We start from the raw sequence: 72,089 nt of genomic DNA on the forward strand, positions 1-72,089 counted from the left end.
GGCAATTATGTTCAGCAAGCTACCAGGCAAGGCTTCCTCTGATTTCCCTATACAATATCTTGAATAGTGTACTCACATAGAGCCAGTGCTGTATGTAAAATATTTATACTCCTAGATTTTATAATTATTAGCAGTATGTTAAGGACATTATGAAAAAGTACCATTTACTTGTGATTTTGTACACACAATTTAAAAAGATGAAAATCGGGATTTTTTTCATAGATTTCTTTTGCACATTTTTTTCTCAGTAAAAAGTAAACTATCAAGTAGTGGATCATTTTGCTAGAATGAACAAAGGGAAAGAATAGCTGCTGACCACTGCCTAAAATGGGGGATGGGAATAGTTATATCACCCCATATTTTGCTTTTTCACCCTTCTCACTTACCTCTCAGTATTTGGGATCTCAGGACTCTGCCACAAATCTTTTTAAAATTTATTTATATTCATTTTTTTTGCTTTTATGATTTTAGATTGAACCAAAGTTTCCATTTTTATTCCTTGGAATTACTTTAGATCACATTTAGTCATTTGTACAATCTTAGAGCTTCCTTTCAAACACAATTCTGGTGCTATTTCCTAGACTAGACCTTTCTTAACCTCAAATGTTTGTGTTTTCCTCCTCTTGCAAGTATTTTGTGTCACTTTGTATATATACTGTATCTATGTGTCTGATGCATTGCCCTTTTAGATATAAATCCTTGAGGGCAATCTATTTTTGATTTTGTTTTTGTACCTAGCACCTGAGTGTCTTGCAGATTAACTTATTGAATTGAGTTACATCTCAACATCCAGCATATGCCAGCTCATTCTGAAGCACAAGTTGCAGATAGATAAAAGTTTTATAAATACTGATGTAAGTTGCCAAACTATTCAACAAATACTCAGAGATGTATAAATGCCAAAAAAAAAAAAAAAAAAAAAAAAAAAAAAAAAAATTACATCTAGGGGCAGTAGGTGGCGCAGAGGATAGAGAACAGGACCTGGAAGGGAGATGAGTTCAAATATACTCTCAGACACTGTTTCACTCTGGGCAAGTCACTTAACTCTGTTTGCCTCTGTTCCCTTAATCATACAATAAGCTGGAGAAAGAAATGACAAACCATTCCAGTATCTTTGCCAAGAAAACTCCAAATGTGGTCATAAAGAGTTGGACATGTTCTGAACAACCACTAAATCTTATCTAGCTGAAACCTCTGGAAAAAAATTGATAGACAATCTCAAGTATGTATTAAGAATTAATAACAAATCTGCTCTATCTTCTGTCCTAACCCCAAAGATTGTTAGATCACTTTGCAACTGCTATATAAAAATTAGCTTTGGGGGAGCCTTTACTTAATTTCTTCCTTAATATCTAATGATTTCCTTAATATCTTCCATTATAATTTTTATTCCATTATGGTTTAATTCAATCAGGTGATGACACCAGGTTATCCAAAAGGATAAATCCTAAAGGAGCACTCCAGATTGGTGTAAATCTAAATGAGACATTTCTTTACCTGGCAAAAACCCAACCACTTAAAGTTACTGTGGGGCCAATTCCTAAATTAGTACTCCTCCCCCACACTGTGCAACAAACAAATGGACTATTTGGTGAATTCTTTGCTTGCTTAGCTTCACATAAACATTTTGTGACGAATAGTGAAATAGGCAAGCTCATCTGCTGCTTTTCCTTTCCCATTTTAGTACCTTGTTCTTCAGGAGACCCAGTGTTCTCACACTATTTCTTGGATGCTTGAGGCTTCCCACCACAGAAACACAGGGAACTCAAAATACTTGGGTCTTCAGAATACAGTAAAATAAATAAGTGAATAAATGAGAAAAATTGCCAGGCATGCTGTTTTCTTGGGTCCCTGTTAAATGATAAACTCTAAGCTAAATTGAGGATGAAAATAATTTGTGTAACTCCTCCAAGATAGCATTTGCATTTTCAAAAGGGTTTAAAGTTCTTAACCAAAGGAATGAATAATGAAGTTAGGTCCCATGTCCATTCAAATCATTGGTGTAGTGAACCTGTGTTTAGGGATGATGTAGATAAACAAATTATAAATTTAGAATTGAAAAGGATCTTTTTGGCAATCTAATCCACCTGCATTTTACAAGTTGAAAAAAAAAAGCTCAAGAAAGATTATAAATGATTTATCTTTAAAGGCTACACTGGCAGTATTTGAAAGCCAAGTCTTCTCAGTACCAAATCTAACATTCTTTCCCTGGGATCATACTACTTAACTGGTTTATAGTTGTTGGTTTTTTCCTCTATTCTTTGTAAGTTAATTTGACTTTTATCTGTTCTTGTCAAATACTTAACCTTGAAGGATTTTCATCAACACTAAAGTTGTTACAGTTTTTCTTGTGGTAGTTATGTGTGGAGATGGGCAAATTAACTTGAGGTTTAGAAGATCTGTTGTTGTTTTTAATTCTCTTTCCTCCCCTTCCTGTTTCCTGAAGACAATGGGGGTGGTGGTGGTGGTGGTGGTGGTGGTGTGTGTTTGGAGTTAATGAATTAGTAGCTTCACTGTCATTAGTTTTGGATTAAAGCTGCCTTTAGCAAGATGGTTGCAATTTATGAAGGTTGTTCTAGTTGCTGCTTTCTGGGGACTGGGGTTGAAATCATATTTTTTTTTCATTCTATTTCCCTATCAGTTGGCACCTTTCTAGATGACAAAGGATGAAGAAAATGCAAGCAAAAGCATCTACTTCATCTGAATGAATCTTTTCAAGAATAGCTTACAAGCATTAAAAAAAAATTGTTATAGTCATCCAAGTTGAAGATGTGAATTATTTTTTTTTAAACTAAGTTTCCCACCTTTGCTGAATCTTCAGTGGAGTAGCTTCTATGCAAAGTGCATCTGACCCCTAGGATGTTAGTTGTAATTGTTGCTCATACTTCTTATCATATAGATGGTATCAAGATGTTTTACTTTTAACAACAGCCTTGTTCATTCGATGATCCTTCTACATATATATCTTCATATAAAATATTTTCTACATTCAGCAGGAGTAGTAATGGTACCCACGGGTGATGTTGAATATTGTGTGACAGGTAATAAAATAGTTAAACTGGCTGGAATGCATTCTATTCTGCTCAAAACTGGCTGACTCCAGGTTCATCCATCCTTGGTTGAATTTGGGTCTTGTTTCTTTTATATTCAAAGATAATGTTAATATTGACTTTTATCTCAGCATCTGAAATATTGGATGTTTAGTCACAAGTCATATTTTAAACTGTATATAGAATGGCCTTTACCTGGGATTAGTTTGGGTGCCTATGAGACCACCCTATTCTGCCTCTATTTTGTAAACATGAGACCTTTGTCCAAAAAGTCACTCTCTGAGAGCTATATACATGCAAAATGAATTTGCTTTTGCTTCAGTGATCCACAAAAAAACTGAATTGCTGAAAATTGGGCCAAGAATGCCCCTTTGTAACATTTTGCCCTCCCCACCCCTTCCTAATTCAGCTTGCAGGACAACTGTGGTTTTATACTTATGTTGTTTGTAACATCCTTGAACCATTTTCTCCTTAGGGCTAAAGGGAGTGATGGAAATGTAGAGTCTCTAGTGTAATCAAAATTAATAAACCACATGGCCAAATCACTATGAAATTTGACCGCAATGCAAACAGAAATTACTTCCTGTCACTCCCCCAAACACTTTCAGAGCGGGATTTGGGACACTTAATAAAATTTCTGCCCACACACTTAAGAGTTTATTAGCAGGTCAAGGCTTTTAAATTAAATTAAGAAATCCAGATGATAAGGCTATGGGAATCTGGTAAAGCTCCAATGAAATATTATCTACAATACTCTACTTTTCTTAATCTATATTCTGATTTTCATATGTATTTGAACATATTAAACATATACTTGTACAGTGTAGTTATCCATATGCTTTGCAAGCCATTCTTTAGGTAGCCAGTGCAAACTAAATTAGTGTGCATATGCCCTGTGCCAATTAAATTTAAACTGAAACCATGCATCTAATACATTGAGCTTTGAATTTTTGATTTTATATTCCAGTCATTTCTGATTATTCTTACTCCAGCCCACATTTATCCCAGTTGAACCTCACTTTCTAACAGGAAAACAGCTAAGCAAAAACAACCCATACAGTAACTGGGTCTGACAGTATTTTTCATAGTGTCCTATCCATGTCCATCCCCTAGCTTGGAGGAAAGAGGAATGCTTCATTCATTATCTGTTCTTAAGAGTAATCATGACTTTTTCAGTTTCTCAGTTTTTATCTTTTTTTTTTTTTTTTTTTTTAGGATTTTACCTTTTCATTGACTCTCAAGTGCTCAGAGGAAATTTACTTAATAGATTAAGGACAACAAATTATTCTTGTTGCAAAACAAAGACAACAAATTGAAAACTAGAACCTCTTCCTGAAAGGCAGCATGGTGGAGAAGCAGTACTGGATTTGGAGTCAGGATACCTGGGTTTAAGTCCTAGTTCTCCTACTCATGAGCTATATTATTTAGGGGAATAAAATGTCACTTTTTTTGACCACATTCCTCATCTTCAAAATGAAGTGGTTGGGACACAATAGAAATTCTTGACTTCTTTGTGTATCATGGACCACTGTGTCCATCTCAAAATGTTTTTAAATGCATAAAACAAAATACATGGGATTACAAAGGAAACCAATTATTGAAATACAATTATCAATGCATTAAAAAAAAAGCTCAGAACAGTTAACACTTGGGCTAGATGTTCTTTGAGTTCCTTTTCAGCTTTACCATTTTATGATAAAAGTGGGAATGCAACATTGCTTTTAAATAATTTTTACAAAATTGCCATAGTAATGCAGTTGGACTGGCAAGGCTTTTTATATTTTACTCATAGTTTGTCATTCTTGCCACCATGTGGTTAAAAAAAAATCAAGACACAAATTAATATCTCTTTTTAGGATAGGAGAGAATGTCTATTTTAATATGATCTAGTTTTACCATATGTGCATTAAAATCAGTTAAGGCATTCTTCTTGTCCTCTTTACATTTGATCTTTTTATGATTTGCAATTGTCAAGTTTGTATGGATTTGAAGAAAACCTTTCCAAGAAAGTGTGTTGAAACAAATATTTATCTTTCAGTCATCTCTAATATACAAAGATAACCTATTATAGCTTTGACATAAACCTGCTGTTTGGGGTTACATTCTTCAAATAAGCTTCAAAATCTGCCTGGAAGCTGACCTCTTGGGAGATCTGTTCATCGACCCTCTTCACATTCTTTTAGAACCCATATAGACAGTCTGGACTGGAGAAGCAGCATTGCCTGGAGGATAGCTAAACACATTTCACAAATCCATACTGTTAAAAATGAATCTGTAGCCTCAATAGAGCTCAGGCTTAGAACTCTCAGTGTTCTTTTTCTCTTCCCTAAAGCATAGGACCTCTGATGAGGTACCCAGTTAGGGTCTTTTGGTCATTTCCCACTGGGCATGTCTCTACTCATCTGATATCTCTCTTGCCTTTTCCATTCTTTGACTTAACCAGGCTCATAATTCATCCTGTCAGAACTAGACTCTTCCTGCATTCCAAAGGGAGTACAAACATCTGATAAGTCCCCCTTTTTAATAGTGGGAGAGAGCCATAGAAAATTCTCTGGACCCTCTTAGTTTCTAGACCATATTATATTATAACAACGGCCTAAGTCTCTAAAGTCAGTAGATTTGGTCTTTCTTCATTATATTAACATGCCATAAATAAACATCAACCTAGCACTTATTAAGAACTCACGTGTCAGGAGTCAGGCAATATGCAAGGTGTTGGGGACATAGACAAAAATGAAACTGTCCCTTTCTTGGGAAACATACATTCTTTCAGAAGAAACAATACACACATATATATGCACATATACATTATACAAAATAAATACAAAGTAATTTTTTGGAAGGAAGTCAATAGCAGCTGGACTTTTTGTTGTTCAGTTGTGCCTGACTCTTCATGACCCCATTGAGAGGTTTTCTTGTCAAAGATATTGGATTGGTAGTTGGATACTTGGATTTCCTTCTCCAGCTCATTTTATAGATGAAAAAGCTGAGGCAAACAGAGTTAGGTGATTTGGCCAGGATCACACAGTTAAGTAGGTGTCTCAGGCCAGATCTGAACTCAAGCAGATGAATCTTCCTGACTTTTCTGCCCTACTTAGCTGCCTCAGGAACTGGAGGTGGGGGGTAGCTGTTAATTTGATTTGGTGGAAAGAGTTTCTACACTGATGAAATTATAGGTTCTGGAAAGGCTTAATGGGCAGAGTGGGATTTGAAGTGAGTTGTAAAGAAAACAAGGCATTCTAACAGGTGAAGGAAAGAAGGGAGTACATTTCATGCATGGGAGAAAGCTAGTGCAAAAGTATGGAGTTGGAGTGTCATATATGAGGAACAGCAATTGGGCCAGTACTGCTAGACCCTAGGATTTTGGAAGGGGGAGTAGTATGTAATAAGGTTAGAAAGGTGGCTTGGAGCCAGGTCATGAAGGGATTGTCAAACATAAATTTGTATTTGATCATAGTGGTAATAGGAAACCACTGGGGTACAAATATTATAAAATCAAACCTTAAGTAGTATATGAATGTCAGTCATCTGTACACTTCGAAAAATCATTTTAGTAACTGTGGAAAGATGGATCAGAGAGGAGAGAAATTGGAAGTACAGAAATGAATGAGTAATCTAGAAAGGAGAAGAATAACAGTCATGAACATTTGTTAAGTGCTATGTGTTAGATTCTAGGAATACAAATACAATAAATAAAAATCCCTATTTGCAAGGTTTCCATGAGAATGATTTCATATGAGTGATTGAGAAGGGAATGAAAGGTATCGTGGAAGTAAAATTAACCTGATTTGGCAATTGATTATGGGTATATAGGTTGAAGGAAAATGGGGTGTCAAACATGGCCATGAAGTTGTGAGCCTGGTTCATTTGAAGATTGATGATGTCTTTGGATAAAAATAATGAAACTTGAAAGAGAGGTGTGTTTTGAATAAAGGATGATGAGTTCCATTTTGGTTTTGATGAGTTTGAGATGCCTACAGGACATTAGGTGCAATAAGTACTTGGTGACAGATGATGGGAGCTGAGAAGGAGGAAGCCAGGTGATCCAGTGGATGGAACACTGGCTTGAGAGTCAGGAAGAATTTGATTCAAGTCCAGCCTGGCTGTGTTACCCCGAGCAAGTCATTTAACCTCTATTTGTAACTTCACATGAGAGGAAATATAATGTAATGGATAGTGACATCTTCAAATGAATATGGTTCAAGTTCCACATCTGATGTACTCTAGTTAGATTACTAATAGTAAAGTTATTTATCTTCTCAATTTTCCTGGCACATCTCTAAAACTGTAAGTTACAATAGAGCTGCTAATTTGCATTGGTATGGAGAATATTTTCACTGATAAAACTATTAGTTCAGAGAAACAAATTGCCTCTGCTATCATCCTTCCCCTCTCAAATTTTCAGTCTCCATCTATTGGCTCTGTCCCTACTATCTAAAATTGTGTTCATATAGTTTATCCTAAAAAAAAAAACAACATTTGATCCTACATTCCTATTATATCTCCCCTTCCTTTCTCACTTAGTCAACTAATATTTATTAAGTTCCTACTAAGTCAGGCACTTTGCTAAACTCCGGTGATACAAAGAGGCAAAACAAAACAAAACAAAAGGCCTATTGTTCTGAAGGGGCTCATTATCTAATGGAGGAGACTACATGAAAACAAGTATGTAAAAACAAGATATATACAGAATAAATTGGGGAGTGAAAGTAGTCTTAGAGCAGTGATTCCCAAAGTGGGCGCCACCGCTCCCTGGTGGGTGCTGCAGAGATCCAGGGAGGCAGTGATGGCCACAGGTTATCTTTCCTATTAATTGCTATTAAAATTTTTAAAAAAATTAATTTCCAGGGGCTAAGTAATATTTTTTTCTGGAAAGGGGGCGGTAGGCCAAAAAAGTTTGGGAACCACTGTTTTTAGAGGAAAGGCACTAAAGTTAAGGAGAATGGAGAAAGGCTTTTTGTGGAACATGACACTTTAGCTGAAACTTGAAGGGTGCCAGGGAAACCAGGAGGTAGAGGTGAGGGAAAGCCTTCCAGACATGAGGGACAGCCAGTGAAAACATTCAACTGGGAGGTGGAGGGTTCTGTGTAAAGAATAGCAAAGAGACCAGTGTCATCGGATTCCAGAGTATGGGGATGGGGAATTATGAAAAATTTTAATAACCAAGTGGAGGTTGTTTTTTTTTAGTAGATCATGGAAGTAATGGGAATTTATTGAATAGCTGAGGTTGACTTTGGTAGATTGTATTTTGGGAAGATCCCATTGACAAATAAGTGGATGATGGATTGTAGTGAGGAGGGACTTGTAGGAAACCACTATTGCCATTAGTCCAGATGTGGTGATAAGTTTCTGCAATAGTACAGGCATGAAATGATGAGGTTAAAATCTAGAGGATTTTGTATGAGATTGGATATGGGAAGAGGAATAAGAGTGAGTTGAGGCTGATACCTACAAACCTGGTTAACTGTGAGAATGGTGGTACCATTAAAATAATTTGGAAGGTAGAGAGGAGGGAGTTTGGAGGAGGAAAGATAATGAGTTTTTGATGCTTTGAAATCAAACTCTCTACAGAATATCTAGCTTGAGATCTCTAAAAAAAAAGTTGGAGATATGAAATTGAGGTTGATATGTGTTTGGATTTGAAAAGTAGATCTTGATAATCATCTGCATACAGATTGTATTTGAAACCATGGAAGCTGGATGAGAGCAACAAGTGGAATAGTATGGAAGGAAGACAAGAGGACCCAGGACAGAACCTTATATTTTTATTAGAAGCATGTTGTGTATGATGATCTAACAGAGAAGACACAGATGAAAAGTAGGAGAACCAAGAGACAGTGTCACAAAAACCATGAAAAAAGACAATATCCAGGAGAAGAGTGTAACAATGTCATATGCTGCAGAGGTCAGAAAGGGTGAAGTTTGAGAAAAGGCTATTAGATTGGGCATTTGAGAAATCATTTGTAACTTTGGATAAAGACATTTCATTTGAATAATAAGATCAGAAATCAGACCTCAAAGAGTTAAGAGATGAGAGGGAAAAGAGTGAAGGCATCTATTGTGTACAGTCTTCTTGTTTCTAAACCCTTTCTGGCTTCAGATTTCATCATTCAACTAACTACTGTGCAAAGTTGCCAGTGATCTCTTTGTTGATGAATTTAATGGCCTTTTTCTCATTCTTCATCCTATCTACAGCCTTTGAATTTTTTGGTCACCCTCTTTTCCTGGATATCACTACCTCCACTCTAGGTTTTCATGACAGCTCTCACCTTTTATTTTCCTACCTATGTAACAAGTCTCCAGGCTCTTACTGAATCTTCATCCAAATAATATTGACTCTGAGTGTTTCCCTAGGCTCTATTCTAGACCCTCTTTTCTTCTATATTATTTCTCTTGGTGATATCAAAAGCTCCAATGGATTCAATTATCCTCTCTATACAGATGATTCCCAGATCTTTATATCTAGCCCTAATCTCTCCCAGGCTCCTGTCCTTCATCACCAACTGCCTTTAGGCTAACAACAACTGTATATACCCATGTCATCTCTAAGTTAAAATGTCTAAAACAATCTTTTTCCTAAAGTCCCCTTAACCCTGTTCCTGACTGTTCTATTACTGATGATGCTACCAATCACTGAGGCACCCAAACTTGTTGTCATTCTCAACTTCTCATTCACATTTACTCCAAATATTTGATCTTTTTTCATGTGTTGGCATTTCTACCTTTACAACTTTCTTCACTAAGGGCTTTTATTATGTTGCAAGTCCTCATGGATTGTTGTAATAATCTTTTGAATGGTCTTCCTTGCTTCAGTTCTTTCTCCACTCAAATTCATCTTCCACTCAGCTGCAATTCTGACTTTGATTACATTTTATTTTCAGTTCTATATTCTCTCCCTCCTTTTACTTCTCCCTCCACTCACTGAGAAGGCAAGAAATATGATCACCATTATGATACCCTTACGAAGTCATGCAAAACCTATTTTCATTTTAGCCATATTCTTAAAAAAGCAAGGAAAATAAAGAAATAAAAGGAAATAAAAATATGTTTCAATCTGTACTCAAAGACCATTAGTTATCCAGAAGTGAATAACATTTTATATCATTGAGTCCTTTAGAGTTGTGGTAGATTACTGTATTAATCATTTGCCAGGTCTTTCAAGACTTCTTTGACCAAAATAATTATCTATACAATGCACAATAGTGATTTTCCTAAATCCCAGATGTGATCATATCACCCATTCACTTCTACCCCAGTTTCAAACTCCAGTGGCTGTTATCTCCAGGATGAAATACAAATGCTTTGTTTAGCTTTCAAAGTCCTTCAAAATCTGGACCTTTCTACCACTCCAGTTTTCTTGCTTTGTTATCAGCTGCACTGGCCTACTTACCACATATGATACTCCATCTCTTACTCCTTATCTGGTTCATATGTAGGCCCCCATGCTAGGAATACCTTCCCTCCTTACTTCAGTTCAACCTCTTTTTTTTGTTTTGTTTGTCCTCCTTTAGCAAATTCTACTTTATCTTTAGGAATGTTTTATTGGTGTTCATTCCATCCCGTCCCATCCTCTCTATCCCACTCTAGCATGCCCTTGGAGATTATTTTCCTTTTATTATCTTTCCTCTGTCTTTCATTCTTGTAAGTACATAAGTATTTGCAGGTTGTTGCCCCATTCTAATGTGAGTTCCTTTGTGGAGACTGAATAAAATTCAGAGGAAAAAGACCCATATATGCAATAATATTTATAGCAGCTCTTTTTGTAATTTGCGTAGAACTAGAAACTAAAAGAGTAGATATCGATTGATGAAATTGTACAACAATGATATATAAGTATTATGCCATAAGAAATGATAAATTGGGATGGTTTCAAAGAAACTCAGGATAACTCATTTGAACTGATAATGGTGAAATGAGCAATAACAGAATAACAACATACAGCAACAGACATGCTATTAAAAAAAATAATTTGTTGCATTAAAATACCCAAGTAACTCCCATCCTTTTCCCTCTGTCCCCACGAGTAGAGAAGGCTTCATTTGACAAAAAGATATATGTTATAAAGACAAATGACTTTGAAAGAACTAATCATTGAAACAACCATAATTCTAGAGAACAGATATTGAGACACTTCTTGACAGGGGTAATGGACTCTAGATGCAGAATGAGATATATTTTTTTACCTTTGTAAAACTTATTTTGCTTGACTATGTATATTTGTTAAGAGTTTTGTTTTTTCTTTTTTTCCCCCTATTGGGGGTTGGGTGTGGATGGAGAAGATGTGAGATGAGAGGAAGAGAAAATAAATGCTTTTTAATTGAAAAATAAAGATTAAAAATAATAAAAAAGAATTCAAATTCCTTAGGAATCATGTTTTTGTCTTTCTTTGTAATCCCAGAATTTGGTTCAGTGCCTGGTGCATAGTAGGCCTTGTGATATTTTTTGCCTGAGATGATGTGCATATGTGTAAATGTGTGTGTATATATTTAGAGTAAGATGAAGCACAAATACAGGTTTTTCCCCCCAAAAAAATAACATTCTAAGAATATTGCAAATTGTTTTCCTCAAGTTTAACTTTAGGAACTAGAGAGCATAGGATTTTGAACAAAAGGCTACATTAGAGGACAACTGAACACATCCCCTCATTGGTAAGAAAGCTGAAATTAGCCAGACTGGCACTTGTCTAAGCTCACACAAGTAGAAAAATAGAAGCATAATTTGAATCCAGGTTCTTTTGCCACCCCACTTACTGTGTAATCTTGGCTAGCTTGCACAATTACTCTTTGACTTAAATTCGCCATTATAAAATATGGATGAAATGGGAATAAAGAGTTGGCCACAAAACATTTTTCAGGTGTTTTTTTTTTTTAAATAGCATTACAGAATTGTAATAGCCTAATGCCTCGTTTGCATTACTTTTAGTTTCTGGCCCTTCTCTGCGAGTTAAATCCTTTTAGGTCATTATTCTTGTGCCAACTCCATCTGGCTTTCATTTTCAGCTGCCCTGAGTTTTCACTAGTTGATAGTTTTTTAGTGTCTGAACTCAAATAGGCCTCCTTTTTTTTTTTTTTTTTTTTTTTATAAAAAGTCTACAGGGTGTTAAGAAATCAGCAGGATTGGATGCTAGCCAAAGGCCAGGGACTGCCAACCTTTTCCTAATGAGAAATGCCAAACCTTTTGATTTATCCCAAATTTTATAATATATCAGTAGGGGAAAAAAATCTATATTTATAACATCCTTAATGTAAATGTAACTTACCATTAATGTGTTCCTTGATGTTGCATGTTGCCAATATTTTGAGGGAAACAGCTCTAGAAAGCCTATATCTAATTTTTCCTCTGTACCAAATAGAGTATTTTATTAAAATCTTCAAGAGTTCAATGTCTGTGTAGGATTTAGGGTGCTATTCAGAAAACAGTCTGTGAACCATATTCCATACTTTCTCAGTTCTAGAATTCTTTCTAATGGGATGTGAATCTTACCAATGTCCCTAAACTAACAGGATTTCACTACTGTATTTTTTTCCAAAATGAACCTCTTCTTCAGCATTCAAGATCTCAACTTATTTTCCATATGAAGCTTCAACATTGCTGTCTCTAACTTCCCACCCCCTTGTATCTCCCTCTCTCTTTTCCTCCTCTCTTCCTTAGGGCCCTCCCACCCCCCATGACAGGACAAAGTTCTGATCACATCTCTCTTCCATTCAGAAACCTTAACTGGCTTCTTGTATCCTCAGTGATAAAATATAAACTTATTGGCTTGGCATTTTAGACCCTACATAATCTTACTAGGGTTTACCTGAGATTGAGAGTTATTCTGTATTGCAAAAAGGCAGCTGGATTGTGCAGTGGACAGTGTTGAGTCTGGAGTAAGGAAGAATTAAGTTTAAATGTGTCCTCAGACACTTTAGCTGTGAGACCTGGGGCAAATCAGTTAACTGCACTCTGTCTCAGTTTCCTCAACTATAAAATGGGTATCATAATAACACCTGCCTTTGGAGAATCAAATGTAATAGCACTTAGCAAAGTGTCTGACACATAGTAGATTTTTTTAACCCTTCCCTTCCCTTTAAGAATCAATACTAAGTATTAGTTCCAAGGCAGAAGAGTGGTAGGGACTAGGCATTTGAGGTTAAGTGACTTCCTCAGGGTCACACAGTTGGGAAGTATCTGAGGTCTGATTTTAACTCAGGATCTTCCATCTCCAGGTCTGGCTTTGAGCCAACTAACTGCCCTCACATAGTAGGTATTTCATATATACTTGTTCCCTTCCTCAAAAAGAATCATTTGTATCACTAATGGAAAGAAGTAGATTATTATTTCACTTGGAAGAAGCTTTTTTTGTTAGGCCATAAAACTTAAAACTGATATGTCAGTGGTTACAATGTGCCATACATCTTGGTTCTTCTGTCTAAATTGCATTGACAGTTATAAACATCCATTAAGGATTCTCATAGTCAGAGAAATGCTTCCCTCAGGCCTCTCTTAGAAACTGTGTTTCTCTAATATTAACTTTTTAAAAAAATATTTTTAATATTCCTTATTTGTATCTTTCCTACTAAATTGAACTTCTAGAGGTTGTAAATCATATTTTGTTCATTTTTTTATCACCTTATGCCAAATACTGTTCCTGGAATATCAATAAACATTTATTAAGTGCCTACTATGTGCTAGTCACTGTGCCAAGCCCTAGGGATACCAAAAGAGACCCACTCTTTCTATCAAGGATGTCACAGTCTAATGAAGGAAACAATTTGAAAATGACTATGTCCAAAATGATACAGAAAAAAACGGAGATAATTAACAGAGGGAAGATATTAGAATTAAAGGGGACCAGGAAAAGGCTTCCTGTAGAAGAAGAAATATTGAATGAGATTTGAGGAAGCCAGGAGGCAGAGATGAGAAGATTGAATTCTAGGCATGAGGGAAATTCAGTGAAAATGCCTAGAATTGGGAATGTGACTTTTAAGCAAGGTTCTTAATGTCTGTTAAATTGGAACAATTTAATTTTTGAAAATAATATTTCCCCTTGTAAGATTTAAATTAATGTCCAATACTTTGAGTATTATTTTTATAAAGTTTATTATCTGACAAAACAGAACCAGACTAAGTTTTTCTACCTGCTTAAAAATCCCCTTTCCACCAAAACCTCGACAGGAAGGAAAGAGCCAGAGATGGACCTACACCCAATTTATATCCTGTCTACCTCAGCATGTAACTACAGGAAGTGAGTAGGATGCTGGGGATCTTAGTTTTTCTGGGGATTGTAGTTTTTAAGGTAACAAATAATAATTACATAATCCCCCCCTGGGATCCTTTGGGAGACTAGCCTTAGTCTTAACTTAAAGAACTTATACATTACAATAATTTGGGGATAAAAGGGAAAGAGAACAAGACCAATGATTGTTAGGCCCACTGACAAAAAGTCAATTAGGGGGCAGTCCCCTTTGGCATAAGAGTATACATACAAAATAAATATGTTACAACCCCCCACAGTTCAATCAATTATACTCCATGGTTTATTCTGGGCCTTTTGATGCTGTGGAGGTTTCTTCAGGCATCTTCATGGTGCCTTCTTCAAACAATTCATCTTCCAGATCCAAAGAGTTATTGAGTTCCTTTTCCTGAAATGTTTCTTTCTTAAAAGATTTTTTTTAGTTTTATGACAATTATACAATCCCTATGATAATTATTCAATCCCCTTGAGGAGGGTGTTGCAATCCCTATGACAATTATATTATCCCCCCATAGGAGGCTGTTGACCAACATTCGGATCAGTCCACTCAGGTAGCCACTGAAGCTCATGGCTTTTCATCTTGGCTGAAATGCTCCCTCTTGGGGGCCATTTAGGGGTGCCATGCCCCTTAGGAAAGCTTTATAAGACACTAACCCATCATGGGATAACTAGCCCCTTGGGATTGTTCCCTCCTTTGGCATGGGAGTGTAACAGCTCTAAAGGCATGTCTTTTATATGTCCCATCCATTGTACAGTGGAGGCAAGGACTACAATATTGCTCCTTCCTTTCGTATGAGACTGTACAGCTCTAAAAGGCATGTCTTTCATATGTCTCATCCATTTTAATGTGGAGGCAAGGAGTAGTGCTATAGCACTTCATTTCAGCTACTAAATGGACCCTTATCTCTTTTTACAAACAACTCAAAGGTACTTTTACAGTGGTATCTTCTCCAGTCCAGTCATAGGGGAAAGGTACAAATAAAGACAGTGCAACAGAACATATAGCTAATTCTCAAAACACAGTAGCTTAAAATGATTCAGAGTAACAGAACTTAACAAACAAAATAAAATCTTAAAACAAGCAATCAGCAAATACAATATATGTGAACAGGATACAGCCACTGAATTCAAGAGTTCTTTTTTTTCTAATTCTGATACAGAGATTTCCATAAAACAATGGAGTCTGAAAAGGTTTAAAATCCACCTCCAGACTCTTTAAGGTTTCTTCCCCTCCCCAGTATCATTATCCATGTAGGTTCCTTTTGGTCACACTTCTGGGATCTCCCATAGTGAGGGAGAATTCCATTCTGAACATAGTGTGGAGAAATCTCATATTAGATATATTGTAGAGACTGGGTAGGCCAGAATGGCTAGGGGGTGTAGGGAGATGAATATCTCCCCTGAATTATAGGATTACCTAAGCTAATCACAAGGATCCAGGAATGGTAGAAAGAAAAGACATCCTAAAACTGGGAGCTGTTTGAGATAGGTAATGCACTGCCCTTTCATAGAGTGGGTCATGCTTTCAATTCTGCTTCCTATTTGGAAGAATAACCTTCTTTCCCCTCCCCCAGGAGTAAAAAAATGCCAGGGAGCAGCTTGCTTCTCCTGACACATGGACAGGGAGTTAAGAGGGTAGACGCTCTCCTCAGGTAAAAGCCCGTTTGGAGGCTACTTATTGCCTAAAGGAAACATACTCAGGCTTCCAAGGCAAGCATCTGGCAAGTAATCAGGTGTTGGCAATGTAAGGGAAAGGGGGATTTATACTTTCCCTGATTGTTTGAAGAGTAGGTCCAAGGACTCCCAGCTTGTTGATAGCATTCAGCAGCAGTAACAGCAGCAGTAGCAGCAGGAGGAGGAGCAGCTTGGCTGGGACTACCCAGGCAGAGAAGCAGGATCAGCAGCAGCAATGCCTGGAAAATTCCAAAGAGAGTTCCCCAAAGGGGAGTGGGGGACAGGAAAAATGTGGTTTCTTTTCAAACTAATCTACTCAAAGAGAACTAAGGGTTCTGAACCTCACTTCTGGTTGCCATCAATGTAAGATTTAAATTAATGTTCAATACTTCAAGTTTTATTTTTATAGTTTATTATCTGACAAAACAGAATCATGTGACTAAGTTTTTCTACCTGTTCCACCAAAACCTTGAGAGGAAGGAAAGAAAGCCAGAGAAGGAACTACACCCAATTTATATCCTATCTATGTCAGCATGTAATGACAGGAAGTGAGTAGGGTGCTGGGGATCATAGTTTTGCTGGGGATGGTAGGAAAGAAAGCAAGAAAGGAAGAAGGAAGGAAGGAAGAAACTACACACCTTATTATTAATTACACACCTTAAAGTTAATGTAGGACAAGAACAAAAAAAAGATAGATTTTCATGTCTTTCTGGCAGTTGGTATTTTTTGGGGGGGGTATTAATATTGGCCTTCATGCAGAGGTAGGTGGGCTGCCAAATGGTTAATAATTGTATCTTTGGGTAAAATGTACACAAAGCACACTTTTAAGTTTAAACTGCATTATTAATATTTTTCTGTAAATCAAGCCCTAATTTGTAGTTTTCTAATTTCCAAGCTGTAAACATTCATGCTGAAAATATTTAAATCAGTTAGAGCTGGCTCCGGCCCACTCCTGCCTTTATCTCTCCTTTCTCATCAAACTACCTCTAGCAGCTGTGATGGAATCTCTAGTTTTCCTGACTAGATGGCCCAGAATAGGCTCATCATTGGCTTGTTTCCTTACCAGAATTGCTTCCTGGTGAATGGTGCTTGTTAGATTTGTTCTATACATATCTACTCTCACAATCAGGAATTCATCATGTTCATCTTGGCAGGTGGTAATAGAACAGTTTGACCCAAACTTGTTGTGGAAATAGACCTGTTTAACCTAAGCCTTCTAGCCGGTAATAAGCTTTTGAAAAGCTTAAGCCTACTTTTTAAAAAATGCCTGGCTAGATAGTGCTTGCATCTGTTGAAAACCTGAATTCTAAAACAAAATGTTAAACCCTTAATGTATTTATTCATTGCCTACTCTGTGCCAGGCATTGTAAAAAATACTAGGTAGAATACAAATAAAAAGACTACAATAATTCCTATTTCCAAGGAACTTACATTCTAATGGGAGAAATAAATACATATAAGTACATACAACCTAAAGAGAAAGCAAATAAATACAAATGCACACAAAATAACTAAATACAAGGTAATATGAGAGGGAGGGAACTAGTAGTTGGGAAGATCAAGAAGGATGTCATGCAGAAGATGGTACTTGACCTATGTATTAAGGAAAGAATATTCTATAATGCAAATATAAGGAGGGAGTACTTTCAGAGCATGTGGGACAGTCAGTGCAAAGGCAGAGAAAGTGTTACAGGTGAAGAACAGAGATAATCTAGTTTGGTTTGACTGCAGAGTTTAAAAAAAAAAAGATTAATGTTCAGTGAGACTGGAATGGTTGGTTGGGGCCAGATTGTTGCTATTGTTGTTCAGTCATGCCTGACTGTTCTTGATCTCATCTGGGACTGCCTTAGTAAAGATTTTGGAGTCATTTGCCATTTCCTTCTCCAGCTCTTTTACAGATGAGAAAACTGAGGTAAAGAGGGTTAAGTGATTTGCTTAGGGCCAGCAAATAAGTGTCTGAGGCCAGATTTGAATTCAGGAAAAAAGAGTCTTCTTGACTTCAGGCTGGGCACTAGAGACTTTGAAAGCTAAGGAAAGGAGTTAAAGATTTGTTCTAGGAGCAATATAGAGCCATAGGAGTGTATTGAGTGTAGGGAAGTCTCATGATTCATGAATTTGTTTTTTTCTCATTTTTCTCTATAGTGTCAAGCTTTGCAAGTGCTACCAATATAAACATATCTTTATTATTGCTTCAAAGAATAAACAAGTTAATTTACTAGGCAAATTGAATTCTTTACTCGTTTAATTATAGTTAAAAGATAGCTTTCACTGTGTCAAGTTTAGAACAGTCCTGATCATGGCAAGGTAGGAGTTGGAAATGTAGACTTATTTTTATTATATAGACATTAATATCCTTCCAATTCTAATAACTTATTATAAGCAAGTCAGACCTAGAATTTATTCTCTTAGCTTCTGGGCCATCTATCCTTGATTTCCCCCAAAAATCCATGAGTGAGTGACATATAGCATTAAGGAATCCGAGGTCAAATCCTTACTAAACACTAGCTGTGTGATCCCAGATATGTTAACTGCTGCCTGCCTCAGTTTCCTCAGCTGTAAAACAGAGATAATAATAGCCCCTCCCACCCAGATTTAGGAATGTAGACTTATTATTTATTTATTTTTCATGTCTTTAGTTGACATACCCATAATTACATGTTTTCTTTTGGAACTCCTGTCTCCCAAAATTAGCACAATTGGATTCTTTTTTGGTAATAAGTTAAATGGATTTATTTATTCCTTTATTTAAATAAAAAAAGAAAGAGAAAGCTTTCCCAAACATTATTACTTAGTGAGAAATGCAAAAAAAGTATCTTGACTTGCCTTTAGATTGTATATATTACTAATGCTGCCTATTGTTTTTTTTTTCCCTAGGTATTACTATTTCAAGAAGTCTTTTGGCAAGCAAATCTATGATAAAGAACACAAGTAATAGAGGAAGTTATAACTGTTATTTTTCAAGTGACAAACTATTAATGTCAGAATGGCTCACTTAAGACTACTGATAAAACTATTCTGTAAAAAACTTTTTCACCACAAAAAGTTCTGGAAGTTTGGTGCAGTGATTTTTTTCTTTATGGTGTTTTTGATTTTAATGCAAAGAGAAGTAAGTGTCCAAGATTCCAAAGACGTATCAGGGATTGAGAAAAATAAAAACAAGATGTTTGATCTAATGCTGGAAGCTGTGAACAATATTAAAGACGTAATGCCCAAATTGCAGATAAGAGCCCCTCTTAGAGAAAATAATGATGCTGGGGATAGACCATGTTTGCAAGGATATTACACAGCAGCTGAATTGAAGCCTCTTCTTGATCGCCCACCTCAGGACTCCAATGCCCCAGGTGCTTCTGGGAAACCATTCAAACCGAACAATTTAAGTCCTGAAGAACAAAAAGAAAAAGAGAGAGGGGAAATCAAACATTGTTTTAATGCTTTTGTAAGTGACCGGATTTCATTGCACCGAGACCTTGGACCAGACACTCGACCTCCTGAGTATGTGGAAGACAATCTGTGGTTTTAATATTCACAACAGTCTTAGAATGTTTAAGTCAACACCCTAAGGATTTCAGCTAAAGTCTGAAGGCTACTTTTTGACAAATAGCTTTAAGCTCGATATATAAGTAACCTTTTTGTTGTTGCTGCTGTTATTACAAATAATGACATACTTCTGAAGTCTTAGAGCTTAAGGAATATTAGAGTTTAGAAGTGGTTAAATCCAACCCCTTTCCTTTGTTGCCTGCCCTACCCACTTTCATTTTATTGATGAGATTGAGTTCCAGAAAGGGCAAGCAACTTGCTTGGAATCACACATATAACAAGTGTCTTAGGTGGGATTTGAAGCCAGGTTTTCCTGACTTCAAGTCCATAATAACAATAGTTAGCATTTATATAGTGCTTTAAGATTTGTAGCACTTTAAAAATAATATTTCATTTTTAGTAATGCTGTTTTATCTTGACAACCCTGAGAGGTAGGGGCTATTATTATCCTCTTTTTATGGTTGAGGAAACTGAGACAAAGGTTAAGTGACTTGTCCAAGGCCACACAGCGAGTAAGTGTCTAGTAAGTATGGCTTTGAATACAGGTTTTCCCAATTCTAGCTCATCATTTCATGGACTTTTGGGGAAAAGTCAAAGACACATAAGCTAGAAACTAAGAGACTAAATTCTAGGTCTCTCTTGCTCATAGTTTATTAGAACTGGAAGATATATATGACATATATCTCTAGTATGAATTAATATGTATGAAATACTTCACAAATCTGAACACACATTGCACAAACTCATATTAGTGTTAGAAGGAACTCTGTAGTCTGATACATATAAATATTCCATGTGTTTGTATATAAATACATATACAGATATACAACTCAATACATTGTTTAGTGTTCTAGCTGTAATATGAGCAGGCATATATATGTAGTGTGTGTGTACAGGTTTGTGAAGCATTTCATTGTAAAAGGAAGACAGTCCATCACATATCTTCCTATCTCACAGAAATATTGACAATAAAGGTGTTTAAGTATAATTGAACTTTTAGAAATATAAAAAATCCTGCAAGAATAATACTGATAGGCTTTGTAGTTTATCTGATAAAATTCCTTTTTAAGGATATCCTGGTACAGTTATTTCCACCTTGGTTTTGGCCTCTAAGATTTAATAGTCACTTTGCAGTTTTTTGAAATCCAATTCCTTTTGTGCCCGTGAATATTTAGGAGTTATTTTCTCTGCCCAATAAGATTTATAAAAAATAATTTTAGATGCCTTACCTTATATCTGATAGTTTGATTAGTGTGCATACATATCCTTTGTCATTCTAGTTGGAAAGTTACTATGTTTTTCACATATTAATGAGGTAATATTAAAGGCTATTTGGTAAACCAAAGAATTGTTAGAATAAATACCTTGGGGTGTCTAGATGGCTCATTGGATAGAGAGCCCTGCCTAGAGAAGGGTGGAGCCTAGTTCAACTGTGGCCTCAGACACTTAATAGTTTTGTGACCCTGGGCAAATCACTTAATCCCATTTGCCTAGGCCTTGTCCTTCTGTTTTAGAGTTATTACTAAGACAGAAAGTCAGGGTTTAAAAAATAAATAAATACCATTGTTATCAGTATACCAGTTGAGTTTAAGGGTACAAGATAAGTATAAAATGTAAGCAAATAATGTGCACACCCTTGCTTTTCCTGTTTTAGCACTCACTTTTGGCAGTTAAATAGATTGGCAGTGAGGAAGACTAATTACTTACACCTATTAGCCTAGATAATTAGATTTTTCTCCTCAAATTTGTATTACATTTGAAACTGAAGTTGACAAGATGGCTTTCTTCTTTCTTCTTCTTTTTTTTAACTCTAGTCTCTTCTTTATGATCTTAAGTCAATTAATATTCTTTCAGGAATGTTATAAGGAGATGAAAGAAGATCTGTAAAATGTTTTAGTTCTGATATAAAGGGCTGTGAAGTAAAGTTGCCTTTTTCTGAGAATAAAAGCATTCAGAATGTCTCTCAACATTCAAAATGTGACTCTCAAAGTACCCACATTTTCTAAGTGTTCTCCCTTACCTTTCCCTTTCTTTTTCTTTCTACACACACACACACACACACACACACACACACACACACACGCATCTACACATATGCATATCTGTATATATATGTAAAACAGTATATGGAATGCAGCTTGATTAGTGCTTAAGAGAGAAATTGTCCATTCCACAAACCCATCATTATGAATTTTCACTTTTCATCATGGTATGTTTTTTGTTCAAAATGGGCACATTTCCAGAATAATGTTGAAAAATCATGCTTTCTAATGCCCCAGACCCTTCCCTATTTTCTTCCTCTATGTGTAACATTAGCTTTTATTGCTTTTAATCATTAAGTAACTTAAGACTTACTGATTATTTAAAAATATGTAGATATCCAACAATTCCAGATTGATTGCTCAGTACTAACTTAATTGAAATTTAATTTCTTAGTTTACTTTGAAGCAAACACAAGTGAAAAATAAGAAATAGTGTCTGCTAATGTCCATTTGAAGAATTCATTGTTTTATTCCACCCAATAATCCATCAGAAAAAATGGCTATGTTTAGATCCTCTTCAAGGTGGGAATTTAAAGGTCCCAGTTTCAGGGGTAAATTTTAAAAATGTATATATGTAACAAATTACATTATTTTAATTTTACTACTTTAAAGGATTTATGTAGGTTTTTAAAAACATTATTTAAAAAGAAGCATTTTTTACTATTTGTTCAAAGGAAATTGTTTAAATTGAAAATAGGTTCTTTTTTTCCCTTAAACCATTTTTGCTTAATTCATTCCATTTTAGAATCAATACTGTGTAGTGGTTCCAAGGCAGAAGAGTAGGGACTAGCCAGTGAGAGTTGAGATACTTATCTAGGGTCCCACAACTATGAAGTGTCCGAGAAAAATTGGTCATGCAGTGAAATTTGGTGAAAATATTGGCTTTGATGCTGACATATTTACTTTTTTCTTATATTTGGAAGCTATAGGCATAGCACCCCAAATTATAACTTAAATTTGACAGTAAGAGAAAATGGTATGGTTTTTAGAAGACAATGAGTTTAAATTTTCATATTTATTTTAGTTTTCAAGAATTTCTCCAAATTTTTTGCTTAGTGTTGTATGAATGAGTTATATGTAAGGTATGTGTATTTAAAATTTGTTATCACTTTTCTAAACACTTATCTGAGCACAAATACTTATAAAACAATTAAAATGTCAGACTTTTACATTTTTGTCCTGAAAAAAATCTATATTATGAAGCTTTACATTTTTGTTTGTGTTTTCCATGTGTCATACTAAAAAGTCAGGCTTGTATTTTTGTCCATCTTATTTTTCATGATCATGTATTCTGCATTTAAATAGGATGGCTCCTTGATTTAGGAAAGACCATTACTTTTAAATTATAGTTAGAATAAGAGAGAGAATTATTAATTTGGGGCCACACTACTTTGGCCTTGAATCCAGAGTCCAAGTAAGAAGCCACCTAGTCCAACCTCATACAACATATCTATAAACAGTCATTCAGTTTTTACTTGAAGACTCTGAGAGTAAGGAGGGAACCCATAGACTTCTGAGGTATCCTCTTCCACATATACATAGCTCTTAATGATGGAAAGTTTTTCCTTATACCAATTCTAAATTTCCTTCTTTTCTACTACTAGGCACTGCTACTAATTCTACCATCTGGGGCCAAGAAGCAATTTAATCCTTCCATATATCAACCTTTTAGTCACATGCTGCTATCATGCCCCTCCTGAATATTCTCTTCTTTAGGCTAAATATCCCCAGTTTCTTCAATTTTCATATAGTATGAATTCCTTCTGGTTGCCTTCCCTAGGACATATTCTTATCTCTCCAGCATCTTTGTTTGCAGCATTCTGACATGGTCTGACTCTAGCAGGATTATTTCTTCCCTAATCCTAACTATAGACTCATTGTGACCCCATTTAGTGTTTTCTTGGTAATGTGGTTTGCTATTTTCTTCTGCTCATTTTACAGATGAGGAACTAAAACACACAGGGTGAAGTTATTTGCTCAGGGCTATACATCTAGTAAGTGTGAGGTCAGGTTTGAACTCAGAAAGATGAGTCTTCCTGACTCTGAGCCTGGCATCACTTAACTGCATCACCTAGCTTCATTCCCATTGTCCTTAGTCTTGGGCACTTCTTATTGAAATTCAGTGTAAACCAGTGATTCCCAAAGTGGGTGCCACCGCCCCCTAGTGGGTGCTGCAGCAATCCAGGGGGGTGGTGATGGCCACAGGTGCATTTATCTTTCCTATTAATTGCTCTTAAAATGTAAAAAAAAATAATTTCCATGGGGCTAAGTAATATTTTTTTCTGGAAAGGGAGCAGGAGGCCAAAAAAGTTTGGGAACCACTGGTATAAACTGACAGTTTTCTTAGTTGCCATTTCCCACTGTTGTTTCTTATTGAGGCTGTAGTCCCTTTAAACACTTTGATCTTCTTGAGAATGTTGTCCAACTATATTGTATTATTTCTAAATCTAAGTATAAACTTTCATCTTTATCCCTGTTAAATTTCATCATTTTGAATCTGGCCCCATGTTCTAGCTCAGCTTTGGTGAACATTTTTGAGATTAGGGGGCCCAAAGTGCAATTTCAGGCTGCCTGTGAGGCCTCTGAATTACCCCCAGACAGCAGAGGGAGGAAGTACTTGCATTGGGTGACTAGACAGAGGAATGGGGCATGCAAAAAATGTCCCCAGGTGCTGTGGAGAGGGGAAATCGAGCAGCCCTCCCTGTGCCGCCATAGTACCTATGCCATGGTTTTGTGAAATCTTTGTGAAATCTGCAAATTTGATAGTAGTTCATTTCTTTCAGTGCACTAGAGATTCAGATGTATCCACCTAATCTCCTAGTAATGTTTCTTTTTTTTTTCTCTCTAAATCCTTTTCCTCCCCTACTTTTCCAAGTTTATTTTTTAATTTTCCCCCAGATTACATGTCAGTATAATTTTTAATAGTCATTTCCTGACATTTTGTGATCCATGTTCTTTCCCTCTCTTAACCCTCTCCCCTCTCCCAAGATAGCAGGTGATATAGGTTGTACATGTGCTATGATAGAATACATATTTTCGCATTCATCATATCTGGAAAGACATTGCTTACAGTAGAGAAAAATCCATAGAGGAAAAAAAGTGAAGAATTTTATGCTTCAATCTGCATTCAAATTCTGTCACTTCCTTCTGTGGTAGTGAAAAAAGCCTTTTCCTTCATGAGTCCATCAGTGCCCTTGTTTTTTCCCTGTAGTGGACAGATAATTAGCATTAGAGCCAGGGAAACCTAGTCCTACCTTTTGTACATACTGGCTCTGTATATGTTAAAGCTTGTCTGACTGATAGTGTGAGTCTGGGGAATTCACTTATCTCCTTAGTTCCCTTGGTATTTCCCAAAGTCTATTTACATTGCAGAGAACATGCTCTATTAGACAGTGTTCCTCATCTAGAAATTTCATTGTATCAATTAAATCAAAATCTAGTTCCTATCCTCCTATAAAAATTTGCTATCAAGAATTGATCTGATGTAGCTTGAAAGTCAAAAGTTTGTTTCCAAGTGCTTTAATCACTTTAGGATTTAGCTCCAGGCCCAGGCCACTCTGAGATGATGGAAACTAGATCTTTCTGATGAATTAGGAAAGAACTTTTTCAGTGTCCTTATAAACTGAGTTGAAACTTGAGGTAAACAAAACAAAGGTCTTGCCAGATTTATATAAGATAGGCCTCAGATGGGATTGTTACCAAAAAGGAAAAAAAATTCAGAGTTTACATAATCTTATGCCCTGAACACCAAAAGCAGTGTGGTAACATCCATTGAAGGCAGAACAATATGCAAATAAGAGTTAGAATGAAAAGTGGGATCAAGAGACAGGTGAAAACAAAAAAGAAGTCAGTCAAGGTTTAGCTTGATATTATCATAATTTTGTTGTCATTGAAATTCGTGGTGCTAGTTTTTCTTTAAAAAAAAAAGTTCATGACAGGAGGTCCAGGGTTCAAATCTGGCCTCAGACACTTCCTAGCTGTGTGACCCTGGGCAAGTCACTTAACCCCCATTGCCTAGCCCTGTAACAAATAAAATTAATATAGAAGGATATATACAAAAGATATTAGGGTTTAAAAAAAATTAAAAAAAAAAGTTCTTTGAAGTTTCTCCACTCTCCTACTACCAATTCGGTTTTTTGAACATTAGGTTAAATTAGATAAAAGGAGTGGGGGAGGGGAATAGGAACATATAGACTATCCAATTAATGGGAGTAAATGGATGATGTATATTCTTGATGCTGATCTGGAATAGGGGCAGGATTTAGTTGAGATCTGGAGTTTAGGCTATCTAAACCCTACTGAAGGCACCTCTGTTGAAGGCAGAGAATTTGTTAAATTCTTGGGTGTGTCATTGATAAATCTGTCCTTGAGATAGTTAAGAAAACCGTTTTGGGAGAGCTGGTCTGGGGCTGCTTCAAGGGGAACTGCCTCTCAAAATAGAAAGGGTAGAAACCTTGGGAACAATGGACCACACTTAGGCATAAGAAGTACCCATTTCAGAGACAAAATCTGTAGGACTCCATGGTCTAAAAATCCTAAAGCAAAGCAGGCTCAAAAAAGGAATGAGAAATTTTAAGAACTAAATTTTGATGATGCAATCACAAAATGATTCCTATAAGAAGAAAATGAGAAGTATCTAAAGAGTCAGATATGGGTCTGCAAAGACCTTATCAAGACCAAATTTAAGAAACAAAATATTTTATTGGCTTGTCTTTTTTATAGTGATTTTAGCCTCAGCCCTCACTGATTGAACATCTTAAAACAAAAAAGGAAAATTTAAGGCAGAAATTCTTTGCAATGACTACATCTGAAAATGTATGTAATATTCTTCTTTAGTATTTTCTTGGCTCAAGGGGAAAGGTATGTTTTATTATCTTTTGTCCAGAATCTCAATTGGCTTTTCATTTTATCCAACTTTAACTTGCTTCCTTTTGGTTATTTTTTTCATCTATGCTGTTGTCATAGTGTGTTTCTCTTTGTTCTGTTTAATTTTGCTCTGCACTCATTCTTACAAATCATGCCATATTTGTTTGAATTCCTCATTTTTGTAATTTCTTGCTACATGTAATTTTTCCCAAATTCCTTTGCTATTACATACTAGAGGTTACTTTTTAACTCTTCTTCTATTGATTGGCAACACTTTCCAGCTCTTTGCTTTCATGAAGAGTGTTAAAATGATTATTTTGTGATACCTTTAGCTACCATCTTGGAATTCCTGATTTTCTTCAAGATTCAGCTAAAGGTTGCATTCTATATGAGGCCTTTTCCTGGCTCCATATCTTTGAAGACTATTATTTCCTTCTACTGCCTACTGCACCTCTATTTAATTTTTAAAAATTTGTTAATTTTATTTTTTCAAATTATATGTTAAAACCATGTTAAATAGTTGTTTTTTTTTTAATTTTGAGTTCCAGATTCTCTCTTTTCCTCCTTCCTTTCCACTCTCCTTGAGAAGGCAAACACTTTGATGGGCATCTCCTCAATTTCCAATTCTTTGCCACCACAAAAAGAACTATTATTAATATTTTTATACATGTAGGTCTTTCCCTCTTTTTAAAAAATCTCTTTGAGATACAGATCTAGTAGTGGTATTGCTGGATCAAGGGTCTATTTCAAATGTATTATTAAAAGTTTTTGAGCAGAGAGTGGTATGGTCATACTAGAACTTTGGAAATAAGTTTGGCAATAGTATATGTAAAGGGAGGGAGTAGCTGGATGTATGGAGAGCAATTAGAGTTTTCCTGGGCAAAAGAAGCTGAAAGTGTCTGTGTCTGAAGGTGTCTGTGTATACATATATGTGTGTATGTGTGTATGTGTGGACACATACACACACATCTATGTTTTAGTGGAGGAAGCCAGAAGGAGACAGATGTGAGAGATTGATGATGGGGTACTTGACAAATTTGACATTTGGTTGGATGTATAGGAAATAACGGTTAGTGAAAAGTTGAGTTTGACTCCTAGATTACCTGGGTGACCGCCTGTGGTGCCAACAAAAGAACAGGCAAGTTAGAAAGAATGTGAGGTAGAAGGGAAGTGAGATAAGTTTTGTTTTGGATATGTTGAATTTGATATAGCTACAAATTATCCAGGTGATGTCCTATAGGTAGTTGGAGATGGAGAATTGGAATTCAGGAGGGAAATTATGGCTGGATATGCAGATATGGGAATCCTATGGATAGAACTTATTGTGGACTATTTGGCAGATATGTTGTAGAGGAGATTTGTGTTTTAGATCAGTAAGATGATTTCTTCCTGAGATCTCTTCAGGCTCTGAAGTATACTATGGTGATCTGATTTGTTGAGTGTCTTGTTTTGGACTAGTATTTTTTTGGTCAAAGAAAATTTTGAGAAAATCAGCATCTTTTTCTTTAGAATATAAGAGAGTAACTTTATCATCAACTTAGCTTGCAAAATAACATCTTAACAACTAATTTTTGAAATGACTTGTATTCTAATAATTTAACTGAATAGAATGTTTAACAATATATGCATTTAAATAAAAGGAAAAAGGGGGCAGCTGGGTAGCTCAGTGGATTGAGAGCCAGGCCTAGAGACGGGAGGTCCTAGGTTCAAATCTGGCCTCAGACACATCCCAGCTGTGTGACCCTGGGCAAGTCACTTGACCCCCGTTGCCTACCCTTACCACTCTTCCACCTATGAGTCAATGCACAGAAGTTAAGGGCTTAAAAATAAATAAATAAATAAATAAATAAATAAAAGGAAAAAGTCAGGTTGTTTTGAGGGGAAGAATTATTAATATTCAGATATTTATAGCTTGTTTTTACTCTAAGAAATAATTATATTAACTGTGTAATTATTATACTGACTGAAGTATTACAGTCATGTACTATCTTACTTGGTACACAGTGCATGTTGACAATCAGTTTTTCATGGATTTGGTATTTTCTTGGGCAAAAATTTCTTTCTAGAAGAATTTTTTATTGACCTGTTTACAGGCTAGCAAAAGTAATAAAATACTCAATACCTATATAGTCCTCAGAGGTGTTTATAAGTGAAAAAAAAAATCCCTAACATTGATGTAAATAATGTTAGATTTGAGGTACCATGTGAAATCTGTAACTTAGACTATTTTTTAACTTCCAGATGTATTGAGCAAAAATTTAAGCGCTGTCCTTCCTTGCCTACCACAAGTGTCATCATAATTTTTCACAATGAAGCATGGTCTACTCTGCTTAGAACTGTCCACAGTGTACTTTATTCTTCACCAGCCATACTGCTGAAAGAAATCATTTTGGTAGATGATGCCAGTGAGGACGGTAAGAAAAAAAAATGCAATTAGATTATCCTTTATAAGATTGTACGGGGTTGGCTAAAATCTAAATAGGAATAGTTATCAACTGTTCGATTTACTTTCTCAGAGATTTGCTATCCTCTTCTGAATGACCTATATTGAAGGAAGGTTGATATCAATAGGAATAAACATATGAGTATTTGGAAGACTGAAGAAAAATTATAAAGTGTATCTTTCCTTACAACTTCAGGACTATTTAAGTAGAATGAAACAAATGTTTTTTGGGGAAAAAGAAGTCAGTTTGGGAATTATTTCCTTCTGTCCAGGTTTTAAAATGGTTCCTATGGGAGTATATAGTTTTGGAGAGTAGCCTAAATTTGTCTAAATGATAGACAGCTGTAACTTTATACAATCAGTCTACCTTTGTGATGTTGGGCAAGTCACTTAATTTCTTTGAGCCTCCTCCTTTCAGTTTCTTCATCTGTTTAAAAAAAATTACTTGTTTAAATGATCTCTAAAAGCTCTTCCAACTCTAGAAAATCTCAGGGCTTATAATTATCTGTCGAAGACATGTTCAAGAAAGTAACTACCTGTCATTGTGGAAGAAATATAAAATACTATTCCTGCTTTCTGCATGATTACATACTCTAGTTGGGGAGATGGGATATAAAAATGTTAAAATTAAAGTACAATACAAGAGTTTAATAGCAATACATTACAAAAAAGGCATAGCCCAACAAATAGTGTTGACTACGTATTTAGAACCATTAACTAAAGTGTTCCATTGAAATCTAAATTTTCTAATTTTTTTTTAACATTGGAGGGGGGAGGTACTTTTGTGAAAGTAAACCTGCTATGATTGTTTTAAAAAATTTAGCAAAAAAATGATAGCTGAGGGCTAAGGAGACTCATTAGGTCACTTAGATTAGGAAGTTCTGAGCTGTAGTAGTAGGACAAAAGTATTGGGTGTTAGTACCAAGTTCAGCACTAACATTGGGAGCCTCTAGTTGTGGGTAGCCATCAGATTGGCAGGTAGAAAGTTCCAGGTACAAATAAGTAGAGGGATCAAGCCTGGGAGTGGCTGTAGTACTTTCAGCATGAGTTAGATAGGGAATTCCATCCTCTTCCCAAATAAGAAATAAATGAGATATAACTCTTAAACACTTGTAATACAACTATTTGTAAATTCTTCTTATTTCATTAAAGCAGAACACATCTACAATTTTGTTTTCTTGACAATTTCTATTTCTGTTATTGGAAAACAGTACTAATGTATTTAGAGAACAGTTTACATATGCTTATTTTTCTACTCCATTGATTCTAGAATCTTGCTTCATGTTTTTAGCAGTTAAGTTTGTTGTTCTTTTTAATGAGAGATAGAATAAATGATAAATTTGATACATATATATGTTTTAAAATATGTATTCTCCTTCTCCATGTTTTCATGTCTCATTGAGACAATTGTAAAAACCTAGAACCAATATAGGAAGAAGGGAACATGTAGCATTAGTAAGTAACCAAGAGTAAACTGTATATGAGCAGATTGGGGCAAATGTTTCCAAATAGAGATTGTATTTGATTGACTTGGTGGTTTTTCCCATTACTTGCTTGTCTTACTTTTTATCCAAGAGACCTCTCACTTGGTTTGGATGATTAGTTTTTATAATAGGTATATTTCTACATATTTCTTTAGTCTTAATAACATGTACTTTCATGCTAACTGTACGTTGGAAACTTTTCATTTTGCAAGGCTCTAAGTCTTAGTAGGTGATTCAGTGTTAATAAGTCTTCTGACAACCTATCTGGAGATTACTTTCTAGGAAGCCATATTCCCAGAGTGTTGCAATTCTGATTCCTTCATCAGGTTGGGAAAGTCACAAGATTATTCTAGATTCTCTAATCATCCTTTTGCTCTAAGTTCTCTATTTTGATCTCAAATTTTAAAAGATTTATTAGAATTTGCTCTTTTAACTCTAAATATGTTTCATCTGTCATTTAGTAAAATCTCTTGATGTCTAAATATTTTCTTTTGGCCTTATTTGAGAGCCATTCAACCAGTACTGAGCCCCTCTCATTTTTTTCAAAATCACTGTCCATTAATATATATGAAAGATAGAGGAAAACTATTCTTTGTGTTTGTAGTTAAGTTAGCAAGTTGATTTTTATTCAGCTATGAAGAATTAAATCGGAGAGTAAAACATTTGCTTTTTTTCTTGATTTGAAGAACTCTATATAACTGATTACTAAAGCAGTGTCTTAGCACTAGGTTTTTTTTATTGTTTTGCATTATTTTGCATATCATTTGTATTTTTAAATTTATATCTTGGGTGTTTTATTTCTAAGTATTGAATGTGAAAAATAAATCCTTAAACATTAAATAGAATGTTTTTCTTACAGACTATTTACATGATAAACTAGATGAATATATTAAGCAGTTTCAAATAGTAAAAGTTGTTCGACAAAAAGAAAGACAAGGTCTGATCAATGCCCGATTGCTAGGAGCATCAGTAGCAACTGCTGAAACACTTACCTTTTTAGATTCCCACTGTAAGTATCTATAATTAATTCTTCTAACATTAAATATTTTAAAGAGAATCTATTTTTCTTTATATCCTTTTCCAAAAAAATTACCTAACTTGGGCCTTTCAGAGGGATTAACTACTCTTGTTGACTCTTCTTTAGTACCAAACTCTCTACAAGGAAACTGATAGCCTTGACATCTAAACTAAGGGCGTGAGATACCACTTTGTCATATGGCGCTCTGTTCTCTGTAGTGTTGAACCTGCTACTATCCAGTCTATTCCAATAGCTAATCTTAACCTTTCTCCTAATGAGCTTTCATTTTTAGATGTACATTCTTCAGAAAATAACTCCTTCGTCTATATTATTTTTAAGATTTACAAAGCCTTCAAAGAAACTTTCCTATCAATGTCTTTATATGTGATGCTAGATTTGCATTCTTTCTCTCTTCCCTTACTTTATCAGTGTTATGAAGAATATAAACTACTTACTAGTTGTATTTTTTCTAATAACCATCATCAACAATCTTGTCTTTGTGCCAAATTGCTTTTGTCCTGAACCAGCTTTATTCTCTCATCTCTTCCAGGAGCACTTGTTTTTTACATTCTTTACTCCTTTACTATTATCAATCTTGAATGTTTGAGTGTACCTCTTCCTCCCTGTCTGGCTCCTTTCTAGATACTTATTTTTTCCCCTTGGGTTTATGAATTCAGTACAGTTTAAAGGTCAATAATATTTCAGAGCATTTCCATTAAGATCTTTTGTCTTTTAAGGAGCTTATTATAAAAAAAATCCCAAACAAATAACTCGGCAGTCAATTTTAAGTATATAGTAACATCCAAAATGTAATTACAGTATACTTATTTTTCCTGCTTGATAAAAAAAACCTCGGATCTTTTTTGAAGTAATTAAAATCTTGTTCCCACCAGGTGAATGCTTTTATGGTTGGTTAGAGCCTTTGTTGTCAAGAATAGCTGAGAACTACACAGCAGTTGTGAGTCCAGACATTGCATCCATAGATCTTACTACATTTGAATTCAGCAAACCTTCTCCTTATGGGCATAACCATAACCGTGGAAATTTTGACTGGAGCTTATCATTTGGCTGGGAATCTCTTCCTGATCATGAAAAACAAAGAAGAAAAGATGAAACCTATCCAATTAGGTGATTAGCCAAATCTTATCTCTATAAATGTACATAGACATGATTGATTTCTTCCACAAATATTTATTTTCACTTGCTATACTTGCGTTAATCCTGATTTACAGGGTCATAGGATCATGGATTTAGAGAGAGAATGGAGTTCTTTAGTCATGGTTACATGGTTATAGAGTCATTTTACAAATGAAGAAACTTAGGTCCCCAAAGGTGAAGTGAATTTCTGAAAGTCACATCTCTGGCAAATGACATGCACAGCTGGGACTCAAGCCCAGATTTTCTGACTCCCAAATGTAATGTTCTTTTTTTTTTTTTTAAACCCTTCCCTTCTGTCTTAGAATTAATTATTCTGTGTATTGGTTCCAAGGCAGAAGAGTGGTAAGGTCTAGGCAAGGGGGATTGAGTAACTTGCCCAGGGTCACACTACTAGGAAGTATCTGAGGCCAGATTTGAACCTAGGACCTCCCATCTCTAGGTCTGGCTCTCAATTCACTGAGCCACCTAGCTGCCCCCTGTAATGTTTTTACCACTGCACTGCTGGTCCAACTCAACAGAAGTAGTGAGTAATTGAAGCTTCTATCCAGTATTGGGAAAGTGGGAAAATCATTTTTCTTTTTCTTCATGTTATATGTCAGTGAGAATGATGGGTGGTTATTTGATTTATTCTGCTTTGATCTTAATATCTTTATACATATTATATCATCTTTGTATAAATAATAATGCAAATTTTACATAATGATGAGGAAACTGAGATTCAAAGAGAGAAATAATTTGCTGGGACTTGAAGCTCATAGATGGAGTAGGTAGGACTTGGACCATGCTCTCATGCTAAGCTGTTGAGTAACAATTGAAATATAAATGGCTAGTGAAGAGTAAGTACATTAAGCATCTTTGACTATTTTCTGCAAAAAAATGGATTTTTATTAGATTTTCACAATTATAATAGCTGTAACTTCTTTTTAGCTTTATTCACTCTGAAAAATACTTTTTTTGTTTTAATTATTGTTTATGCTGTTTTTAAAATTTTACCACGAATTTCATTTTGCAGAACACCCACTTTTGCAGGAGGTCTCTTTTCTATATCAAAGAAATATTTTGAATATATTGGAACTTATGATGAAGAAATGAAAATCTGGGGAGGAGAAAATATAGAAATGTCTTTCAGAGTAAGTTTATTAAAAATTAAATATATTAAGCATTTGGATATATTTGTGCAAATCAATTGATAATGGATTATAACATATGTGTTGCATACACTTGGAATCTTAAGTGCTAGAATTTTTGGAAGAAAAAGCCTTTCCTTTAAAGATACAATTTGATATATGCAGAAGCACAAAAGAATATAGAGTTTAGCCCCTGTGCTTGGTTAATAATATCTATTAGTACACTTAGAGCTAAGATAAATATAATCAAATCATTATGCTTCAGGAAATAAGTTGATTGCCAAAGGAATCAGAATGGAAAGATGATTATATAAGATTTTAAAGGTCATAGAGGGGGCAGCTGTGTGGCTCAGTTGATTGAGAACCAAGCCTAGAGACAGGAGGTCCTAGGTTCAAATTTGGCCTCAGACACTTCCTAGCTGTGTGACCCTGGGCAAGTCACTTAACACCCATTGCCTACCCTTACTGTTCTTCTGCCTTAGATACATATACATAGTATTGATTCTAAGACAGAAGGTAAGGGTTAGAAAAAAACAAAACAAACAAACAAAGAAAATAAAGGTCATAGGACTCAATTGTTTGAACAAAACTAGCTGTTTTTTTGTGTAGATCTTAGAGTACTAACTCCCATATAAGAAGCAAAGTGGCAGCTCACTCACATATTGATCCACTGCTTAGCACAGTGTCTGGCCCATAGTAAGCGCTTAATGCTTTTGGTTGATCAATTTCTCCTTATGAGGTTTATTTTCAGTGCTTATCATGATTTGTTTTCACTTCTTTAGCTGGTGTGTTTAGGGAAATGGAAGATCTGGACTCGGGTCTCCATTATGTCATTTCATAACCAGAGGACCTTGGGCAGATAATTTTACAGATCAGGAAGCTTTGGCTTCCTGTAAAGGACAAATAATAATACCTCCTCCACCTACCCCATAGGCTTCTTACATGGATCAAATAGGAAAATGTGAATGATCTTTATAAATGGCAAAGCATTATATGATATAGAGACAATAATAAATATTTTTTAAAAGTTCTTTATGCTTGACACATTTTTAGTTGAAAATATTCATATGAGTAACATTGAGTTATTATTTCATATTGAATTTTACTATATTCAATTTAATATTCATAATGAGAAGGAAATGGAATAAGCATTTATATGATGTCTACTATGTGCAAAGTGCTGTGCTAAGTGCTTTTAATAAATATTATCTCATTTGTTCCTCATGAAACTCCTGCAAGGTAGTTAATATTATTACCTCCATTTTATAGTTGAGGAAAGGAAAATAGAAGTTAGATAACTTGCTCAGAGTCATAGAGCTAGTAAGTGCCCGAAGCTAGATTTGAATTTAAAATTTTCATCTCTAGGTCTAGCACTCTATCCATTGTATCACCAGCTGCCTCAGATTGTAAAGTTATAATTTAAGAACTTCAAAAAAAAACCCAACGCAGAAACAATGTTTTTCTCACCCTATGAAATTTTAGAACTACTTTTTACATCATAGAACTGTAATTCTCATGTTTACATTGAATTAACTAACATCAATATGTAAATCTATCTACTTATAAGGCTTTTTGCCAACAATCATACATTACAGTATGATTCTGTAATTAAAATTCACCTCTAAATATTTATTTATAACTAGCTAGATTCATGAATGATTATTATTTAGGGTCTTTGGTCCAAGGAAACAAAACTAGTTTTAAAAAAATTAATGAAAAAAATATCGATATTGACAGTTGAATCATTCATTAATGCAAAATATCATGGAAAAAGGATATTTTGATAATTTTCAACTTAAATTGGGTATTCGTTTTTACAACTTATACATGACTTCCTCATTGTAATAAAAATAGTAATTTTTTACTGCTATGTGATTTTTTTACAAAAAGGAAACTGACATCTTGTTCTGCTTAGGTTATTTAGCCCATGCTTCCGTTTAACCACACCATTTATGTATGATGACCAATTAGAGTTGTGTCAATGGTTGGATGTGTAATAAAAAAAAACCCTTTATTTTTGTATTGAATGTAAGTAGACCTGCTGCTAGATATGCCCCATGGCATAATGTTTAAAGTGTTGAGCTTGGGATCAGGAATACCTGAGTTCATGTCCTTCCTCTGACATTAACTATCACTGTGGCCATGGACAAGCCACTTAATTGTTCTGAAGCGCAGTTACTTCAGCTGAAAAAACGTGGACAATACCTGTAGGATCTATCCCAAGGGTTGTCATGAGGTTCAAGTAAGAGAATAGATATAAAGTACTCAAACTTTAAAATTCTATACAAATGCCCCCTGTTCATAGAGGAAAATGCATAAATGAATACATAATAGAATAATTTAGAAATTAAATTTGTGAAGTTTTGTATAAAACATTCAAAACAGAGTTAGAATTTTCAATCCAACATACTGCAATGTTTGGTTACTGGCATATGGCTTTTGTAGGTTGTTAGATGTTCATATTGATGTTCATTCAGTATAAACATGTGAATTATAGCTCTGTGAGTTAAACATGAATTATATATAATGCACTAAGCTAGACTCTGGAGAAAAAAGGACAAAAATCAAATAATTCTTGCCCTCAGAAAGCATATTTATATTTTACTGAGGGCACTCAAAATATACATGGATAAAATATAATACATGCATAAAGGGGACAAGAGAGAACTCTGACAAAAGTTTGGGAAAATTTCAAGTGGGAGAGCACACAAACTTGGTTGCCAGGGCATTAGAGAAGACTTCATGGAGAAGATAGGATCTGAACTGATTTTTGTAGGAAGATTTCAAAAAGTGAAAATGAAGAATGAATTGCAGTCATAGGGAAACCACTCTGTGAATACACAGAGACAGATGATAGAATGTTGAGTTTGGGAAATAGCTAGCAGGCCAGTTTGATAGGATTGTGGATTTCATGAAGGGAAGAACATGGAATAAGATTCTATGTGGATAGCGGTCAGATTATACATAGTCTTGAATGCTTCTTTGACAGTAGGAAATCACTAAAAGTTTTTGATCAAAGTGACATTTTTAGGCCTATGCCTTAGAAGAGTCATTTTAGGAATTATGTGAAATAGTAACTAAGAGTGGGGGAATTGAGAGTATGTTACAATAGATAATAGGTGATGAGGTACTAGGGTGGTAGCAATGGGAGTGTAGAGGAATGTAAAGATCTGTGAGAGAATGGAGCCAGAATCAACAAGACTTGGGCAGCAACTAGATAGGGGATTGAGGGAGAGGGAAAAACCAGGGATGACTGGAAGGATGGTGTTGCCCACCAGAAAAAAAGGGAATGTGAAGAAAAGATAGGTTTAACATGAAAAGGACAAAGAACAATCCATTGACACAAAAAATTATAATTTTAAAATTAAAAATGTTCATCCTATTGTCTCTATTTCCTTTGCTTTATGGATTAAAAAAAATACTAGGTCAATTGATGCAGCTTGGGCCTAATAGGTATTCTTAAATTCAGATCCCTCTTGTATTAATGGGGAAATGATGTGTTCAGTTATAGACAGATGGAGTTTTGAGGTGTTCAGGAACTATCTAATATTTTGATTTTAGGGGAGAGATTAAACCAGGTTGTAAAGATTTGGTAGTCATCCGTGAATACCAGGAATTGAATAAGATCACCAAACAAGAGAGTGTAAAGAAAAAAGGGGAAAAAGGTCCCAGAGCAGAGGCTTAGGGGATAGTTATGTTTTTAATGAAAAGATTAAGCATGATCTAGCAAAAATTGCTAAAGATCAATTGCACAAGTAGAAGAACTTGCCTGATCATGTAATCTAAGGGAGGAAACCATCCAGAAAGAGTCAGTGGTCATCAGAAAAGTCAAGGAGACATGAAAATTGTACTTAGTATTTGGAATCATTAGTAATGCTTGAGGCAATGATTTCAGTAGGGTGGTGGGATTATAAATCAGATTTCAAGGGATTGAAAAGTGAATTAGTGATAAAAAAAAAAAAAAGTGAAGATAGCAACCGTGACTCTATATTGGTAGTTTAAGGGAGGACACAAGACAATAATATGAGAGTATGCAGAATTAAATTTTTTTTTTTAATATGGGGGAGGCCAAAGGCTTATAGGAAGCAACTGAAGAAGGAGCCAATGGGTAGAAAGATATTGAAGATAACAAAGAGGGGATGATTGAGGGGGAATGCTCTCTGGGGAGTTATGGAGGGGTGGGATTAAGGACATAGGAAAGCCTTTAGCTTTGGCAAAGAGAAGGGAAACTTCATTCTCAGAAACTGGAATAAAGGAGGAGAGGAGAAGTAATGAAAATGTAGAGAGGATTTGTATGGAATATAGGAAATCATTGAACTCAAGATGAATGGCCTTCCAAAACAAAAAGCATGATTAGTTGCCACTAGAGAATGGATTATTTTGTAAAAAATGATGAAAATGACTGCAAGAAGATGACATCATTTTGGGAAAATAACTCCATTTGTGAAGTTGGGATGTCTTTCCCCTCCTCCCCCCATATATGGTTTTTGGCAAAATGGTTAAAGGTGAAGTTGAAAACCACTTTGATTTTTATTTTGCATTTAAATTCTTCCAACTACTGTGAATTTATACATAAATATCATTAATTATCAGGTATGGCAATGTGGTGGGCAGTTGGAGATTATGCCTTGCTCTGTTGTTGGACATGTTTTTCGCAGCAAAAGCCCTCATACATTTCCAAAAGGCACTCAGGTGATTGCCCGTAACCAAGTTCGTCTTGCAGAAGTCTGGATGGATGAATTTAAAGATATATTTTATCGAAGAAATACAGAAGCAGCAAAAATTGTCAAACAGGTAGGTTTTAAGGGAAAAATTGAAGTCACACACATCAGATTCAGTATTGAAATCCTCCTAACCACAAATTGTTATATAAAGATACTTTTTTAAAAAAACCCAGGCAAATGCATCATTACTTCATTTGTAGAGAGATAATTTTAAGAGAAGTGTTTATTTTTTAACTTTAATAGATTGTTAGATTTTCAATCTTTTTTCTTTATGCAACTGGAATCAGCATTTCAGAGTTAGTGTAACATCGCAAAGATATAGCATGTTTGCAACATTATTACACTAAATTACCATCTTTTCTCCTAGGTCAAAGTCATAATTACTCTCTTACTCAAAATGCAGAGTTCACACACTGATGGACATATATAGTGAATTGTATATATCTTACATATCCACTTCAGATGAGAAGTTTCAAGAACAGCATATTTTCTCTTCAAAAGTCCCTCAGACTTTGTGGCAAAGTTGAATTTGACCCCATAGTTTCAATTTAATTCATCAGAAGTTATGCATTTACTACATACACAGTATTGTTCTAGGCACTGGTAGAAATATAAACATTTATGAGACAGGGCCCTTGCCTCATGGATCTAATGGACTAGTATAGAGGGATATGAACAAATTAGCCTTAGCCATATCACTACACATCCATTTCATGCTTAAATAAATGCAACTGCCCAACATAAAATCGAATGCTTAGCAAACTAAACTATGTATCTTGGCTTTGCCTAGATTGTTCAGATGTCTTTGAGAAATGATAGGTGAGATCTCTTTGTGTTGTGATGATTCTTATTTTCGATTTGATTTTTTTCCTTTTTGGTGGGGAGAGAGATCATATCTATGTTTAAACAAATACTTTGAGAAATAAGCCTTAATCTAAATTTCTTTTTTCTACTATCAATCAGTCTGAGACCTCTGCATGTTGATTAACTTCTGTAAAAGTGAAATTTGAGAAATGCCATCTAAAAAATCCTATTATTTTAGCATTCTTAAATGTAAATAGGAGGGAGTTAGAGTCTATGAATGCTTTTATTTATGTCTGGTAAAGTGTGTGTTTCATTGATTCATAGATAAGCCTGGTAAATTATTGCCACTCCAAATTTAATTCATTTGGACTCAAAAGCTCCATTCAAGTTCCAACAGTGTCACTTATCTATCACTTGACTTTGGGCAAATCATTTCCACAAACTGTTAAATAAAGAGGAGTGGGCCAATTAATCTGTAAGGTCCTTTCCATCTCATAGCCTACAAATTTTAGTGACTGTCTTTGGTTGAGAGAAGTTCTGTCATTTTTAAGGAATATGGCAAAAATAGTAGAGCAAGCATTGTCATGATTTTGTAGTCACTGAAACAGCATAGATTCCTTCAGTGAAGACAGATTGTCAGCTAGACACCAGTTAGTACAATTAATCTGAATCTCAGTGGTAGCCCAGAGTTTTTGAGAAACCTAAATATGAGCACCCAAAAAAGAATATTATAAAATTTAAAATTAGTTCTAGGTTCATACAAGATATCCTATAGTTTTTTTGTTGTTGTTTTTCTTATTTTCCTTCAGAAAGCCTTTGGAGATATTTCAAAAAGACTTGATATAAGACACCGTCTCCAATGTAAAAATTTTACTTGGTATTTAAACAATATTTATCCAGAAATATATGTGCCAGATCTTAACCCTGTAATATCTGGATATGTAAGTATTTTCTTTTTTTCCTCATTGACTACTCATTAAACCCATTCAGACACCCTTCCAATCCTGAAATTTTGTGGGTTTTTTTTTTTGACTGATTTGTAAAATCATTATTTGTTGACCATGGAACAACTACCCAAGAATGTTGAACTTGTTGATATGTTACTTAAGAAAAATTTATAACTAATGATCTGTTTTTTTATTCACATTTTTTTATCTTAATTGAACTCATATATAAATAATTTCTTTAATTTTAAATATGACTAACTTGGGGAAAAAAAATTTTTTTTTTCAGATACAAAATATAGGCCGCCATTTATGTTTGGATGTTGGAGAAAACAACCAAGGTGGCAAGCCACTAATTATGTATACATGTCATTTTCTTGGAGGAAATCAGGTAAAGTACTACATTAAACAATATATTCTCCATATCAGCATATGTAGATTTATGTAAATTAAACATTGCTGCTTTTTCCTTATAGCCTAATATTTTGTTCTCAGGATCACATTTTGCTTTGGGCACTATCCATTTTGTGGATAAGTGAATTAAGATAAAATTATATCATTTGTATTTAAGGTATAAGGAGTATGCTGTTTTACATATAATTGCTTCTTTGATCATGGCAGCAGCTTGTGTCTATATAACTTGCTTGCCCATCCATCCAGCAGAAACCTCAAATGAGAAAATGAGATTAATTCATTCCATTTTATTAATAATATAATTTACTTTTTAAAATACCTTGCTAGTAATGGCTTATTAAAATATTATTCTTGTTAGCATGAAACTACTAGAAAATTACAAAGATTGTGTTTTGAAGGAAATTATCCTATGCAGAAATTGGATAAACTTCTATTTATTGAGGAAAATAAAAACAGAAAAACTTTGTAAAAATATATTCACTAAATTTTTTCTCCTTGACCTTTACAATACAGCTGAGCAGGATTGTATTATCTCTTTGGGCCTGCAAGGAAAATGTCTAGTGTAAAAAGTATGAAGCCTTGAAAATGTGAGACCTAAGAAGATAAAGAGTTCTTTCTTTTCCCTCAGCACCACCCAGTTTTCCTCTCATTCATCTTTCCTTAACCTGATTGACCCTAGTCCCCATCTCTTGATACCAGTGAATCTAGTATAGCTAAGGATAAATTTTGAAGAGACTAAGGAAAACAATTAGAATCAATGATGGACCCAAGAATAGAAAACCAAGAATTAGTCCTAATTGTCTTAGCATTACCTCTTTCACCTTACATTTCCCACCTCATTTTGTTGTTGTTTTGCAGTCATTTCAGTTCTGTCTTAACTCTTCTTGACCCAATTTGCAATTTTCATGGCAGAGATACTGGAGTAGTTTGCCACTTCTTTCTCTAGCTCATTTTACAGATGAGGAAATTAAGGCAAACAGGGTTAAACCATTTGCCCAAAGTGACTTAGTTAATAAGCGTCCGAGACCAGACTTGAACTCAGGAAGATGTCTTACTGAATTAAGGCCCCGTACTTTCATTTTAGAAGATATAAATAATTAATATATTTAAAAATTAGGTTTTTATGACAGCTAGCAATGTGATACACTGATGAAAAAATCCTTTTAAGAATGTTTTGAATGCCTTTTTTATTACTTAATATCCATCTTTTTTCATTTGTAGTTAAGCTCAAATTTTCAGGGTAAATCAACTTAGAGTACATCCTGTGCTCTTTGTTATTCAGAATATATTATTCCATTCTTTCCTATGGATGGGTGCAAGAATTCCTTTCCTCTGTATTTGAAAATATTTCTTGATTGCTTATAGAATTTCGTGTTCTGGATTGAATGATTAAGTCAAACCACCATATGTCTTGATTTGCAGATTGTTTCAATTGACAGAAATTGTCAGAATTTCTGGGAAAATTCTGGGAAATTCTGGGAATTCAGAAATTCTGGGAAATTTTCTCTTGCTTTATGGTGTTTAGGTTTTTTGATTTGTGTTCTTTTGAGAGACTAAGACTTCTTTTTCCTTTTTTTTTCTTTCTTTTAAAAATCCTTACCTTCTGCTTTAGAATCAGTACTAAGTATAGGTTTCAAGACAGAAGAATGGTAAGGGCTAGGCAAATGAGATTAAGTGAGTTGCCCAGGAAGTTTCTGGGGGGTTCACATTTGAATCCAAGACCTCCTGTCTCCAGGCCTGGTTTTCTGTCCAATAGGTCACTAAGCTGCCCCTAGAAACCTTTATTTCTTGGATTGTCTCTTTCCATCCTGTCTTCAATAAGTAATATGTTTTGCTTGAATAGAGAGCATATTTTCTTTTAATATTATTGGGGTTTGGGTTTTTGCTTTTCATCCTTTACTTCTGTATACTTGTATTCCTAATCAGTTGTCCTCTTTTTCATTTCTTTGGTGAGACCATTACATATTCATATTCTATTCTGCCCATTATTTTTATTATACAGGCCATAAATTCTGCTCTTACAAGTCTCATTTCTTAAATCCGTGTTCTCCTCAAAACTCACAGGGTCCTCTTGTCTCATCAAGTGTTGGATTATTTTCCTTTGTTTTGCAATATTTATTTATTTATTGGTACCTGAATTCATTTACTAGATCTGGAGGTCATATTTCCTTCTGCTATGAATATTTTCCCTGTTGGCTTATATGCTTATGCTTAAGGTCTTTGAATTTTTTTACTTCTGGGATCTTTGGGAATTTCATGATTTTCTACCTTTATATTCCTGATTTCCTCACTTCTGATGGTAATTCCCTTGGAGACTAGCTCTCAAAGTGTCAAAGGGTCCTCTGTTACATGATTCACCAGCTTAAGACCTCTGTACCAAAATGAGCTTAGGGGGAAGATCTGACCCAGCTTGATTCTAGGTTCTTTTTGTCCCAAGATTAGCGGAATACTGTTCAGCCCACCACATAGAATTCTGTCTGGTTGCTTCTGTTCCTCAGTTCTCTGGTCTGACAGTACAGAATTCACAGATGTGCTGATACTATTGCAACTTGGGCCAATTTCTGTCATTTGGAGTTTGTCTCTCTGAGTTTGTGTGTGTGTGTGTGTGTGTGTGTGTGTTGTGTGTGTGTGTGTACGTGTGTGTACATGTGTGTGCGCATGCTAAAATTTGCAGTTTACCTTTATTTCATGCCTCGACTTATGTTTTGCCCCTTTCCTTCTGTTCTTCCACTCACCCATAAAGATTTTTGCAGCAAGAAAGTTTGGTGCTTAAAGGAGGAGCAGGTGGGAGACTGAGACATGGAATTGTATTTTTTTGTAAGTCCATGGGTCTGGCTGCATAAGGAAGCCTTGCTGCCATGGAAGGGTTGCAGAGAGAGTCCAAGTCAAGCAAAGTTCATAGATTTTATTACCTTTTGGGGGTGTTCCTGACCCTGGAGACCTAGACCTATGAAGACATCTGAAGTTGTTTTATCTCTGGTGCACAATCTCTGTTTCAGAGAGGTTTGAGAGTACGTGAGATTCAGAGAAAATGCCTAGTTCTCTATCTTATTGGTCATGTGACCCAGAAGTTCTCTAAAATTCATTCTTTTATAAAAGAGTATCAGATATTTTCTCCACAATCCCCTTGATCTTAATTTATGTTATCCACTCCAATTGGATTATTTACTTATTGCCAGAACATGATCCCTATTTTCCTTTCTCTGCACTTTTGATTGATGAAGTTCCTTCCGCATGGAATGCCCTTTGCCTCCTCCTCCCTTCTCTCCTAAACTATTTCAAATGATAGATTCTTTAAGAAGCCTTCCCCAATCTTTTCTTTCCTTAGCCAGAAGAAAATTTTCCTTTCTCTGAACTCCCAAAGAGAGGCATTTTGTTTGTATTCTTAAGGCATGAAAGATGTCTTATCTTTTTAAAAAACTGCTTATGATGGTTCAGCCCTGTGACTTGTGTTACTGTAGGGAATTTTGGGTAAAACTCGCCTCTATCAGTGCAGTTCAGCAACTCCTCTTTAAGTCATGGTGTTAAAGCACGCTTTCTTAACCTTTTTTGTATCATGAGCCTCTCTGGCAGTCAATGAAGTCTATGGGCTCCTCTTCATAGTAATGTTTTTAAATGCATAAGATAAAACACAGGATTACAAAGGGAGTCAATTGTATTGAAATAGAGTCCCCAGAGTATTAAAAAAAAAAAATCACAAATGCTAGGTAAAGAGCTTCTATAAGTTGTTGCTTAGGACATTGAAATGGCAAGCCTTGAGAGCAGGTTTTTCTTACTTCAACTGATTATTTACTTATCCATACTACGGCAAAAAAAATCCCTCTTTCAAAAGCATAACCAAAGTATTTTATGCCTTTCAGAGGCAGTATAGTATAGTAAATAGAGCACAGGCTGGCAGTCAAGAAGGGATTAAATCCTAACTCAGATGCTTATTACCTTTGTGACTCTGGCCAAGTCACTTAACATTCACTTTCCTTATTTGCAAAATGAGAGGATTGGACTCAGAAGTCACTAAAGCCCCTTCCAGCTAGATTTGTATGATTTTGTCATTCTAGTTTTGCCTCAGTAAAAAGAAAGCTCTTTTCCAGTCAGCTGAAAAGTTAATATGATTAATATGGAAAGGTTTTTCACAAAATAAGTGGAAGCTGACATGAAAATGAAAAAAAACAGAACTACTTGAAAAAAACAGCATTTAAAAAAATTTTTTATTGATCTCTTTTGTGTCTTTAACACAGATTTTCCAATCTCTCCCTCTCCCAGGAATAAATCTAATATATTATGTAATAAATTACTTATTAAGATAAATATTTCTTAAAGTAAGAATGATAAGGAAGAAAAAAATTAGCAAAACTGATTAGTATATCAGAAACCTGTATCATGTGGACCAACCCAACTTCTTCTTTTATTGAGGGCCAAGCTTGTATTTTGTCATTTTGCAAAATACTTTTTTGAAGTTTTGTAATTCTATTTATATTTTTGTCATAAATGTGTCTATTGTTTCCTTGACTTTCTTTGCTTCTCTTTCCATCTTTCTCTGTATTCATCATTCAGCATGGTGAAATTCCATTATATTCTCATGTCATAATTTTTAGCCATTTATTAAGTGGTAGGCATCAAGTTTTGCAAGTTTTTTGCTACCACAAAAGATGTGGACAGCATATTTTTAAATGAAAAATCAACAAATGCATGTGCTTCTTACAACCTATTCTGTAGTTTTGTGGGTGTTGGTGCTGCACCAAGGATTCATGTGTTTTTAGGATTCTGTTCATCATCTTCCAACTTTCTTGTTGGTCTTCCTATATTTTAGGATTGAAAGAATAAGAGCCAGATATTACCTCCCTTATAAGGGGATCCATGTTGGTCATGGACTAATGTAGGTCCTATCTTCTTTTGTAATATAATTGTTAAGATTTTGTGTAAATTGTATGTGTTCTCAATCACATATTTTACTGTAATATTTATGTAGTTGAGAAATGAAAGGAGTAATAGGATCATAGAATCTTAGAAATTGAAAAGATATCAGAAGTTACATAAAACAATTCCCTTGTTTTATAAATAAGGAAATTTAAGATAGCAAAGATATCTTGAGAAATATCTTAACAAATTTAAAATACTAAAATATGAAGAAATTGCAGATAAGGAAATTGAATTAAATTTTATCTAGTTCAGTGGTTCCCAGACTTTTTTGGCTTACTGCCCCCTTTCCAGAAAAAATATTACTTAGCCCCCTGGAAATTAATTTTTAAAAAATTTTAATAGCAATTAATAGGAAAGATAAATGCACCTGTGGCCATCACCGCTCCCCTGGATCGCTGCAGCACCCACCAGGGGTCGGTGGCGCCCACTTTGGAAATCACTGATATAGTTAGTGAGGAAACGAGGTAAGTTAGAACCCAGATCCCCTGGCATCTTGCTTGGTCACAAGATAAGCTGGTGATTTAAAATAGGTTTATTACAATGTACTTTTATTGAAAGTATTTTGTTCTACAATGGAACTGTCATTCTTATGCAGCTGCTTAGTATCTAATAGAATTCTTCTTTTCTCTATAGTATTTTGAATATTCTGAACAGCATGAAATTAGGCATAGCATCCAGCAAGAGTTATGTCTTCATGCTCTTCGAGGCCCGGTTCAGATGAAGGCATGTAGCTACAAAGGTCAGAAAACACTTACCGTTCATGAACAGAAATGGGAAATTCGAAAGGTATTTGTTAATTTATAACTTTATGGAATTATTTTTGTTAGACTGCAAGCATTTACACAATAGGAGGAAAATGTGAAATGTCTCTTAATTTATAATAGCCATCAGAAATTTTCTACCATGTCAATTACTATGCTGGTGTCAACCCTACTTATAAAATATTTTAGACATATTTTTGTTATTCCTACACTGATAAGCTTACTCATTTTTTCTACCAATGTTTCTATTTCATTGTACTTCCTATCAATATCTACGTATCTTTTAATTCATGAAGTTTACAACCTCAAGATGTATTCTGGTAAATATTTTCTGTGTATGATTTGAGGCAATATTTTGATATTTTATGAATCCTTCTTGGTTTTTTCTCTTTTAGATAAGAGAGAAAAAAATTTTCATTCTTGCCTTTGAATTACTTGACACTTTCTCATTTTTCTGAGCAAGATTCAACTCAGACCTTTTAAATGATTAAGATTCTTGGTTAGAATACAGTGACACATTTGTGGATCATAAAATGAAATAAAAGCAACTTAGAATGATTAAAAGGATTCTGTTTTCAAAGTTAGAAAGGTTGCTAATAAAATTCTATTCTCTACTTTCTCATTCCCGATGACAGCCAAGCTGCATTGGTCAGGAAGACATTTTCAAAGACAAATTATGCTAATTGTTCCACACCAATTCATTATAGACTGGGTCAGTTAATCAACCTCTAGTTACAAGAAAGCCCAACCAGTGATAATCCTGAGAAAGATCTTCTCTGCCTCCTTACAGAGAAACCATCCCAACTTACATAAAATAGGTACCATTCTTACTAAGCTCATGTACTTGGTAATAAACGCCATTTCTTCTTTAAAGTTGGATGTGCCTTTTTAAAGCCTGTTATAAACTTAAACTCTAACATGAAAGTCTAAATCAATAATCTTACGTGAAATAAATTCATTATTTCAGGAATAGTATAAAAAGACTTTTAAAAAGTCAAGCCTTAAGGATATATAATTTAATTGATACTGTTTTCCCCTTCAGATACATTTCAGTGATTATTTGGTCCTAGAGTTGCTAAGATTTTTTTTTAAATTCTTTAATATTATACCTTCATGTACATTTCAAGATGCTGTAGTGATCAAAGTGATACAACTGTAAAGTAACTGAGGAACTATGAAAACTATTTGTAAAAGTTTTCCTGTTATGCTAAAAAGCAAATGAGGCAACATACTTAGGAGTGATGTGAGATTCACTGTTTTGCCACAAGAAGAATTTGAAATTTGTTTGCTTTTTGATCAGCATGAAACTGAATGTCTCTTTTCTTATCTTCACCCCAGGATCATCTACTGTACAATCCATCACTAAACATGTGTCTTACGGGAAATGGAGAGCATCCAAGCTTGGTGTCATGTAATCCATCGGATGTATTCCAGAAGTGGGATTTTGTCCATCAAACATAAGTGTTACTTAGAATTAGGGAATTTAAAAAAGAGGTATACTTTCTTATAAAACTGTGACTAGGCATACACTGTAGTTTTGGGAAATTATGCAAAAGCAGCTAATTATAACTTATTCCAAGTGCATTTTTCCTTATTTATATCTTTTAATGTGCAAGTGGCATTAACTGCTACAGGAATCCCTTAAGGTTCTGTTTTAAAGCACAATAATAACTAGTAATACCAAAGACTATTTTTTGAGATGTCCAGGTTTAGGGAAGAGATGTTTACAGTATGCTGAAAGTTAATTAGCAGAATAAGGTGGTGTTTGTGTGTCATATCTTTAAACAAAGATGCATACAGATATATGCACACTCTCACAACTTAAAAGATATTATATATTTCCTCAAGTTTCTGGGGAGGGTAGTATAGATTTGATACTGTATTTTTTTAATGACTTAGAAATTGATCAATGAAGGTCAGGTATTGACCTTTATATATGGTGTGCAAACCAGGAAAATTTGTAGTCTAGGATTTATATTTTTATTTAAAAATACCAGTAATTGATTTTTGCCTTTGTCTGGCAAGTGTTTCAATAAAAGCGACATCGCATGAATAAGGTTGTAGAGGAATATTTTTAGCATTTCAGAGTCTTGGCAGATTTTTAACACTAATGTTTTCAAGTCCAGTGCCGATTCCTCTTGAAGCACTTATGTCTTCCTTCAATGACCTTTCTTAAATAACCTTACTGTGTTTTCCTTAAGCAACATTTTAAAAAACTTTTCATAAATGACTTTCTATGGAAAAGGTGCTTTCTATTGTTGATGTCTTTTTCTACTATAATTCATTAATCTTGTATGTTTGTGAAATTTAAATTCAAATACAAAATTCACAAGTTTTTTGAACACTAAATTTTATTTGCTACTGGATACTGGTTCAATTACAAAATGTCCTTTTTATCCCTCTTTTTTCTTATCAGAAAATCTTTATTTCTTTTTGTCTACTGGAAAACACAATAAAGAAATCCTCAATACAACTCTTTTCATTTTGTTACTTTTTCTTGTCTGAATTAAATATTTAAAATGATAGCGGGAAGAGGTCCCCAAAAACTGAAATTGTTTTTTCCTATGCTTTGTAGTTTGAAAGATCATTAAATATTAATTTTGGTAAATTCAGAATTTTTTTTGGTAGGTTGGTGTCAGCGGGGCAGAGTCTTACATCTCATCCATATGTAGGGGAAGATAGGTAAAAAGGGTAAAAAGAATAATATAATTATAGTTTCTAGAACTGGTTTCTATATTATACCCTGAAACTTAATTTAATTCTTGTTTAATTTTTTATTGGTTTAAATTGGAGAGGGTAACGTAAAAATGGTGATGACTAGTACTGTCTATAGCACTTTTGAGGGGGATGGGTAGGTACATGGATATATCTATATTTATTTGTTTTGAAAAAGTTAGATACTTTACTTAAACCATTTGTCTTCCTTAAATAGCTTTTTAAAGTAGTGATCACTGTTGATATTCTTTAGGCAATATTTTTAAATACTTCAAAATTTCAGTGGATCCTCAATCTCACTAGTGTACTATAAATACACTGTGGATGGCAACCCATTCTCACCTCCTTTTGCATGATTCTTGTCCATGTCCTCCTATAATTCCTTCATGCATGGCCACTTAATATGCTTTTACTTAACACTTAAGTACTTAATACAGTGCCTGGCATATAGTAGATAATTTATAAGTGTTTATTTACTAACTGACAGAAGATGTTCCTTGAGGTTTCTTGAAAACATTTTTTAAACATCACCATTATCCTTGACCTGTCCATTTGTTATACATTCCTCTTACTATGTGTTCTGTCAATCTTAAGCATTTATCAAAGATGACTCAAAAATACGCTTACTAATATCATTCTTTTTCTGTCACAGTTCATTACTCATATTTTTGAGGTGTGAATTAAAATACAAAATCTTCTGAGTGCTCAATGTTATTTGCCACTGATTAAATTAATATCAGGTTATGATCAAGGCATTTTAATAGAAGATATATTAAAATTCACCAATTTTATTTATTTATTTTTTTAAACCCTTGTACTTCGGTGTATTGTCTCATAGGTGGAAGATTGGTAAGGGTGGGCAATGGGGGTCAAGTGACTTGCCCAGGGTCACACAGCTGGGAAGTGGCTGAGGCCGGATTTGAACCTAGGACCTCCTGTCTCTAGGCCTGACTCTCACTCCACTGAGCTACCCAGCTGCCCCACCAATTTTATTTTGATATTCATATATTTTGTTTTTTATTTCCTTCATTGCCAAATATATCCCTCTTTACTACTCAGAAAGCTGTCCTTTTTGACAATTTTTTTTTTTGAGTCTAGATCTCATTTTTCATCTCCCTTGATCCAGAAATACAATGGCTACTCATAGACCTGATCATAACACTTTTCTTTATGGAAGTTTTAATCTGTTGTGTTTTTCTGATTTGGGCAATTTTGCCCCTCCTTAGGTAGTCTTGTGTGCTAACACTGTCAACTTTAGTTGTATAGCAGCTCAGAACTTCCAGACTTGAGATCCATTTCTCTCAGCCACTCCAACTCCAGGCAGGCACCATCATGCCTACCTTCACAAAAATTTAAGAGGGCAAAAAAAGTCCACAAAACCAACCAAAACATCAATCATGTCTGGCAGTATATACTGTAGTAATGAGATTAGAGAGTTGGATTTTGATAAGAATAAGGTTGAGAGGATTGGAAATTGTCTCCAAAGTGCTGGGCTTAAGATTTGGCTTAAGGAACCCTGGAGAGTGTTCTGACATGCAGTGAGCTGAAGAGGAAGGAGTTCGAAGGAACAACTGCTACTTCCTGTACTAAGCTAGGAGAGGAAGAGCTGCACTGGGGGGCTTTCCTACCTCAAACCTTTTGTGAATGAAGGGAAGACTTCAAACTATTTTTGAGGTTCCTGCTCAACTGGAGAACAATTTGAAGATCTTGTTATCCTTGTGTTTACCAACTTATCTGGAGGTTTTATTTTGATCTGTCGGACTCTGAGGGTCTACCTCAGGTCAGACCCAGATTGAGTGGACTCAGCCATCTTGGGTTCACTCTTAGCAGATTTTGGAGACAAAGTCTGAGGATCATAGCTAGGTAGCTTAGTCAGCTTTGGGGGGAACATCTAGCTAGAAACAGGGAGCTGGTAGTATAGCTTGGAAGAACAGAAGTGTCCTTCATGAGAAAGACTTAGATTGGTTGGATGAAGCATAGAAATTAGAGTCAGGGCATCCTTTTTGTTTAATCCTGACATCCTAACCTTTGTCTGGAAGTTGGACCCCTACCCCCTTATACTCGATTGGATTTTAGTGACAGTGATAGGTTTAAGATAATCAATATTGTGATTCTAAAATGATTAGTATTATTCCATTATAATCTTAATTACAATTAGTAGAATTCATGATTTTTATAAGGATTTCTAACTAAAGCATAAAACTGCTTTTAAGGGGACTTCCAACCCCTCCCTAAGTCGGCACTTCCCTTCTATCATAAGATGCTGACCATTGTTATCAAAAAGGAAGGCAAAAGGTTGATATGAGGAGGGATAAAGGGGATAGCTGAGTTAAGGGATGAATGGGTAGTATATAGGAAGGTAAGGGGATGAATGGAAGTATATAGGAAGGGCTGCTCAAACAGGCTAGTCACCGAGGCTAGAGACAGAGGATACTGGGAGGAAATAGGCTGGATCCTTGAGGTAGGGAAAGTATCTCTATGATACAAGAAGAATTGGGTCAGCCAGAAATGTTTTAGATCTAGCTGGAGGCTTTTTCTTGTCAATTTCTAAAGTCCCTTGAGGGAGGAGTCAAGAGGCTCCTCTCTGCCATTGAAACTGAATGTCTGCAGGAAGTCTCAGCTGGGTACTTCCTGCCCAAGATGGATGCCTATGTTTCCCTCAAGAAATAAAAGGAAAATAATTTCTTCCCTCTTCAGCCTTTGCCCTGATATTCAGTACAATGATTCACCAGAGGCTTTTGTGTAGATAACAAAGGGGATTTATTGATGCCAGGGATAAGCAGAGGGAAAGAGGGTTTTAAGGGTTTTGTAACTGCTGCTAGGGAGAAAGCTGGTGCTGGGGGAAAGGTCACTGGAGAGAGGGTCAGACTGAGAGAGGCCAGCTCTTCCAGTCAGGAAGGTCTCACTGCCCTGAAGTAAAAGTATTTATCAGATCACTAAATAAGGGGGTGGCTCGATTTAGGATGTCCTTCTAGCCTACAGAAGTTAAACCCATGATGTCTAATCACCAAACCACCCTTCCTCCCAGGGCCCAATGGGGAAATTCAGGGAAATAGCAGGATTTAAAATGGAGAGGTCAGGGAGAGGTCCAGAGAAATCAGGCTAAGTCCAAATGTCCCAAAGGCACAGGCCAAGCCAAAAGCCAAAAGCCAAAAAAAAAAAAAAAAAAAAAAAAAAAAAAAAAAAAAAAAAAAAACCTCTCAGTTGGGACTTCAAGACTATTTATAGCCTTAGGCTCCAACTGATTTTTTGTGAACATTCTAAACCTTCTAACTGACAGAGCTGCTACAGTTGATTTGCAAAAGCAAAAAGCCTTTGCTGCAACCCTGCATTACACCATCTGAGTTTCATGACCTGATATGGTGCAAGTATGCACACCTTTCCTTATTGGGAAATAACTATCCTCTCCCTAGATCAGATCAGTCTGAGGTAATAGTCATCACACTTCTCTAAATAAGGGTATTGTCTTGTGATTCAACCTTAAGACTAATATGAGTTTTCCTAAATGAACTAACCAATTAGCTGTGTAGTTGGGTAACGGTTTCTAAAAAAGATCTGCATGATACTGTGTCTTATAAGTCTTCAACCTTGTTTGGAAATATTCACTTTGTTACTGACCTAGTATATAAACCAGGTCTCTGCTGCCAGGCATTTGTTGTTTGCTGGTTTCTAACTATGTAATTATGCACAATGGCCAGGTTTATATGGGAGATTTGGCTCTCTTTCAATAAACTCCAAAGTTCTACCTTGACTTGGAGAAATTTGGCTTTTTGACTTCATTTACCTAAATTGTCTATATTAGGGTGGTGGGATAAAAATTTCCACGACACCTTGATTTCTAATAAATAGAGATACTGTTTTTCCTATAACATAGTCTCTAGGGCTTTTGTGCATACTGGCCCAGTGAAGGAAAGTGAACCTGCTTTCCTTTCACAAAAGGGAAGCTGAGATACTCACAGACAACAACTGGGTATCTAGACAGTTTCTTAGTGTGGATAACACCATCAATCTATATTATTCCTTTAATTAGGAACCTTATATCTTCAATGCAATATTCTAAACCCTTAATTCTATAGCTCTGCATTATGGTGTATACCCAGAAAATTTTTTTTTCAAAGTGAAGAAACTAAAACTTATTTAACATTAGAGACTGAACTTTGTTTAAAAATACAAATTTAGGGGGCAGCTAGGATTGAGAGCCAGGCCCATAGATGGGAGGTTCTAGGTTCAAATCTGGCTTCGGACACTTCCTAGCTGTGTGACCCTGGGCAAGTCACTTAACCTCCATCACCCAGCCCTTACCACTCTTCTGCCTTAGAACCAATACACAGTATTGATTCTAAGATGGAAGGTAAGGAGTATACAAAATTTAAAAAATAAAAATACAAACTTAAAATGAGAAGCACTATCACATTTTAGTTGTTCTGGTAACCAAGTATATTTGTGTTGTTTTTCAGTCATGCCCAACTCTTTGTGACCTCATTTAGGGTTTTTCTGGCAAATTAAAAAATAAATAAAAATACAAACTTAAAATCAGAAGCACTATCACATTTTTGTTGTTCTGATAACCAAGTATATTTTTGTTGTTTTTCAGACATGCCCAACTCTTTGTGACCTCATTTAGGGTTTTTCTGGCAACAGGAGCAGTTTGCCATTTCCTTCTCCAGCTCACTTTTTGTTACAGATGAGGAACTGAGGTATACAGGAGTAAGTGACTTGCCTGGGGTCACACATCTAGTAATTACTTATAGCCATATTTGACCTTAGGTCCTCCAGACTCCAGTCCCAGCATTCTAGCCACTGCATTATCTAGTTGCCCTAATCAGATATAGAGAGAGCTACAGTTGTAGGTGCCAATGAATCTTGGAGTGGGTAACATGTTGGATTTGCCTCCTGCTCTTTTGTGTCAGACATACTTGTATTCAGCCATATCATTAATATGAGTGGATGTTTATTTTTCTCTCACTGAGAGAATCAACACATTCTCTACTTTTTTTTTTTTTTTACACTACCATTAAAACCGAAAATATTCTGGGCTACTTCTCATTGTAGATAAAGAATAATGTAACCTTTTCATCCCTCTCATGGGAGTAGCTAAGTTAAGATCTACAGCTTTTAGAACTTTATTTTTACTGCCATTTGGAGACTAAGATGCATCTTGTGAAAGTCAAAGATGACCTTAAATCAGTTCATCAATAGGGCCCCGATTTTTGTTTTAGCTTCAGCAATGCAAGTAGTTTTGGCCACCTCTTGTAAAGTCTTAAGATTGCTAAATATGGTTAGGAGAGAAATCACGTTGTTAACTAGCTCAGGTACCTTCTTGTCATTTTCCATTTTTCATGCAGATAATTTTATTAGGGAATGACATCTTTGGAATTAGAAGAATTTCCTTAAATTCTGACTCTTGGTACAGGTGGTTAATAAAAGTTATTCACTGGAACTGGATAGCATTTGCTTGAGAATTTTAGAAGAATTCAAGTGAAATTTTAGTATCATTCACTGAATTGAGATTCATCACAAATGGCCATTATACCAAAAGACTGACATATACTGGGCAAGTTGGTAGGATGAGTATGATTAATGATGGGAAACAAAATTCTTATAATAGAAAACATATCTCTACAAATGCTGCATTCTGTTCATAGGATAATATACTTACATCTTTAAGGAGATTTGAAGGTGATCTGGTCTACCCTGCTCATTTTACAGATTAGGAAACTGAGGCCCGGATAAGTTAATGCTCAATGTCAGACAGCAAGTGGTAGAGCCAGGATTTGTCACAACAAATGCCTTCTATTCCCCACCATCAAAGCCTATTCTACTGCCCTTGAGAGAATGGAAGCTACTTTCCTATTTTCAACAAGTATGATTATCACAGAATCTATTAGTCATGACTGCAACTATCAAAATCCCTACCTTTTCAACCCCTTGCTAAAATTCATCCCCAGGAGCCAAATCTCTTGCCTGTACCCAGAACATTTTTACAGTTGAGCATGCCCCATGCTAATTGTGTGTGGGAAGAGGGAACTATTCAACAGGCATGGAATGGTGGATTCCTTCTTTAGACTTCAGTGGGATGTAAGGAAGAAGGAAGAAAAGTGTTCCTCATTTTTCATTTGGAGCTTCGAACATATCCTTCCAACAAAACAAGCTATAAATGGTGGCTAGAGTTCATAGTATTGGGGTTTAATAATATTATTAAACATGTTTTTGTAGGCTGACTTAAAACCTAATCATTCAGAAAATGATTTCTGCAAGAAAATGTTTCCACATTCCTGTCTGGGAGAGCAGATTCATAAACTTTTGTAATGTAAGCCACAGTATATTTAGACTTTCATAAAGCCTTTGATGGTTTCCCACAATTCCCCCACACCCCAAAAAAGCCAACATGTTTTAAGGTTATTCTTTTGTTTGTTTTTTTGTTTCCACACATACAAGAAATGCCTGATGTGTCATCAAGTCTAAATCCTGTCTATATTTCTATTTTTTTTTTGAAAGGATAGACATGATCAGACAAGGTACTTTGACTTGTCCAACCATATCATCTCAGAATTGATTCTAAAGAATGTTGAATGTCTTTGGATCACTAGACTTGCTGCTTACTGTCATTCATAATGATGTTCATGACAGCCAACATTTGTGTAACATTTTAAAGCTTGGACATTCTTTGCTCACAACAAGCTCAGAAAATGCTATGTTCCTCATTATTGGAAGTTTTTCAAGTGGTTCTGGATGATCACTTGGGGGCAATGTAGAGGGTTCTTATTTCAGGTGCAGTTTATATTAGAGGGTCCCTGAGGTCCCTTACAACTCAGATTCTGTGATTTGAGGGAGACATGTCCAGTGACGTCTCAATAATTGACAAATGATATTAAAATTACCTATGCATATGAAAAGTCACAGAATTCAATTTGTAAGAAAACTCTTTGATCCAGCATCTACTCTGCATCATACCTAAATGAAGTTCAGCCTTTGCTTAAGTACCTTTCTTAAGAGAAAACACTAACCCTTGAGGCAGCCCATTCAACTTTGGGATAGGTATTAAAAACAGTTTTTCTTATTTTCAACCTAAATTTGCCTATCACAACTTCATTATTCCTACTTATCTTCTGGGAACAATATCAGAACAATTCTTCTAAGGGCAATCATTAATGTATTTAAAGAGCATGCTCCCCTAAATTCATCCTCTCCAGACTAAACAGTCTTTTAAGACTAAAAGACTTTACATATATACCTCTTGTCCATTTTATCATCTTAGATAAAATTTAAGCTATACTTCTTAGACATCTGATCTCGGAAAGAAGAGGGGGCTACCTTCTCCTAATTCTACTTTTCCAATTAAGCCACTTCTTTCACACCAGTAAACAAGCAACCAATCCAGTCTAGTCTCTACATGGCTTTCAAATCTGGCCTCAAACACTATTAACTGTGTGACTCTGGGCAAGTCATTTAACCCTGTTTGCCTCTTTTTCCTCATCTGTAAAATGAGCTGGGGAAGGAAATGCCAAACCATTCCTGTTTCTTTGCCAGGAAAACCCCAAATGGAGTCACAAAAAGTTGGACACAACTGAAAGAAGTGAACAACAGTTTGGTTTTTGCCTCTTCAGCTTTGTTGGGCACACTCTCTTCCTATTTCTATGCTTTCCAGTGATAATGCATTTCTTAGATGTTTTAAAAGGTAATGCATTGGGGGCAGCTGGGTAGCTCAGTGGATTGAGAACCAGGCCTAGAGATGGGAGGTCCTAGGTTCAAATCTGACCTCAGACACTTCCTAGCTGTGTGACCCTGGGCAAGTCACTTGACCCCCATTGCCTATTAAAAAAAAAAAAAAGGTAATGCATTACAGAATACTACAGAAGAAACAGAGATGCAAGGCAAAAAGAATAAAAATCCAGCTCTGACAAATTCAAAATCACTGTTCCATTTGACTGATTTACTCATCCAGACCCTGGAAGAAAGGCTAGATCATTGAAAAGATAAAATATATATTTATATTAATATATGCCTAAACTGCCCCATCCCTGTTATAATCATACCAACATATAGTCTCTAGGATCTGTCTTCAAGAGGAGGAGACTCAGACTGGAATAAAGACTTAACATCTTAAATAGGAATAGATGAGTAAGAACAATGTGATACAGTGGTTAGAATTGTGAAGATCAAACTGTAAGGCATTATACAAATGTTATTATTGAACATCAATAATATTTAAATTATAAGTGGGGTGGTGATGGAAGAGAGGGTAAAATAATGGCAGTTGGATGGCTAATGAGACTCGAGAAAATAACTGGAGAGTAGAGAATGAAGTGCAGCATATCTGAGACCTGCCTGAAATAACAGATGAGGTGAGACAGCAATTTGGATAATTGGACCCCAGGGCAGAAGTTCAGGAGATTAAAGGGTTAAATTCCTCATGGCATTGTCCCTGTTTTTCCCTCTAATACTGTCCTCCCCAACTGTGATTGTGCCCCCACCTCACCCCAGAATAGCTTCTGAATCTATCAAGAAAGTACTTCTCTAGTGGTCTCCCAGCTAAAAATTTCTATAGGATTCCTTCTCCTACCTGGGCTTCTGACTGGGGCAATCAGAGAAGCAGCTCTTGCCTTACCCTTTTGATTCAGTGTGTTAAAACTAAATTAAAACTCTGGTCCTTAATTTCCATAGAGTTTATTAATATTTACTCGAAATAGAGAGCAAAGCAATAGAGTTAAGCCTGTTCTAGTCTCGCCACAGGGGCGCTTCTCCACATGGCTATCTGTCTCAGCCACGTCTTCTCCCCAAGAGCCCAAGAGAATAGAGAGCATAATTCCTTGTCTCAAACCTTTTTAACCTGCCCCCTCCCTTCTGGGTCAAACTCAATCATTTCTGGATCAAGTATGTGGGCCACAGTCTCATGACCTACGCTGGAGCACATTCATGTGATGCATTCTCAAGTGTCATAAAGCCAGCAGTCCAAGGATGCAGGTAAGAAAGACCTCAGGGGGTGCCCTTCATACCAGTGAGAGAGACTGCCTTAGCCAAGCCAATATGGAACACCTTCCTGGCCCAACTTCCATTTCCCCTCTCACTTCTGGCATCCTCTTTTAATCTTCCTCTGTCTGGTCTTTCTTGAAATTCCCCTAGCAGGTACACTGCAAAGATTCCCCTCCTACAAAAATCAGGAGTAGAATCATAACCTGTTCTGGTCTTCTTAGGCTTGTGGGAAGGGTGTATTTTTCTAGAAGACTACACCCTCTCTTCCTATAGGCAGAACTATAGAAAAGTCAAAGCAGCACACCTAAAGTAAAAAGGGAGGTAACTGTATGGAGATGGACCATCAATATTAGAATTGGAATACAGGGTCTGTCAATGGAATATGACCCAAGTCCATAAAGTCATGCATGAGAAATGTTCAACACAGACTTGATGCCCTAGTTTCAGAGTACTCAAAGGAGTAATCTTGAAGTTTTAAATGAGTAACTTGAGGACAAGTAAAAGTATTATTACACAGAACAAGTATACGAAGGATTCATTATCTTCAAAAGACTGAATATATGAATAGATTAAAATAAGCTTAGTGTGTGGAAGAAGAGACAGGAGAGACCCCAGGACTGGCTGCTGCCACTGCTACAAACTGTACCCCAGACTCTGTTACTGCCCACCCCCACCCCACCAGCTCCCACCCACTATGCCCAAGAGAAAGGCTGAAGAAGATGCTAAGGGAGACAAGATCAAGGTTAAGGATGAACCACAGAGGAGATCTGCATGGTTATTTGCTAAATCTGCCCCACCAAAGCCAGAACCCCAATCCAAAAGGACACCCACAAAGAAGGGAGAGAAGTTAACGAAAGGGGGAAAAAAGGCTAAAAATAATGATGGTAGCAGCCCTGCAGAAAATGGAGATGCCAAAACACCAGACCTAGAAAGCTATACGTACTGGAGATGCCAAGTGAATTGTGTGAATTTCTGATAACTGTGTACTTATAGGTGTCTCTACAGTTTGAAATACTATTTTTTATCAAGTTTTATAAAAATGAAGAATTTTGTTTTTACCTTTTTTTAAAAGCTACATTGTTAGAACACAGAAAGCTTTGTTGTTATTTTTCTAGGATAGGGCAGATGTTATAGATAGAATGTCTCAGAAGCTTGTTAAAATAGATGAGGATTTCTTCCCCTCCTAGTTTTTGAGAGGATTTCTCTTGATACCAAGAGGGAATTCATATGCACCAGAAGCACAGGTATGAACCCTGAAATCCACACCTTGTCTAGTGGGGAGAAGAGTGGATATCTTCAAAATTTTGTACTTCTTCCCTATTTATCATAAGCATCAAGTTGACTTCTCCAAAACCAGGAGCCTATTAAGACTTGCCTCTATTTCCCTCCTTCCCCTCACTCTCAAGTCAATTGTTTTAGACACCAGTCTTTCAGGAAGTCTGGATTATGAATTATGAATTGAATTATGACCCTGAGGTGGCCTCCTCCCAAAATCCAAATGAAGTTCCTTTCAAACTGGGAATATTTTCTACTTAAGAATTCTGCACTTTTCATTTCATTTCCTCAAAGTCAGGGTAGGTTTGTGAAAAGTTGTTAAACAACATATGCTTAATATGAAAGTGTCCACCCTCACTCTAAACTTTCCCTGTTTAAAATACAAAATTAAAACTCTTCTGAGGGCAGCTGGGTAGCTCAGTGGAGTGAGAGTCAGGCCTAGAGACAGGAGGTCCTAGGTTCAAACCCGGCCTCAGCCACTTCCCAGCTGTGTGACCCTGGGCAAGTCACTTGACCCCCATTGCCCACCCTTACCAATCTTCCACCTATGAGACAATACACCGAAGTACAAGGGTTTAAAAAAAAAAAAAGCTCAAAAAAAAAATTAAAACTCTTCTTTGGGTTTTAAAGTGACTTTATATTTTTAGTAGTCCCTGTAGGAGGGGAGTTTAAAAATTGTCGTATACTGTTGCCAATGATAGCCCATGTCCTGCTTAATTATCATGATTGTTTATGAAAACTATCTTTAATAAAGCTAGCTACAGTCTGAAAAAAAATAAGCTCAGGTGAATCCATAATGAATTGCTAACGAAAGCAAGAATATTTTACTCCATTTTAAAAAAATTTAATTCAACACTTTTAGTATCTCTCTATTTTTATTAGGCATTAATTCACATTATTCTCCTTTGCATTCTCTGTTCCACTTAAACTGACTTATTAGTTGTTCCCACTAGCTATGAATTTGTACAGGTCATCCCTCACAACTGAAATACATTTCTTCCTCATCTCTATCTTTCTGTAAATCTGTATCTTTCTTCTCTTTCCTTAAGGCTCAGCTTAGATACTATATTTCCTTGAAATTATTTTTGGTCCCTCTCTGCAGAAGTATTCCCTCCCTCTTCCAGTTTTCCTAGAGTAGTGATGGCTGAAAAAGAAAATACTGGGAATAGGGAAATAACTAGATGCCAGACAATCTGGGGACACTCCCATACCTCACAAGGGAAGGACTGACAGGTAAACACAGGAAAACCAAATGGGGATGTGAGATTTGGGAATGTCAGTTGATCAGCTAACTGACTACCAACCAGGGAAAACCAGTGATAGGGTAACTTCGAGATGTGGGTTCTTTATGGCTTAGAGGAGACAGGAAGTACAAACAAACTGGGTTCATTGGTATTAAATGAGGGAAGTGGAAGGGAGGGGTTTTCCATACTATGGAATAGCCCTAATGATTTAATTAAACTAAGTTCTAAACTAAGCTAAACCTCTAACTGCAATAAGAGGGGCTGGAGAGGTGGACTTCTCATTGCACTGGTTCATGATGCTCCAAGATGATCATAGATGTCACAGGAACCAGGAACAAGTCCAATACACAGCCAGTCAATCCAAAACCTGCTCTAGGAAGTAAAGTAGATGAATCTGCTGTCCACCAACAGATAATCCAGACCTTTCCCCAACCCAAGCCTCGATAGTTGCCTGAAATATCTTCTTCTGAGTGAAATCCAAATCCCACTCTATCAGCTCCTTGGATACCTGGCAAAGCTGGACCACATAGCCAATACCTCCTTCCTTCAGCTTGGTCAAACCACCCTCTCCTTTTTTCAAACTCTGGCTTCATTCCATTATGGAACTCTCAGGTCTTAAAAGACAGACTGACAGCCTGGGTGCAAATTTCCTAATTTCTTCATTATATGGCGAACCTATGGCATGAGTGCCAAAGATGGCACACAGAGCACTCTCTGTGGGCACATGGCCAACCCCCCCAAACTCCTCCAGTTCATTAACTAGAAAGGCAGAGGGACTAGGACAGAGCCGCTTCCTTCCCCCTCTCTACCTCTGAGGACATCCCTTACTTTACCTGCCCCTCTGCCCAGCAGCCCAATAGGAGTGCTTCCTCCCTACACTGTGTAGGGTGCAGGCTGGGGTAGAGCATGCCCCACACTCGGTGGGGAGGACACGGCACCCCATCTTTCTCTAAAAGGTTTGCCGTTGCTGTCCTAGAACATTATGTCTCTATGGAACCCTTGTTCTCTAGATGACCCTACCTTCTATTACAGTTACCCATATTCATCAAATCAAATGAGATAACATATGTGAAGCATTTTGCAAATGTTAAGGCATCATAAAAATATTAGCTATTATTATCCACTATTATTTATGTGTTACATTTGTTTATTATATATTTTATATATTCATCATCACTATTATTATTCCTTATTCTTCCCAGTAGAATATAAGCAAAAGCTATAATTTTTTATCTATATGTCATCAGGGCCCTATAGATATTTGGGCACATGATTAAATCACTATAAATGGAGACATATAAAAAAATGAAAAATTAATGGAGAACTATGTTAGGCTCTGGAGAGATATAAAATTTAGATCTGATGTGGTCCTTGCCTTCAAAAATCTTAGTTTCATATGAGGAAATAATTAATATAAAATAATGCACCAGTGCTTAAGAGGAATGCAAACTGCCAAGTTTGAACATTTCCTGGAAGAAGTTACTTTTTGGCTGGACTTCATAAAAGGATAGATATGTGAAATGAATAGGTAAAAAAGAGGTGTATAAGGCAGGCTGAGCATAAAGGATACAAAACAAAGGCACAAATGGATAAGAAATAGCTCACTTTACCTGGAGTAAAAAACAAGAGAAGAATATGGTAGAATAGGGTAGAGTAGTGTCAGATCCTGATAGTTTTTAAATAACAATCAAGTGAGTTCAGACTTTTTCGGTAGGTAATGGGGACCCACCCAGTGCTTTGGGCAAAAAGGAATGGCATAACCAGATCTATGTGGAAAGGAGATCATCAAATCCTGCCTCAGACACTTCCCAGCTGTGTGACCCTGGGCAAGTCACTTGAGCCCCATTGCCCACCCTTACCACTCTTCCACCTTGGAGTTGGAAGTTAAGGGTCTAAAAAAAAAAAAAAGAAAGAAAGGAGATCAATCTGGCAGAAATCATAAGGATATATCAGATGAAGGAAAGACGAAAGATAGATGACTTGTTAGGAATGATGGCAATAGTCCAGGTAAGTAATGAGTGTCTGTACTGTATCAGAATAGAAAAGAGAAGACAGACTTGAGAGATACTGTGGTTGTGATATGATAGCTTCCATTTATTAGCTACTAAGTGACTTGTAGGACCATTGTCATGAGTAGCAGGAAGTTTTGAGGGAAAATGTCATGTATCTGGCATCCTTTGAGGTCAATGGCCCCATTACAAATTAAAGACTTCATCTTAACTGCATAGATCATGAGAATGATTTCTGAGACAATGCTTTTTTTTTTGTTTAATAAATTCTTAACTTCAAAACACACATACATCATACATCATGTATTGGCAACAAAGTACTATAGAAACAGAATTTTGATTTTTTTTTTGTATTTTTAAATTTTCCTCAGCGGTTGGAAAGATAGTTAATTTTAAAAGCACACATAAACTTTGAACAGAATTAGAAATTTTAACTAATATAAAATACCTAGAAAAGAAAGAAGTTTTATCTTTTTCCCTTGGTGTTTTTAAAGTTACTAACTTATTTTGCATATGCTGCCTAAATTAATTTTGGAAAGTTTTGACACTTTTTTTACATCAGTAATTTCCCCAATATTGAGAGAACCACCATGCTCAAACTTTTCTTATGCACTCCTTCACTATCTTTGATTCCCTTGTAATGAAGAAAACTCAATGAAAGAAAGATAACACCTGATAGACTATGCAATCTCCTATTACTAAAAGGAGAAGAAGTGTGTATGTTCTGCTCATATTGTTTTTTTTCAATTTTCTTTCTGGCATTCAACTCAGTTATTGTAATTCAGGTTCAGCTGCTCTTTACTGTTATTTTCATTCAAAGTCATTGTTGATATTGTTCTCCTGGTTCCATTTACTTGACTTTGCATCAGTTCACACAAATTTTCTTATATATCTTTGAATTTCTTATTTTTAAAATTTTTTATAGTGCCATGATATTATACTACATGGATTTACCATAATATTTTTAGCCATTCCTCTATCAGTGAGCTACCATTTTATTTTTATTTTGCCGCTCCAAAAAGGGCTGTGACTATTTTTGTATATTTCTATTTCTATAACCTTTATTTCCCTTTACTTCCTTGGGTGGGGTCAATGGATATGAACAATAGAGTGACTTTACTTACATGATTCCAAATTAATTTTTCAGAATGCTTGGGTCAATTCCCTATTCCTATATTATATTACATATGAGGTCAAATCTCTAAATTGTTTCTTTTATTATTAATGATATATGATTTTGATCTTTTTCATTTCTCTTCTAAAAAAAAACTGCTCATCCCTTTCTCTAGGACCATATAGATTTGGGCTAGAAAGGACATAAAAGCCATCGAGTCAACTTCCTCATCTATCGGATGAGAAAATTGAGGCTTAGAGAGTTCTCATCCAGGGTCACGGAACCATTAAATGTCTAAGACAGGAGTTAACCTGGGTCTCCCCAACTTCTAATTCTGGAGATTCCCTCCACTGCACAATGCTGTCTCTTTAGCTACTAGGGGAATAGTTCTTACTTTTACATTTGGGTTTCAATTCCCTCTATATTTTGGGTACCATGCTTTTAGAGATTTCTTTTTTAGAGATTACCAGAGATTTCTCATATAAATTTTTTCCCCAATTGGTCAGCTTCTCATCCTGGTCAAGCTGTTATCATTTTTTGTGCACAATCTTTTTAATCATTTTGATTAAAATGGTCTGTTTTATATCTAAAGACCCTCTTTCTCCTTTGGTTAAAAATTCTCCTTTTCACAGTAGATCTGAAAAAGACCCTCCTGTGTGCTAAGTTTTTTACACTTAGGTCTGCTCTCTATTTGGAGTTTTTGTGGGATATGGTCTTAATTTTTTTTAAAGGATATTTTTAGCTAGGTGGGCATTGTTTAATTTGAATAATAATGTCCATTCATTCACTCAAATATTTATGAAGCATTTACTGTTTGCCATGCAGTGCCCTGGATCCTGCAGGAAAGGCAATTTCCTGGCCCGAAGGAACTTATCATCATCTGTATATCATTTCACAGTCTTGAAGATTGGGGTGATTTTTTTTTTTAATCCTGATCTAATTTTCATCTATTTTTTTTTCTAGTTGTTGAACTAACTCTGAAAATATGCTTCATGGCCTATAAAACGAAGGATGACTGACTTTTCCCGTCATCCCCCTAACCTTTCAATCCAGGTGGTATGGCAAACAGATTTAACCCAGGTGTGCCTATGGAAGAAATCCTGGTGCCCTCCCATGCACTGATAATTGTAGTACAAAGACACGTTGTTGGCCCCTCCACACCTCCTTTCTTTGGAATTGGGAGAAAATAGAGAAGAGTGGGCAGAGTCTGTTCTTTCTCTTTCTTGCTCACCTCGTTTGGCACATATTGCATCCTCATGTTTCTCTTCCACCTAACTGTAACTGTTAGAAGATCTGAGACACTGTTTGTGTTTAAGCACAGGAGGACTATTTAGAACTTCAAACACTTTACTCTCAAACTATATCAAAGGTTTTCTCTCAGCTGTTTCTTGAAGCAAAGGGCAGAACTCCTGCTTGGATGAAAGCGTGGATATTGACTGTCATCTAAGCAACAGAGTTAATGTTTCTACGTTGGTGACAGCTCCTAGGCAGTCTCTCAACGATCTCTTTTAAATCATGTCTTTGAGTGATAGCTGAAGCTGAGATTCAGGAATTTTTCCCATTTGCGATTAAATATGCAACTGCCAGCCTCACTTTCTGTTTGCCAGATGCCTCAAGGTGACATGAAGACATTTGGGTCTCAACACTTATTTTTTTGAATTGTTTATATTCCAGTTCACTTTTTATGCATTCGCTGCTCGTGACAAATGCATAGCAAGCCATAGGAATCAGTCACCATGTTCTCCTTTGTCAGAGTTTATGTTTTTTCTCTTGCTTATTTCATGCCTCTTTACACTGACAAAACACTCTTAGGCAACTCCATCTCATAGTAGCATAGTGATTGTCTTGTTATAAATGAGGAAACTGAGCCCTAGAGAAGCTTATAGAGATTAAATGATTTTCCCAAAGTCATACAGGTAGGAAATAGCAGAGCAGAGATTTGAATGTATGCACCTGATTCCATGTCCAGGCATCTCTCCATTCTCCTTATTGACATCCATTCATTTCAGCCATGTCTAACTCTTCATGACTCCATTTTGGATTTTCTTGGCAAGGAAATTGGAGAGGTTTATGGTTTTCTTCTCCAGGTCATTTTGCATGTGAGGAAACTGAGGCAAACAGGGCTAAGTGACTTGCTCAGAGTCACGCAGTTAGTGCTGTGGAAGAAATCCTGGTGCCCTCCCATGTACTGATAATTGTAGTACAAAGACACGTTGTTGGCCCCTCCACACCTGGTTTTGAACTTGGGTCCTTGTGAGTCCAGACTTGGTTCTCTATTCACTTTAACACCTACCTGCCCATCCACTCTAATCTTTTAAAAAAATTCTACTTCTTCACATATACAACCCAGATTGAATTGCTTGTCACCTCCAGGAGGGGAGAGGGAAAAAGGGAGGGAGACAACACAAATCATATAACTATGGAAAATTTATGTGTAAATTTGTTATTAAAATAAAATAAAGATAAAACTATAAAACCTCAATAAATAAATTCTATTTCTTCTACAATGGCTGGATAAAAGTATTGTGAACACTGAATATATTCCTTCTTAAAGAGATCTAAAAGCATTTGAGATTATCCAAATGGTTATAGTATTCTCAACATTACCTTTAACAGCTGTCAACCTCCCTCATTAGAAAAGCAATAACCTAGTTTACAATCATGTCATAAAAAGGTAAAGAATCCAGGATTTAATGACCTCTGGGCCTCTCTCAGTGTAATGTGCATCTCTTTGGTTTTAGTCACAAATCAAGGAGAAGCAGCTTTTGTGATTCTTTTCCACCTTTGCCCAGAACATTTATTTAATAGTAAACTAGCAATGCTATGTCAAGCATTCCCCACTGCCTGTGTTAATGTGACATAACTACTGAAATGTCTGTTTTCAATTTGAAATTTCTGAAATAAATCATTAGAAAATGAGATTTCATAAGAGGTACCTAACATTTTTATAAAATAATAATTTTCCCTCAAATCCCTTAGTATTGTGTTCAGGGATATTGAGATCATAATATTTCTCTCTTAAGATGGTTTTTAGGGACAGCCAGTTGGCTCAGTGGATAGAGTACCAAGCCTGGAGTCAGAAGGTCCTGGGTTCAAATGTGGCCTCAGATACTTCCTAGCTGTGTGACCTTAGGCAAGTCATTTAACCCAATTTTTTATAATCTTTTTTTTTTTTTTTTTCTTATCCTGGGACTCCATTCTAGGAGCATAGGGCCACAACCAGTAGGCAATGGGGGACACAGTCGCTCAGGGTCACCCAGCTGGGAAGTGTCTGAGCCCGGGTTTGAACCTAGGACCTTTCGTCTCTAGGCCTGACTCTCACTCCACTGAGCTACCCAGCTGCCCCTACTTTAGGTTGCAGTTTCTTTAGCAGATGTAGTTTTTACAGGGTGGGGTTGCTAGCCCCACGCCCAACCCTCCTCCTTTTTCATCCGGGCTAGGGACCTTCCTTGGCCCAGGAGTGGTAAGGGTGGGCAGTAGGGGTCAAGTGACTTGCCCAAGGTCACACAGCTGGAAGTGTCCGAGGCCGGACTTGAACCTAGGACCTCCAGTCTCTAGGCCTGGCACTCAATCCACTGAGCCACCCAGTTGCCCCCTTTTATAATCTTAGTAGAGATGAATAACTACAAGATTTGTTGTTTGTTTGTTTGTTTTTGCCATCAGTTTGAATTGACACAAAATAATGAAAATGACCTGAGGATTTTAGTAAACTATAAATTCAATTTTGAGTCACTTTTGGCACATTATTGTGACTTGGCCACAAAAGTTCAGATGAACTAAGGTAGTGTCTGGAGCAGTGGTTCCCAAACTTTTTTGGCCTACTGCCCTCTTTCCAGAAAAAATATTACTTAGTGCCCCCTGCCACCTCCCTCTTACAGTTATTCACCTCCCTCTTACAGTTATTCACCGCCCCCAAATGCCCCTGTGGCCATCATCACCTCCCTGGATCGCTGCAGCACCCACCAGGGGGGTGGTGGCGCCCACTTTGGGAATCACTGGTCTAGAGCATGGGAGGTAATAGTCCTGCTGTCTTCTACTTTTTCTAGATTACATTCAGAGGATTATTTTTAGTTCTGGGTGCCACCATTAGAAAGGACATTAGCCTAGGGAGTTTATAAAGGACAGTGATTCCAGTGCTTTAGATACTTTGGGAGACCACATCATTAAAAGATAATCTCTTGGCAGAGAGGTGGTGGATGAGAGGAGCAAAATGAGACAGTTTTCAGACATAGTCAACATGTGGTTTTGACAACATGTTGTATGACAATGCAAGTTAGGGCTTTTCATCTTTCCATTTTTAGATGAGGAAGAATCAATTAATTAGAAGATAACAGAAAAAGTGATATTGCATGGAAATCCAGTTTCACATACAATTTTCCCCTTTTTGTTTTACTTTGTATGTTGAAAGTTTGATTTTTCTATCATGCTTATAATTTACAAAATCACTTTTTTTCCCCAAAACAGAATCAGTTGAAACAATGGGAGATGTTTAGCCTAGAACAAAGGGATTCAAGTTAAGGTGAGGAGGAGGACATGATAGCTGTCCTCAAGTATCTAAAGGTTTACCATGTGAAAGAGGGTTTAGACTTGTTCCACTTTTCTCAGAAAGCAAATCTGAGGAAACTGAGGCTGAGATCAATTAGGTGACTTGCCCAGAAACACACAGCTTTTAAATATCTGGGGTAGGTTTGAACTTAGCTCTTCTGATTCTTTATTCCATCATTTGGAACAAGGGTCAAAGTTGAACAACCCAATTCCTCTTTGTTGCCTAGTTGAATTTATTCTCAGTAAAGGAAGAAATGTCTACAAGGTCAGTGTCAATTATTCCAGATCACTGATTGCGCTGGTCATTGGTCATTTGGTAAGGCATCTTTCAGAAGCAGCATACATTGTCCAGTGGAGAGTGCTGGATTTGAAGTCCAAGGATAGGTTTACACTTCAACTCAGTTACTACTTGTACAATATGCTTAATCTCTCAAGATCCCATTTTCTTCATATGTAGAATGAGAATGTTTTACTAATAACCTCTAACATCCCTTTGAGGTCCAAGTCTATGTTGTTATCAACTCAAGCTGCATCTTCCTAGCCCTACCCCACATTAAGTCAATAAACACTATGTACATTGATCTCCAAGCCAATAAAAAGAGGCAGGATCTTTATATTTGTTCTGGCCAGACAAATGGATATATGCATAAGTCAATATGTTTTACTATTGTTTAATTACAGGATAGAGGAGACAATTTGGATATTATAATTTTGGAAAACACATGTTGAAAAATTATTACATATAATTGGGAAAATAAGGTATTAAAAATTAATAACAAGATGGAGGGACAATTATATGGATGCCAGCTAGTTAACAAAATGCAGAGAAACTAATTCAGCATTTATCTTTCAACAATCACTTCTTACTCAAGCATATCAATCAACAAAGTACTTATTAAATATTTATTCTGTGCCAGGTGTAGGGAATACAATGACAAGAGTGTGGCACTCCTGGAAATAGAGAAAGATTAGGAATGGAGGTGGTAGAGGAAAGGTTCTAAGTTCCTCTTCTATATTCCCTCCCCCTTGGAGAACATGTATCTTCATTAAGATGGGAGATATGATATCTGTATTGTGAAGAGAGAATTAACTCTCCCTTTGTCTATTTTTAATCAAATCAAGAACTTAAAGTATCCCTACTTAGTACCAATCTAACCATTAGGTAAGAGAGCTCACAAGTCACTTACTAGTTCACACCCCCTAAGGCCACAAACACTGCTCCACCTTGGGCAGTGCTAGGCAATTTGAAAGACTGAAATTGGTTCCTGTAAAGAAGGGGATAAACAGGAAGTGATGTGGAAAAAGGGGTATAAAAAAAGAGACCAACATGGTCTGGGTTCACTTGGTTTCCTTGGTTTTGGAGAGGTTGGTTCCTTGGAGAGACTCTCTCTTGGATTCTGGGTCAGTGAATAGAGCAGAAGAGCCACACTTTTCCTTGGAGTCATTCTGCATTGGTGGACCTCTGGCTGAAGACCCCACTGGGACTTCTGGCTGAGGACTACTGGGAAATCCACGTGGAGATTGGGACTTGGAGAAGCCCCTGCCAGAGGCTGAGCCTGACTTCACAGAAGTGGCACTCAGGGCTGGTAGACTAGACCAGGCTTTGTCTCCTTCCTATATTTCCCACTTTCACTATCTCTACCTTGTAAATAAAAGCTGCTAACAGTCATTTTGACTTAGGGGCTAATATTATATAAACAGTGACCACTTTTATAATACTCATATTGAGTCAAAACCTAAATTTAATTGTTACAGTCTGCTGGTATTTATGCTCCCCTGCTTCTTATGTCCTTCTGCTACCCTAGAAACTTACTGATTGTCATATGAGTATCTTATCTGTGGTGAGAGACATTTGCTTTTAAACTGGGGTTACCAGACTTTAATGAGATTAATTGTGATTGTAGCAGTCCCAACTTCAATTGGCTGGTGACCAAGACTGCTGGAGCCCAGCCCTGCATAATAGATTCTAATCCTGGAGCAAAGATGGTGATAGTAACTGTGGCAAGAGAGGATCCTGAGTACCAAGACAGCCAACCCTTGTGATTTTCGTGGGACCAGAGGACCAATTTCTAATTCTCCTTTTGCTTTCCCTTGCTCTAGCTCTTCCCCCACCCTCACCCCCACCCCCACCCCCCTTTGCTCTAGTTTTTGATGTTGAGAAGGGTCTGGAACACAAACACGCACTTCACTTACTCCTTTCTATTAGCCAAGAAAGTGGAGAGGAACAGGAATTTCTTTGATTACCTCCCAAAGGTGTGGGAGAGCAAACAGAAAAAATATGAAATGGTTGAAAAGAGATGGGTTCGCTTGGGGGCTTCCTTTCCCTTTTTTGCTATGTTTGATAAACTATGTGATCACAGTATGTTAACCTACTACTTGTGAAAGTTATAGAAGCTGGGAGCAAAAAAAAAAAGAAGAGTCCCTTTAGGGCAAAGAACAGGATATGGATTTCATGTCTTTCTATGTTGACTAATATTCCATTTCATCTCCTACATTAAATTCTGAATCCATTTAGTGTCACTGTTTGAAGCCCCAGACTCAGTAATAGTGGTGATGGGTGAGAGGTTTGGCAAGGAGAAGTACATCTGTTTGCCTGAATACCCTGTGATGGCCAGTAACTTTTAGGTCTGGTGCTTTCCTTCTCAATTTATGGGAATAATTTATGAAGTATGGGGACTAATTGTTCTTTAAATCTTAAAAGAATTTTCCTGTGAATCAATCAGTACCAGGAGTTTTGTTTTTTTTCCATTGGTAGTGCCTTTTACAGGTAGCTCTATTTCCTTTTCTGAGATTGAGTTATTTAAGACCTCTAGACTTCTCATAATTTGGGTACTTTTTATTTTTGAAAGTATTCATCTGTTTCCTTTGAGTCATCGGTTTTGACAGCATATATGTGTATATAATATTTTGTGATCATTCTTTATATTCTGATTTTCCTGTGATTTCATCTTGCTCATTTGTGATTTTATTGATTTGATTTTCTGTTCTTTTTTCAAGTAAGCTAAAAGCTTGTTGATTTTAATATTATTTTTTTAAAATCAGCTTTTAGTTTTATGTATTATTCCTACATTTTTGTTTCCAATTTATCTGTTTTTCCCCAATTTTTATATTTCTTTTTTTTTATTATTTTAGGCTTACTTGTTATAGGTTTTCCAGTTGTTGATTTAAAAAAAAAAACAAAAAATCCTTACCTTCCCTCTTGGAGTTAATCCTGTGTATTGGCTCCAAAGCAGGAGAGTGGTAAGGGTAGGCAATGGGGGTCAAGTGACTTGCCCAGGGTCACATAGCTGGCAAGTGTCTGAGGCCAGATTTTGAACCTAGGACCTCCCATCTCTAGGCTTGGTTCTCAACCCAGCTGCCCCCTTTCCAATTTTTAAAAATGCATATTCAGTTTATTCATTAATCCTCTATTTTTCTATTTTGTTAATGTATGGTTTGTAAGATATGATTTTTCCCCCTGAGGACAGGGTTAGCTGTCTCCCAGAAATTTTGGTATATTGTTTCATTATTATTATAATTTCCTTTTACATAGTTATTATTTCTGTGATTTGTTCCTTGACTCAATCATTGGCCAGTAGCCTTTAAAAGGAAATCTATCCCAGGAACAGGCATGTACCAGAGAGACTGAAAAGACCATTGACTTGAGTCTTTGCTTTTGAGCAACTATTGACCCTTGCTGGACAATTACTACAGTGATCCATTGATCTTTCTTTGAGTTTAAGGAAAGAAAAACATGAACTAAATTGGGCGCTTTTTAGTGCTACAAGTGTCACAGAACAAGGGTTGAATAAATGCAAGTATTTATATTATTCTAAGGGCAAACAACATTTACTTGGTAGGAAATGAGGACGTTATTGGCATTATATTTTTTTTATACAGGGGAATCTGTATTCTTGACCTTAAGCTACTGTGAATTAGTTGTGGGTCCCTGAGCAAGACACTCTTAAGAACTGTTTTTCCTCCTCTTTTAGATAAGAGTTGGACTTGATCAACATCAAGTTCTTCCCAGGGCTTT

General features: G+C 36.0%; 1 protein-coding gene across 1 annotated transcript; it reads left to right on the forward strand.

Annotated features, from left to right (window-relative positions):
• The first annotated feature begins 18,943 nt into the window (after nucleotides 1–18,943).
• On the forward strand, nucleotides 18,944–47,751 carry GALNT3 (polypeptide N-acetylgalactosaminyltransferase 3). The gene is made up of 10 exons (XM_044666528.1): nucleotides 18,944–19,452; nucleotides 28,647–28,819; nucleotides 31,192–31,341; nucleotides 32,244–32,478; nucleotides 33,521–33,638; nucleotides 38,229–38,429; nucleotides 39,973–40,104; nucleotides 40,397–40,498; nucleotides 46,072–46,224; nucleotides 47,538–47,751. The coding sequence occupies exons 1-10, from the start codon at nucleotides 18,944–18,946 to the stop codon at nucleotides 47,658–47,660; spliced, it is 1,896 nt and encodes a 631-aa protein (XP_044522463.1). The 3' UTR covers nucleotides 47,661–47,751.
• The last annotated feature ends 24,338 nt before the right edge of the window (nucleotides 47,752–72,089 follow it).

Source organism: Gracilinanus agilis, chromosome 3 (genome assembly GCF_016433145.1).
Source record: "Gracilinanus agilis isolate LMUSP501 chromosome 3, AgileGrace, whole genome shotgun sequence".
Lineage (NCBI taxonomy): Eukaryota > Metazoa > Chordata > Mammalia > Didelphimorphia > Didelphidae > Gracilinanus > Gracilinanus agilis.

Excerpts from the sequence above, each read along its gene's own strand:
- GALNT3 (XM_044666528.1), top strand. The coding sequence starts at position 18,944 with ATGGCTCACTTAAGACTACTGATAAAACTATTCTGTAAAAAACTTTTT. Across the intron at positions 31,342-32,243 it reads TACCTTTTTAGATTCCCACT|GTGAATGCTTTTATGGTTGG; the intron begins GTAAGTATCTAT and ends TGTTCCCACCAG. Across the intron at positions 33,639-38,228 it reads ATATAGAAATGTCTTTCAGA|GTATGGCAATGTGGTGGGCA; the intron begins GTAAGTTTATTA and ends ATTAATTATCAG.